The sequence below is a fragment of the Fistularia commersonii genome, chromosome 10 (genome assembly GCF_037954325.1).
Source record: "Fistularia commersonii isolate RoL2024-O1a breed Wild chromosome 10, RoL_Fcom_v1.0, whole genome shotgun sequence".
NCBI classification, from domain to species: Eukaryota; Metazoa; Chordata; class Actinopteri; order Syngnathiformes; family Fistulariidae; genus Fistularia; species Fistularia commersonii.
Genome location: NC_141293.1, coordinates 13,696,341 through 13,765,284, shown reverse-complemented (window position 1 = coordinate 13,765,284; position 68,944 = coordinate 13,696,341). Strand labels below are relative to the sequence as shown.

Below are 68,944 nucleotides of genomic sequence, written 5' to 3'. Positions count from 1 at the left end.
TGCAAGCCCAAGTAAACTTGTTTGTTGCCCTGATCCGGCCCTCGACGCTCGAGTTTGACACCCCTGTTCTAAACCATGGCTCCACTATCGTGATGTGTCGTCAGTGTTTCACCGCAAACCTGCTGGAAAAGGGGTTTCCGGGTGTCTTCCACATCGGTAGCCATGGTTACAGAGGCATTCCCGGGTCAGAGTGTGCCTGCAGACTCTTCTGAGCTAAGCCCCGCCCCCTCTCCGCAGAGGAACCTCATTTCGGCCTCTTTCGTGTAAAGCGGCGTTCATAGTCCCCGTGTTTCCCCCCCGCCACCGATCTCTGTCACGAAAACCCCGACGCGCTGACATTCAGGCAGTTGCACACGCCGCCAACCGCTGCCGTACTGTGGGGGGAAAAAGAAAACATGTCAGATAATTTGCATGGACTGTTTGATGTGAAACACAAACAGCAATTCAGAGAATTTTCAACACCTGAATTAGTCATCTAGGCTTGCGGTTCGCTCCAGCCCACGGTCGTTTCTCGGCAATCGTCTCCCGACGTGTTTTTTTCACACTTCATACATATGATGTATTTTTGATTTGTCATTTCCTGCATGTGGGTCTGTTTTTTTTTCACCTCTTTGATTTTGGGTTTATGCGTGGATAATTTCCTTGCCCGCATGATGTGCAGCCTACACGGGCTTTCCGAGGAAATTTAGATATCTTTTCCAGACATCAGGGAAATCACCCCTCCTTGACGGAAGGCCTACCTGACCGTTTGACAAGCAGGCTTACTTGTTGGTAAAGTTCAGGTCGAGAGGGGGGCCTCTTTGGGGTTTTGCCACCCAGGGGCCCCCCAGGGTGGGGACCCGGCCAAGCTGGCCTCCATACAACCACCTGAAAAAAAACACCCCAAATCATTTTTTGTTCTCCAGATTTTGCATCAAAAGATGCAACGTGATGTTCCATAACACTCCTCTCTGAGAGGAGGCTGGTCACGGGGCTCGGCGGCAAAAGCGAGTGATGCAAACACTGTAAATCAGGTGTGTTTTTCAGTAAGACAGTAATGAGGCTTAATTACATTCCTTCAATCTCTTTGTGGCAGCGGCGGTGTCGTTACAGAGATGGGTGGTGCCAGATCCCTGGTGGCGCACCGTCTTTGGTTAGGTGGGGCTGGGGTGTCACCGTCGATCGGCCTTGACCTTTGACCCGTACTCAGGAGAGCAGGGTTGCTGTTCTGTGTTTATTGATAAAACCCGATAAACTACGAGCGCGTCACTCATTCATCAATGGACTGGAAACAGATGAGGTGAAATTGCGCTGATGTCTCATAAGTTATCATGATAATAATGGGTTCTTATCAATAATAGTCATCGTTGCAGTCATTGTTATTGGTCATAATAACAAAGCTTTTTACATTCCTGAGTAGCATCACACAAGCTAACTCGGTGTTCATCCATTCATTTGCACCAGACAGAGGGCCAGATGTGGACACATGCAACCAATCACCCTCTCATTCTCAGATTCTGGACGATGAAGTGTCGACACTGAACCTCCTGCATGTGTTTGGATTGTGAGAGGAACCCAGAGAACCCTGAGGAACCCCACGCAGACACCTGGAGAACATGAAGCTCCCCACAGACAGACCTTCCTGTGGGAATCCAACCAGGGACCTTCTCGCTGTGAGGTGGAGGGCTCACAGCGTCGGGCTCCGGGGGCTGATTGGCTGCAGCGATGGAAGCATGGAAGAACATCCTGTCACACGGAAGCTAAAAATACCAATGTATATGAAAAGCCTCATTTTATGCCTCATTTAATCCGATCACTTCGGTTCAGAGATGAATTCATTCATTCATTGTCTTCATCTTCACCCTCCGCTCAGGGTCAACGGGGGCTGCAGCCAATCACAGCTGTCTTTCATTCAAACCAACACCTACGGAGTCTAAACTGAACCCTCTGAGCTCTCAAAAAAACTTTTTTTTTGGACTGCGGGAGAGAACACTGGCAGGAGAACCCAGGAAGGAAAACATGGCCAGGATGCAGAACCCACGGAGAGTGAACCCAGGCAGTAGAACATTGAGAACACGGTGAGCCCAACATAAAGAACACTGGCACCAGAACTGGACAGCACGGAGAACCCATGCAGGAGAACATGTTGAGAATCGAGGCGGGATAACATCGCGAGAACAAACAAAGAGAAACAACCAGGAACCTTGTGTTTCTCTCTCTTCACGGTGGTGCCATCGCGCGGTAACGGCTGATCTCGAATTTCCCCAGAAGGGATCAAGAAAGAATTTGTCACTAATCAATAACGGTAATGCCATAAAACATTGATAAGTGAAGTGGTAACATGAGAGGAAAATTCACATCATCATAACAATTCCCTTCAAGTAGAAGCCATCCTCATCCCTTTATTGGTCCAGATCACAAACACGGGAATGATTGATGGGTAGCTGATCTTGCTTAGCTAAAGGCTCAGTTTTCATTATTTTTCCCTCCCTTACTTTTGTTTTTTCCCCTCGAAATGCGAGTCCTCGTTCCGGAGGCGTAATCTCGCGCCCACCCACGCCGCCCTGGCTGCCGCCGCCATAAAGCCATAAAGCCAGATTAACCCTGCGCCCACGCCGGGGCAGAGTTCGCCCCAAGCATAGTCTGGCAGGGATCAGTCCACGTTCTTAGTGAGAAGAACACGCCTGGAGGATCTTATCGGCGTTAGTTCATGTCTGAATGCAGATGTTGGACGTTAATGAGTGGATCTGGATGGAGATCATCCCAGATCAATTAGAGGCGATGAAAATGATGACGAGGAGCAGTGGGAAGTTTCCCCGCCCCTCTTAGGGTTCCGATCGGTGGTTCCACGCCAGAGGAGATAGCATCATGAGGAACCGCAGGGTGGTCCTTTCCAAGGGTCAGTTCCAAAGGGTGACATTGTGGAACCTTCCTGTTTTTGGTTTTAGATGCACATCGCCAAACGGACCGCACCATTTCCACAATCGTCTTTGTCAAAAGGACCGTATCAAACCGAAACTGCACTTTGTCAAAGGGACAGTATCATCTCTACCTGGCTGTGGTGACGCCACTTCAATAAACACCAAAGAAGAAGACAAGGAAGAAGAGGACGTTAGTCTGTTGGACAGAACGAGGAAGGGGAATCCCCTTCGCTGGTTCATTCAACAAGAGCTTTGTTTTGAAACCTGAAGGCAACACCGTGTTCCTGAAGGCACCCTGCCATCACAATCCCCACAGTTGTGTAACTTCCTGATTCCCATGATGCACTGGGTTTAGCTCCACCCTCGACCTTTGGTCCGGCTCGCTGCCGAACCTCAAGCATACCACTCCAAGTTCCACCGGGAGCCAAGCGGTACCCTTCTCTTCAGGCAGACCAGAGTCCCAGTCTGTGTTTGCACTGGCCCAACTGGAACGAACCATCCTGGAGAGCACGGGGGTCGACTCCCGCGGACCACCTTAAAAAAACACAGACACCTCTCCAACACCATTGACCCCCAGTGTATTTGACCTTTGAGCCCTAAGGCTCTTCTCAGACCCTGAACAAGGGGGTTGCTGGAACTGTCCGATGACTTAGGCTTGTTTGTCTTCAGCTGCGTGAAGGAATGGACCAAATGTGGCTGTCTGAGGCACGGGTTGGTTTTCCACACGCTGTGTGTGTATGTATGTGTGTGTGTGTGCGTGTGCGATGATGTCACCACATCTGCTCCTTCAAAGCAGGTGTGGATGCGACCTGACGTGAGAGCCCATCACCTGCCCTTCAGTTGAACGCCGCGTCCTCACTTTCAAGTCCGCGGAGCACCTGGATCACCCGTGTGTTTTCCCCTACCAACACACACACCTGTCCCATTCATGTTGATCAGCACTTTTGTTTGTACAAGTGAACTTAATCTGGTTCTCTTGTTGTTTCTGTCTCTGAGCCTACCTTGTGTGATTTCACGATCTGTCGTATCATGGAGACAGCGGTGGAACATTAGATGACCATTGGTGAGGGACTTTCCCCAAACACTGTTTGTGCACCAGCGTGCTGGACGGTGTCTCGCTACATGCTTCATGGTCTTTGCAAGCGCCCTGCCCTCCCACTGCTGGTTCCCCCTGGTTGGTACCCGGGCACTGTGCAAGCCTCCAAAGTGGGTTCCCGCCTGGCAGGAGGGGTCTGGTGGGCGTTCGCCGCTTGAAATGAGCACATAGGTGGGCGAGAACCTCGGTTCTTTGTTCTCACGGATCCCTTTCTTACAAATGCAAAGCGTCTTAACCCACCCTTCCCCCCCTAGAGCCGCGCAGCTAAGCTCTGGTTTTGGATGCCAACGTTTTGCTGTAAACCTTTCTTCTTCTGAAAGCCGCCAACTGCCCGTGGGCGGGATCCTGTCTCCGTGCAGCCGCCGGGTGTCTGGCCCGGATTACCCAGATTATTTTCCCTGAAATCTAACCACTGTTTTCCCCCGTTGCATCATCCCGGCATACCCGACACGACCCGGCGTTCGCGGTCGTCCCGGAGTGGTAAGCCACCTCCGTAGGCTATCTCAAACAGCATTACATCTTCTCGAGTGGAACCGGGAACGTCTCAAGCATCTCGTCATCCAAAACACTGAGCAGAACAAGAAAAAAGCTGTGAGAGCTTTAAAGGAAAGCAGGTTCGACTGCGGCGCCTTTGTAAAGATGGACGCTGGAAGAGGCAGAGCCTCCATCCTGAAGAACGGCGTCCGACGGACCGTCCCAGGCGCACTCATTCCCTCAGACTTATGATGTGTTCAGGTGCAAGCGCCTCAAATAACCATGCATTAACCAATTTATGATGATATCATTTAGCTATTATTCCAGGAAAATAACTAATTATTCCACTGAAAACATCAATTTTTTTTTTACAAAAGTCGATTGACTTTGTCACTCAAGCATTGAACTTCAAGAGAACCCTAGAGGAACCTGACCTCAGCTAAAGGGAACTAAAACTTTGTCCAAAAGGAACCTGAAGGAACCGGACCTCGGTATTTTCATTCATGTAACATGTATCAGACAACCTCAGGAGGTCGAACGCCGTTGTCTTTATAAGGAAATATTCCCGTCGATGACATTCTTCTCCTGTTCCTTCAAACACATCAGGTTCCTCGCCTTCTATCCCATGTGACCTTTTCTCCGTTTCAACCGTTCCTGCAACTTCCTGTCTTATTCTGACAGCTCATTTCCCTCCCTGGCTTTACTTCCTGTGTTCCCCTGAAGCCATCCAATCAGCTCCCTGCTCCTGGCAGCCCTTGTTCGCCCACCTGCACCTCGTCGTCTCCTATGTAGGCTTCGGTTCCACTTTGCGTAACGAGACGGTTCTCCAGCAGTGAGTATTGACGCCCCCTCGTACCCGTACCCTCTGCGGACTTTTCCTATTGGCTGTGACAAGTACACTCACTTCCTGTGAGATTATCCAACAAAGGGAGCGCAGGGACAACCTTTGGAGGAGAAGCTACCACCCTAACGCTAGTTGATGCTAACACTCACGGCTAGTCCTGATGTGCATTTATGTGAAAAAATAAGCCCTTCATTGAATGGACAACATGACTGGACAAGCAGTAGATGCTAATGCTGTTGGCATTAGCAAGTGGCTATCAGCTAGTCGGTATCAGCTCATTGGTTCATATCTAATTTGATGCTTTGTATGGCTAACGTCCTGCGGCTAGCAGGGTGCAGGTCCTCGATATCGTGGTGATGTCAGCCGCGTGTTTGTACAGGATACCGTGTTTTTATTTTCTAAATCCACAGTGCGACTCCTGCAGCCTGTTTTCGACAACGCCTGAGCGCGGACTCCGTCGGGAACACTGCGTTCCGCGCGGGGCTGAATGCGGATTCCTGGCCGCTGGTGCATGTCTGGACACGAGCTCTCTTACATAAGAGGGGGATGTAATCCCTACAGACGAGAGAGGCGCTGACGGCGCGGAAAGGAGGTCAGGCTGCGCCAATGAGGGACGAGGGGGGAGGCGTCCCTGCGCCGAGGCCTCGCCGGTTTGTGCCGCAGTTTTGTTTTCTGCGGTGCTCGAACCCTCGTACACCATGCGTGTTGATTCGGAACGCTGTCATGTTCTGTTTTTTTTACCCCGGCCGCTTGTGTTAGTGAACGCACCCTTTTAATACCTCCTGCTTGTTTTGTTGTCTCAGCAACGCAGAACGAGCTAATCCCGCTTGTACAATACCAGTTGCCGCCCTCGGCTTAAATGTGCTTTTTAAAAAGACGAAATTAGATATCAAAACTCCCTTTCTGTCCCCTTCAGTCAAGCTGACTAGCGAAGAGGAAGTGGAGGAGGCGGCGCAAGGGGGAGGTGCTGATGTCACTTCCTACTGCGGTGGCGTTATTTCCACCAATTTGATGCCTTGGCTTTGATAAATGTTTCTCTGGAAACCTGGGTCAGACCTCGGGTGCTGGAAACCTGTGATGGAAACAGGGTGAAGAATTGTTTGCGCAGATGACGTATGAATAAGTGAATGGATGGTTTTAACATCTTTAAATGATGAGCGAATGGTATTTCTCTCAAGTACATGTGAATGGTTGAACCTATCAGTGTGAAGGGTTGCATGTCACACCCAGAGGTTTGGATGTATGCGAGAGGTGAAAAGTTTGGATGTCGAAATAACTTGTGAGTGAGAGGGTGAAACCTTGTATGTGCGAATGATTGAGTGAATGGTTGATGTCTCCGTGTGTGGCCCTGTGATGAAGGCGACGATCTGAAGGGGGAACTGCTCCTTTTCTTATACTGTTTGGTGGCTTATTGTTGTCTTGAGTTTATGTGGAAGTTCAAAGAAAACAGATGTGTCCAGGCCTCGTCTCTGCCGGACAGAGTGAGTCAGTCTCCCATGGTACCGTGGAGATCTTAATCATAAGTGGCGCTGACCAGGACGAGGATGATTCACAGGACGAAGTTTGGTGAATCTAATTTGCTTTTTAAAAAAAGGTACGCTACCTATCGTTGATCTTCTCCCCTCGACTACCCGGTCCATTTGTAAGATGGTGGCTCTAAAATCGCTTCTTTTCTGAATGGGATTCTGTACTGAGCTCAATCTAATAACACTGCTTTTTTTGTTTATTTCCCCCGTATCCAGGCGGTGGTGGTGGTGACATTACAGACATGACAGCACACACGCACACACACACACACACACACAGCCTCTGACATACTCCTCCTATGTGTCATACTTTCATAAACCGTCTATGGAGGTTCTCAGTCATCCTGGTCACGGGCGAACTGATTCAATCTTATCGCGGCATCCGGCATAGACATCTTCAAGAGAAGAAATCAGACTGGCTACCAGGATAAACTCATGCGTGTTTTAGATCTTTGGATGGCGTGGGAGTCGACCGTCCTCTTTCACATGGCGAGGAAGCAAAGAATTGAAATGAAAGCAAACACCAGTTGGTGCTTTCTTCTTCAGAGTGAGACCTTTCACTTTCTGTATGAGAACATTTTTGGCGTGGCGATCTCTGACCTCTCCTTTGAGCCAAGAACTGGATTCCTTAGCACAGCCTCTTTTCAGTTAGTAGCAAAACCTGTTGGTGAATTCAATCATTTTATTTTCCTTCTCGCTCATAACACACGTTCATTCCCAGATAATTCAGGCAAATGGCCAGAGGAGGCGACAAAGACGTCCGAGCTCCTTTTTCCAGGGCTCTCCAGGAACGTCGACATTTGGACCGGAATAAGTCCGGAGTTGGGTTCTTCTCAGTGCAGGGAGAAGATAAAACACTTCAATCCATCTGATAATCCATGGTTATTATTCCATTCATGTTCTGCATGGATGTCTCCATGTGGTCCCCGGCGTCTGTTTCTTCTTCGGCGTTTGTTTTCGAGCGTGGAGCTGGCGACCCCTCACTGCCTGTGGGAATGCGGAAACTAAAAGGTTTTTCCAGAGGAGGGTTCTTCCTGGAACCAAACTGGACCAGTAGAGTTGTTAGAACCATCCTGTCCAAAAATGGCTTTTCAGGACCCTGATCTTCTGCTGGACCAGATGATCGCGAGGAGGATCATCCTCTCTTAAGTTTCCTATCCGCTGTGTGTCTCCTGACGCTAAACCATTCGCACACTTTGAGTTCTGTAAACAGGAGGTCACATCGGGTTTGCTGTGAAACGAAACTGATGGGTCTTTGTGCAAAAATGTTGATTCTTTGGGGTGTGTGTGTGTGTGTCAGGGGTGGGGGGGTTATTTCTGATCTTGTCACCTCCAGTTGCACCCTTCATCAAGTGTGTGTGTATGTGTGTATGTGTGTGTGTGTGTGCGTGTGAGAGAGAGAGAGGGTTAGACCCTTCCCAAAACGCTATTGACAGCAAGAGAACAAGGGTCCCCTGTGTGTGTGTGTGTGTGTTTTTTAGAGAACATTCCTATGTTCTGACATCAGTTACAGGAAGAGCGCTGCCTCTCCAATGGCCAAATAAATGGCTGTGTGCGGGAAGAGGCCCCCTCCTATTATTGACCCCTGCCGACAGACTGGCTGGCAGTCCAGACTCTGAGTGTGGGGGGCCCCGAACCCCCTCCGGGCCCCCAAACCTCCCACCACCACCACTCACAACAATGCAATCAAAGGGATGCTTCACATACCACATGTTGTTCAGCCGTATAATTAGGACAGAATTTCGAACAATGGCGAGGGGGGTGGATTAGCTCCGCCCCCAGTTGGGCCATATGGAAATTTAGGTCACGGTGCAGATTGTAAATATTATGCCATCGGTGAGGAAAATGAAGGTGGGGATGATTTGGTTGATTCCGAGTTCGGCTCCAAAACAAGAGGCGTCCGATCCCGCGACGTGGTCCGTTCATGGCGTTGGAAACCCAGGCTGGGCTTCTGACCCGCCCCTTCAAACCATCCATGAAGATGTCGGGGGTTGACGGAATGCGGCGTGATCTCGAGCCCTTGCATCGAGAGCCCGCGGAGACGGCGGGGACCGAAAGCGAAAGCGTGCGGTCGATTCCAAACGGCGGAGGTGCGAAGCCGTGAAACTTTGGGGGAGGGGGCCGAAGTTCGCAGTTTTGACAGGAGTCAGCTGAATGACATAATTGCGGGATTAGCGGCGAGGGCGCTCAAGCTGCTGAGTCATTGTCCGATGTGATGTTCAACTTTTGACCTCTGGTTCTTTCCTTTATGGATTCAACATTTTCAAGAAGGCTGTTGCAGTCGAAGAAGTCCTTTTTAGGACAGACATCTTCTCCCTACATTGTCGTTTTTTGTCCACCTTTCTAGATGTTGTCAGAGCCGAGACTGCGGGCAGAACCGGCCGCTTCCGATCCTCGAGGCAAACCCTAATTGATGCTAACAACGGATGCGCGGACTTTTCCGTACCGCAATTGAAAGTCCAATCGATGTTCGTCCGAGCCGGGGAGGAATCCTGATCGGGCTCCTCCGGAATTCCTTCAGACTGATGACAAACTCCAATTCCGAGATGCAGAATTATCACGCTTGACTTCCAGCCGTGGCGGTTCGGACAAACGTCCAGGAAGTTTCTTAGTCCGGAGCAGAGAAACCGTCCTTTTCTGTTTGTCTGGAGTTGGAAGCTGGTCTTTCCTTCTAAGGACATCCCGGCTCCGAGTCGCTCGCCCGAAATGGAGTCAAAGCTGTTTTGGGATCTGTGGCAGGGCTGCTTCTCTCCAGAGGGGGAGGAGGGAAGAGGGGGGGAGGGGGTTCTCTTTTTGCAGCTTTTACTTTTTGTTTCCCTGTCCCCACCTCGAAATTCTTCCCCCGTGCAGTCGTTGGTGGAGGTTGTCAGACCTCAGTCTTCAGCGCCACATGTAGAAGGCCAAATGTGTGTGTGTGTGTGTGTGTTTCTGCGTGGGAGGGCGAGGGTTTGGGGGGTTGGATGTGAGCGTGGGGGAGCATCGGAGGAGGAGGTCGAGGTCGGCATCAAAGACGAGGGGAAATCGGATCCCCTCAGTCAACAAAGGAGGCCGTGTGGGTCGCAGACAAAGGAAACGCGATCCACCATGTGACTGTGAACGCCACGCATGCCTCCCCCCGTCTGTCTCCATTCAGCTTTTTCACTCATTCAGCATCACCAGCGCTGCAGAGAAAAGCTCCCGGATCCCCCCCCCCCCCCATCCCAGCTGCCCTTTGAAATCCGAGCATTCTGCGGTTTCAGCCTCCACGGCTGGCTAATTCAGATTTCTTCGTCGTCTCATTTACCTTGTTTCCATTATCTTTATCTGGTCCGCTGCAGAACCAGAACCGCCCCCCGGGCACCTCCTCTACCCCTCCACGGAGGAACAAACACCAAAAAAGGTCAACGGCTCCGAGCCGCCGGGTTTTTCGACTGACGCCTCTTAGTGGGAAGTGGTGGACGTGGCTGCGAGAGCGCCGATAACATAGACCAGTCACAACAAGGCGGGGGGGGCAAACTCTGGCGTTTGTTTACTGGCGGGTCTCTGGAACGTTGTGATCTTGCCCAGAGGGCCGCAGGTCAGCGTGATCCTCCTGGAGATATTTCACATTTCTGTTGAGTCACTTTTCATCCTACCGCAGGGGTTTTTAAAGCCTCAGCAGGCATTAGCTCCTCCTGGATGGGGCAGAAAAAGGCCTGTTGTTTCAGTGGTCGCTGCGCCGAAATAGTCCAAATCCACCAGGACGCGCAGATTTCACATCACTTGACCGGTGTCGGGCGGAAGGTGGTCCTCTCAGGCTCGCTCCACCCTCTAGTGGCCGCAGACTGAAATGCTGGCGGTTTCTGCTTCAGCGCAGCGGTATCTACTAGCCACGTAGCATCGCATACATGCGGAGGGCAAGCATGTAGGTATTCTAGGTATCCAAATCGATAAAAAAAACTACTAGGCTGAAAAACGAGTTCTTCTCACTGCAGAGACGCCGCTTCTTCCCAAAACAAATGCCACGAAGTCATTTCCGGATGGTTCGTCTTCGTGGCATCCGATGAGGAACGCGGCGATTAACACGCTCTTCATTCGTGGCATTCTTTTCTCGCATAGCTTGCATAGAAGCGTTTTTTGTTTTGCTCTCCTTGTACTTTCGAATGTTTGGCGTTCTGGCGTTCCGCTACCGATCGTATTCGTAAAGCGAGCCGCCGCCGCCAGACGCTCGGAATCTATTCGGGAATTTCAAAGCGACACCCGAGAAATCTTATTCTCGTCCACGTCGTCTGATTTTTATTTAGATTGAGGGACGAGGACGACCACGACGATGTTTGCCGTTGCTGAGCGGTGCGTCACGACACATCGGCGTCCGCAAGCTGCTCAACACCCTGTACTTTGGAACCGCCAGACTCCTGAGTCAGCTTTCCAGAGATTCAAGAAGAGAAGGGCTGGATCCCCGGCTTAGAGCATCCTACCAACCTCATGTCTGCTGCTGTTTGTTGTCCCTTCACTGTGGTGACTTAATCAAGGTGGATCTCAGCAGGGGGTGAACATACAATGTAACCTCAGGACAGGCGTCTCAGCTTGTCTGTTGACGTGGCCCCGGCCTGACGGCACCTGCACCCTCGTCTCCGATCATCTGGCAGTGTTTGACTCACACAGAAACCTAGAGTCCTCTTCTTAGTCCTCAGGGTGTTGTTTGTTTTTCTGGTCTTAATCAGTCGGCATTGTTGAAATTCCCCAGGTTCGTTTTCAGATAGGGAACCACATGGATTCTTTTGTCCTTGGGGCCAAATATGATGAAGCTGTGATCCTGACGAAAAGGCTTAGAGGAGAAAATGCATACGTGCGGGGGAGGGTTTGGCAATTTTGGACTAAACCAAGTCATTCAGACATCTATCATCTGTCATTGGGCAAGAATGGCAGACATACAACTGTTAACTCAGCATTCACTCATCATACGGCCATTCACTCCCATAAACGTGTCTTATAGAGACATATACTGCTCAAAAAAATAAAGGGAACACTTGAACAACACAATGTAACTCCAAGTCAATCACACTTCTGTGAAATCATAGTGTCCACTCAAGAAGCAACACAGATTCATTTTGACTTGTTTTAAGGACATTACATCAAAGTTGGATCAGCCTGGAGTTTGTTTTTACACTTTAATTTTGAGTGTGATTCCTAATCCAGACCTCCATGGGTTCATACAATTGATTTCCATTGATCAATTTTGTGTGATTTTGTTGTCAGCACATTCAACTGTGTAAAGAGCAAAGTATTTCATAAGAATATTTCATTCATTTAGATCCAGGATGTGTTTTTTAAGTGTTCCCTTAAAGCATAGGTGTGTTTTCATAAACAAATACTGCTCTTTGACATTCCTTAAACCACATTCCCTAGCTATTCTTTTGCTTCCTCGAGTTATAGCCGCACCTTTGGTTATCGGCTCTCAACCTTTGACGCTTTTGATTCTCACCTGACTGCTATGGAACAGGATGTTCTTTTTCAAACTGAAAGGAGATGCCGATCTGTACCACTCCTACCGTCTCTCCCAGGTTTTTAGCTTCTGCTAGCGTCTCTTCGTGGGTGCAGTTAGTCTCGACCTCGGCCTGTGGTAGCGTGAACCACACAGCCAGTTAATATTCAGCCTCAGCATTGCGATGCATTGGCCCCTGCTCTTCACGCTAGGCTGTTAGCTTAGTTTTTTTGCTGAAATTAGACCCATCCAAGGGCATGTTTGCCAAAAAGTCCTCTGAAAGCCTTGTTTTTAGAGTGTTTCAGTTCAACTTCTAATGAATTGTTAGCTGATATTAGCCCAAGGTCTGGCACTCTGAACACGTTAGTCATGTCTTAGCTGTTTGATAAGGTTTTATCACATTCTTATCATGTTTTTATGCATATTGGAATCTTTATGTTGTTTTTATGGCAGCAGATAAGATGCTTCTCTGATCTGAGGCGGCTTATCTGCCGTTAATCTTCAACCTTTGACATCTCCTGAGCTTTGTGACCGGATGTCCTTGAGGGGTCGGGTAGACGCTGGCCGAAAGGAAAGACTAAACCAAAACCAAAGAGCACTTGTTGTTTGCAAATTGACAAAACGTTCTTTATTAGCCTCTGCTAGCCCTGGGCTTGCATCCTTCAGCCACACTATTAAGGTGCTATTAATGTTGTTTCAGCTAAAGCTGGACCAAAACCTGGATCTTTCTATCTTAATGCGTACCCCTAATGGCCCTCAGAAAGGCCGCCTGTGATAGCCTCAGCATTAGCACGCCATGCGTTGCCTCCTGCTATCCAGGGGTACGTTTCCCCCATGATTATTACTATCCAACTGATATTCGCATTCTTAATAAACGCCTTTTCCTGTGCAAACCTCATCCAGATCTCTCTCAGTGCGTTTAAACGCTACAGACCAGTGTTTGGCTACCTGCGGCGGCGAAGGCGAAGCTCCTACCAGACATTCCTGGAAATTACCGGACAGGTTTGGACCGGCAAAGAGAGGCGTGATTTGTCCGTCGGCGGCGAGTTGCACTGGAAACTCTGCAGACTTTTTAATGAGCCAAACTAAAACTCATAATAAAAACCCCTTGTAGAAACATTCATAAGGCTGGGGATGGGAAGGTGGCTGGGGGGTAGGGGTTGAAGCTGCTGTTAGCACAAAGCTAATTTCTTCCTGATGTGATTTAAACCAGAGGCAGCTAAACCGGACAATCTGCTAATTAATGAAAGGACAAAATGTCTTTTTGAGTCCCTCTGGCGGTGGAGCCAGAACCCCCCTGCCAAGATGGCAGTTTCTGAGCTCCTCCAACACACACATTTTGTTTCCTCATCCCCTAAATGAGGAACCATGTCCATCCTGGCTGACTGGAGCGGAAGCAGAGCAGACAAAGCTGCACGTTGGTCTTCTGCAAGCATGCATTTTTATTTGTTTTGTTTTTCTTAAACATCAAATACATTTTTATTTGTAATTGGAATTAAGTGAGTCATTTTCAAGTCAGTCGTTCCACTTGGTTTCATCCTGACCTTTTGCTTTCGTCGTTTGCATTTCTTCCGGAAATCTACAGCTCCCCCTGGTGCCAGGGACGCTACCACCTGCGGTCACATCCTGAGGGATCAGAATGACCTTTGACATTATCTACACATCACTTACACTATAAATAGGTCAGAAACATCTGGAACCAACACACACATCTTTTTGTGACGTCATTCTGGGGCGGGGGGACGGACATTCCACCGTTCCTGCTGTGTAGGATTCCTCAGATTCCAAAAATAACGCGCATTGTGTGTGTGTGTGTGTGTGTGTACTGGTGTGCCTGGCCCAAAGTTTCCAGTTGATCAGATCAGGACGCTGTTTCACCAACGCTTTTCCTCCAAGCTTCATGTCATTGTCTTCTTCTGCCGAGGGTGTGAACAGTAGGCATGCAGAATGAACTTTTGGGAGCAGTTTAGCCAAGTTGAGAACACAATGTACAAGGATATGATTAACCTATTCCCGCAGTTTAGTATTACACAATATTATTATATGAAAAAAATATTATTGAAGGAAAAAAACGGTATGCGCAGTTTTGCGTACTTATTCCGCTAACTGCACCACCGCTGATGTAAACGTCCGGTTTTGAGGTTTCTGTTTCGGCGAATGCAATTACAAAAGAAAAAGGAAGTCCATGAAATTAAGGAAACTGGACTTTGTGTAGAAAGAAGTGCATCAAGAAGTTCCCCCAGCAGAGGGAAAACACGGCACTTACGGAAAGAAATTATTCATATTTATTACAATTCGATTTTTACATAGTCCTTCCGAAAGAGATGACACTAATACCGAAAACACAAGAGTGTGAGAACATGCGGCAGGCTTGTGTTTGGTGTGTGTGTGTGTGTGTGTGTGTGTGTGTGTGTGTGTGTGTGTGTGTGTGTGTGTGTGTGCACCTGCAAGCCATGAATGGGACACACCTGTGTTTGTGTTGTTACTTGACATCATGAGAAGCGTGTCCATCCAGTCCGGCGGCGTTTCTGTGCCGGCGCTCTCTCATCTTTTGTTTAACGACAAAGGATAGTTCAGTTTACCACCCTGGGAATTATTGTTTTTTTTTTTGAAAACTGTCTGTAAACATCTAGAAAAAAGTATTTATTCTTGAGATAAAATCTTCAAGAATCAGTAAATGTATTTTAAGAAAAAAAATGGAAATGGAATCCGTTAGAGAGTGATCCTAATTCGTGCTGGTCTAAGTTGAAGCCTGTAAAGAGGAGACCGAGGTTATCACAAGAAATAACACAGACAAGTGACTATTCTTTTGAGCTCTGCAGAGGGGGAGACTCAGCGCGCTCTTTGGAGGCAAGATCCAGAGAATCCCACCGAGTTCCTCCTTGCTCGGCCTTTTATTGTGTGAATGTGTATTGGTGGTGTTGACAAGATCATATACAGGGAGAGGGTAATTCCTGTTTACATTCAGGGGGGTAAGTTCCTTATCAGGGGGTAGGTTGCCATTTGCTTTGCAGTCATTTGGCAGACGCTTTCATCCGATGCGACATACAGTGGAGGTGCCGGGGATTGAACCCAGGACCTCATGCTTGCGCTCTACCACTGAGCTGCAACACCTTTAGGCTTACTTGAATATACAATCATGGGGGTAGGTTCCTGTTTGAGGACAAAGGCCATTTGTGCTCACACGTCTGGCTGTCTTCATGTGAGTAGTCGAAATAACATAGCTATGAATATAGAGAAAACTCTAACAGAATCTTTGAAAATATGTAAAAAATATAATGAGGAAAAATCCTTGAGAAATTGATTTTCTTTTATTTGGAAAAATCTTCAAGTCTGTAGAGATCTAGATTTTTTTCATTAGATTGCATAAAGGTCATGAAGTACCCTGGGCAAATAAAACGGTTCTTTCTTTATTACATACTCATTATGACTGGAAAAAACCCTTTGACTCCGTGGCGCCCCCAAAAAAACGTAACAGGAAGTGACTCGGGGTTCGGATGACGTGGGACAACGGATATGGCGAGATGAGTAATGATTGCAAAATTCCAACAATTAGATTTATATAATCTGCTTTCATAATCTGCCAGGTTTTACTTAATTATAATAATGATAGCAATGGTAATAATAATAATAATAATAATAATGATAGATAATGATCATAATGATGATCAATTGTGATTCCAAAATTCTGGAAAAAAAGGAAAGAAAATTAATATAAATGTAAGAATGTTGGGAATGTATATATATATATATATATATATATATATATATAAAAGTATATTTATATTAGAATCGAATGGTATTAAAAAGACATGATTCAGGTGTAAAAGTACAATAACAGAGAGAAACCAAACTTCGAAAAGTGGTCTTGATGTGAAGGTAAAGAAGAGCCACAGGGTCCGACGTGCCAGTGACAACAACGATATTCCGGGAATAATCTCGATGTTACTGGAAAACGGGGAATAAACAGACACACACACACACTCAAACACAAAGAATGGCTGTTCTGTTCTGGTGGCTGTGTGTGTGTGTGTGAACAGTGGGATATTTATTCTGCCAGTGCCACCGGAGGTCGGCGGCGGTCGACCCTGGTTACATAATCCGTGTTATTCCAGGGCCGGGTCACGTGCACGGATTAACACTTTTCTCTGCTAATCTGAGGATCATCTGAAGAGACCGGGACAAAGGAAGAAGGAGGCCAGAAGAAGGAGAAGAAGGAGGGTTTGTTGTCTGGAAAACACTGCAGCTCTTTGTGGCGTCGTGCAAGCGTGTGAACGCTGTTTCATCTGTAAATAAAGATTAAGAAGCCTCATGCTGCTCCCTGCTGGTGAGCTACTCTTCTGCACACAGTCGGTCCATTCTTATTATTTTATTGATTATTATTCTATGAATACATTTGAATGCAATAATTCTCCAATGGACTGTTAGGTATTTTAATGGACATGAAATTTAGCAAAACAATTCTAAACCTTTTCCCCCATTTTATCCATTTCTATCTTTAATTATCAATTTCTTATTCTTTTTTGTCACATTTTTTTATTTCTATATTGGTGAATATATTGGATATTTCATGTATTTATTTATATCTGTTTTATTTATTTAGCTTAATTTCCAGGTGAAGCCTTGTGATTCCTGTCCCGTGTGTGTGTGTATGTGTGTGATGCTGAATCACAGAGGGTTTCTTATCTTTTTGTTGCATCTCAGACATTTATGTGTCTTTCTTGATTTCTTTCATTCATCCATCCATTTATTCTTGCTCCTCATCCGGAGCCGTCCCTCCAATTACAAAATGATTTGTAATTAACTGTTCCTCTAAAAAATACATGACGAATTAATATTAAAAATTAGTATTAAAAAGAATTGATGAAATTACACCCTAAAAATGTTGTTGAGTTAAAAGAGAATATCTTGTCACTGTGGGAAAATTTGCCACAAGAATTTATTAGAAAATCGATTTGTAGCATGTATAAGAGGAGGTAGAATGTTCACAAGGCTATTCTGGTTATTAATTCAATCTTTTTAATTTTCCCCATTTTTTTTGTATTGTTTTTGTGTTTTTTATAGAAATAAAAAAAAAGGTTTTAACAATGTCACTCAATGTTCTGTCATCCAAAAATTGTTTTGTTTTTTTTCAAATTTTGAATCAAAAAATACATTGCAAAGTTACTTTTTCATTTTTTCCTTTTCCGTTTTTTTTTTCAACTCACTGTATGAAACCGCCAGATGCATGTGAGAAAAAAAAACGCGCTGGCCGCACTAACACAAAGATTTGATTTCAGGCAGGGGGCCACAAAATATTGCTCCGAGGGCCGCAATGGAGACCCCTGCCCTAGACTGCTCTTGAATGTGATTGGCTCCAGCTCCGACAAGATTGCATTTTTTGTTTTGGCGAAAAAAAATGAAGTAAAAAAACAGCTGATTTACTGGAAATTTATTTTTACTCTCAAACCGAGGAAGGGGAACTTGGGGGTAAGAGAGGATCAGAAAGCTGATAGACGAGTGACATCAACATCACGAGGGTGCAGCTCCATAAGTTCCATAGATCTCAGCAGGACGGACAGACCGGCTGGAAAAAGCTTTTAATATCTGGAAAAGGCTTTTAAAAATCTAGAAAAGAATCTCAAGGGGGATGGGACTCGGAACAATCAGGAAAAGTCCAGGAAAAAAAAATTTTAAAGAAAAAAAAAAATCTTTGAAAATGTGGTAAAAGTCTGCAAACATCTTGAAAAATATTCTTGGGGGGAAGCTTCAAGGATCTTGAAAATACCTTTTCAAAAAGTCTGGAAAAATAATTTTTACAAATATACAGTGGAAAAATCTTTTAAAAAATTGTGGGGAAAGTCTGTGAAGGTACGTTACTCTGAGGAAAAGTCAAAGAATAGATATTTGGAGGAAAAATTTTAAAACAATCTTGAAAAAATTCCTTGAAATTGTGGGGAAATACCAAGGTCTAGGAGAATATTCTGCTGGAAAAAAATGTTTAAAAAAAAAAAAAAATTTAAAAATCTGAAAAAATATAAAAACTGGCAAGATCTGGACGAACGATTCTGAAGGAAAAAAAAAAGGTAAAATTCTGTAGAAATCTGCATATATCTGCTTTCTGTGGATAAACTGCAGGAAATGCAGAGAAATCCAAATAAACAACCTCGAATGAAACAAAATAACTGGAAAAAAAGGAGGAACGAGGAAGCGTTGCAGACAATGCAGAAGACAATGAACAGAAGACGAGACGCAGAAGGAAGGAGGAAGATGCTTTCCTTTGTTAATTCAAAACACTTCTTGCTTCGCTGTGCAAACATAAGGTCACATGACCCGAAATAGGCCCCGCCCCTTCCATTTCCGGGGCAGATTTCAGTTTGTCAGATTAGATCAACTTCACTTCCTTTTCTGAAAGAGGTTCCCGCAAACGATTTTCTCATAAGTGTGTGTGTTCTACACACTCACACACACACATGCAACTTCAACAATGTGCACCTGTCCAGTATCTGATCAGCCAATCAGGACACAGCTTCTCACCTCATTCACACGAGTTCCAGACACCTGCTGGAGTTCCACCCTGACAACCGCAGGATGAGAAAATTGTTTGGAGAATGGAGAACTAGTCCAGTCAGCAGGGGATATCTGGGTCAGAGGTCAACAACCTCAAGTTATCTAAAGACGCAGGAAGTCACATGTCCGGCGGCCTATGAACGCAGCGCCAGAACAGAGCCTGCAGGCCATCGGCGCTGAGCAGGAGAACATCAGAAAAACATTTCCCTCTCCGAGGGTTCCAGTTCTGCCGCCGGGTTCCTTTTATTCCTCATCACCAGCCATGTGTCCTCCCACCATCTCAATCCTGCAGAAACTCCGAGATGTGGTAGCACTGGAGAACAGACGACAATGTCGGGGACCGGAACCCCCAGAATCCGGTCTGAAGCTGAAAGGGACATCGGTGAGGCGTAAGTGTCCACTAAGTGTCTTCTTTTGTCATTATTGCGAACAAAGAGTAGAATGAGGAGGAAGACGATGAGAGATGAGTGAAACGAAACAAAATTTTTACTCATTTTTACTGCTCATTGTTGATCCATGATGGCTTGATTGCAGAGAATGAATTTCCCCACCAGAGACACACAATGATCAAGTCATTGGTTATCATTCATCTGGATGTAATTACATCTTCTGTCCACTAGATGGCAGTGTTTCTCACTCTTATCGGTTCCGTCCCGTTGCGCTCAATTACAGGCCAGTTCACAACCTCCCTCCTCCTCTTCGCAGCCAAAATAATAAAACGCTGACATGTCAGAGAGAAAGAGAGAGAGAGAGGGAGAGAGGGAGGGAGGGAGAGAGAGAAAGGGAAAGAGAGAGAGAGATAGAGAGAGAGGGAGGGAGGGAGAGAAAAGTCCGTGTGGTCTCCGCCTCTGAGGGGCTTCAGCTCTGAGCTTCCGTGCCGGTAGGTGTAACGCGTCCTTCACCTCGACTGTGTGTGTGTGTGTGTGTGTGTGTGTGTGTGTGTGTGTGTGTGTGTGTGTGTGTGTGTGTGTGTGTGCGTGCACGCTCGGAACCCCGTGGATCCGTGGGGTTTTGGAAGTGTTTTTTTGCGCGGTGGGTCTGCAAGTCTGCGTGTCTGCTGCCACGCGTGTGCATGTGAACTGTGTGTGTGTGTTGGTTAATCCGGCCAATTGCCGTCCGTCGTCGTGCAATTAAACGGTCACGGGGGATTTGAGCAGGGAGACGCTGCAGCCTCCCCCAGCCAGGGGTTGTTAGCTGAAGCTAAAAGTACAAGTTCTCTGGTTTTTGATACTTTTAAAAGTACTCCGCGTGAAAACAACACCTCGTGGGTGTCCTCGGTTCCACTCTTGTTGTAGTACTGCAATTTGTACTCAAACGAGTACTTCAAAACGTGCGGCAAAGTGCAGAGTACTTTCCAACATTTGCACTTTTATCTCACAAAGTAAAAGTAAACTAAAAGTACACGTTCATATACTGCAAATTTCCATGTAGTTTACCTGTGTACTTTTTAAAGCTACGGTAAAAAAGTGTCTTTTTTCAACTCCTCACACCTGAAAATACTCATAACACAATTGCTGCAAAATCAGAAGTAGTACGTAACATTTTGTAAATTTCTACTGCTAGCAGAGAAGTAGTACTGGTAAAAATATATGCCAAAGCAAATTACTTGCAGTAAAGTTCCAGAGTGCCGTCTGTGCATTCCATTACTTGCAGTATACTTTTAAAAGCTGCCTAAAGTAATACTTTTGTAAGTACTTTTTTGAGGTACCTGTACCGCCAAACCTGTGTTGAAGGAGAACAGTAAAAAAAACCTCTTATCCTGAAGCTGCAGGCGACTTCACGCCCTCAACAGATAATTGCAGCTGAAGTACTTGCACCCAAAAGTACCTGCAGGTGTACTCTGCGTACTTTTACACATGTGTGTGTGATGCACTTCCTATTTTTGCTGACTTTTCAAAAGAAAAGCCTCCCTTTTTACACGTCTTGACACTTAAACAATCTTTGTAGAGCCTCAACCTGATCTGGAGGAGCAACCCAAGCTGGGGGAACGTTACCGGCTATGTGTGTGTGTATGTGTGTGTGTGTGTGTGTGTGTGTGTGTGTGTGTGTGTGTGTGTGTGTGTTGGGGGGGTTCACACGGCTAGAAGTAGCTGACCTGCGAGGCTAAAATTAATCTGGGTGTCAGCGGGGGAGGGAATGTCTCACTGCGGCGGGAAGACGTGAGGAAGGCGACCTGAGGATGGTGACAAATCTTCTGAGCCTCCGGGGGGAAGGTGGGGGGTCCAGGTCCGTTAGAACAGCTGGTATAAAATTCTGTGTAAGTGTAATAAGTGTTTTATTATTTTTATTAATTTATAAAAAACGAACACGTCATTACATTATGGACACTGTTATAATTATTAGATGGATATTCTAGTTAAAGATATGTAAAAATAGGGAAAATCTTTTTTGTGTGTTTAAACCAGAGGTGGGCAATTATTTTGCCTGGCAGGCCACATTTCGTATTTGATTTTTACACGCGGGCCAACTAGGTATCATGTTACTAGAACAAATTAAAAATTGCAATTTAAGTATTTAAATTTTGGGGGTATTTTATTTAAACTTCAAAATCATTAATTGTCATAAAAATGCACTGACATTATCCTGTATGGAATCATCGGTACAAAATTAAACAGACGTAAAATATAAGGAGTATCTAACTTCAACATTGTTTGAAAATATTCAAAGAAAATTATTTGGCGGGCCGGGTAAAAAAGCAAAATGAGCCGGATGTGGCCGTAAATTGCCCAGATCTGGTTTAAACCATTTCTGGTTTGGGATCTTTTTATTTTTTGAAAAGCCCAAGAAAAGCTTGTTCCAGCTGTAACATCCATGAATGTCCATTGCTGGAAAACAAGTAGGGACGTCTGGAAGTTTATATAAAAAAACACAGATTTATTGACACTGTTCGACAGGTAGGGCATGTAATTATCCAACTGATCTGTGTGGAATCTAAATTTTATATAAAATAAATCAATAATCCCAGCCATGTTTGTTGGTGATGTCAATGTCACGTGACCCACGTGAGACGTTCGAGGAGACGTCTGGCGACCATAAGCTCCGCCCACTGCCTCCGGGAGACGAGGGTTGATGCCGAACCCGATCAGGACGATCAATCAAATCCCACGTCGATCAGGGATCAATAAACCGCCTCCTTTCTCCTTGGTCTTCCTTGGTGCTCGGCCGTCGTGATCCGAAGTTGACGTTTGAAGGATTTTCGCGTTAGAGCCGCTCTGGAGGAGGAGAAAGACGAGATGCAGCGCTGGTCACCAGTTCCTGAATTTAGCAAATAAAACCAAAATATTTGTAGACGGACACAAATGTTCCCCGAAGAAAGAGAATACAATGAAATCCTGATCCGCCACAATAAAAGCTTTCTTTGCCGTTGTAAGCCGAGCCTGGACAAAGTCCTCTTCTATGCCGACGACTCCACTTCCTATGTGAGGCTGTCAAGCTCCTCGTTCTTTGGGATGCAACGGGCCGACGCTCTTGCAGTGGCGCGATCCGATCTCTCTTTCGCCACTTCTCAAAATAAAAACGCAAAGCAAGCGCGGCCGGACGCTGCGGCATCTCAGCTGGCGATTAGCCGTTAGCCCGTTTGTGCAATCACATGTTTATTTGTAGTCAGGAAGTAGTCTGTTCCTGAACCTGGGTAGCAAATAACTAACAGGTTGATGACCGCATAGTAAACAGTGGCTAAAATTAAAATTGAAAATTTTAAAATCTATTTATTTTAATTTTTATTTATTTACCCATCATTGAGCTCGCTGAAAGGCGCTACAGATGTCACTAGGGCCTGGTTTAAATTTAAACTTTTGAGATTTCCTACTTCAATTGAACACCTCAAGCCCGTGGTCAGAGGACAGTCAGGTTCGGCTTCGAACGGCGTGGGGGGGCCTTTCGCTTAATTATTTTTATTAATTAATAATAGTGCGACAAAATTTAGCACGCACGTGTGTGTGTGTGTTTGAGAGAGAGAGAGATGAGACTTAATTATGCAGTTATTTTTCAAAATTTTACCAACGTTTTTTAACCCTGACTTTTCTGACTTTGTGTGTTTATCACACGGATGCGTGTTTCCCCGACAAGATAAATTAGGAGGTATATCCTGGGCTGCACGGACGAGTGTCTGCCAATGATAAATAAGGGTCTGCGCTTTCCAACCGCCCCCCCTTCTATTCTTAGTGTCTGCGGTCAGGGTTTAGAGTTACAGTGCGAACCTCCTTCTCGCTTCGCCTTTCAAACGCCATCGTCGACCTCCCGCGCGTGTGTGTGTGTGTGTGTGTGTGTTAATGCAAAAATAAGGTGATTATGTGAACCTCCTTCCTCCTCCACAGGTGGCTTCCATCAGGCTCCGCCCCCTCATTTGCATGCATGTTGCTTGCAAAACAAAAACACTCTTCTTTTGTTTTGTGACCGAAGCTGAGAGAGAAGTTTTAGCGTTAGCCGTAAAAGACTCGTGGATCCAGGAGATAATCTGTGTTGCAGAAGCACTCTGTTACAGAGAAAATTACGCAGAAACAAGGAAGATATCAGATTATTGTTATGAAAAGAAAACATCATGCTAGCTTCCTGTTACTGTGGTGTTTTCATTTTGAAAATTCCCGCAAAGCCATACGTTGGCCCTGCTGGCCTGAGAGGTCCTGGCTAATACCTGGAACAGAATCTGCAGAGCCGAAAGTCATCGAGGCTTCCAGGAAATAGGAGATCTCCAGATGAGCAGCCCTGTCTGTTTCCTGAAAAGTGAAGAAAAACCTCTGAAGTTCCTCCCCGATAAACTTTCTCCTCCCTCTCCTCCCGGCCTCAGTGCCCCCCCCATCCCCACCCCACATCCAGGGTGTGCAGTGGTGTGTGAGTGAGTGTGTGTGAGCGTGAGAGAGCGCTTCGGCGTGTGTGTGGGTGGGTGTGTGTGTGTGTGTGTGTGTGAGAGTGAGCCAGAGCCGGCCAAGTCATGTCGGACCCCCGGGACATTGACGAGGACGCCATCCTCAAGGGCCTCACGGCCGAGGAGCTGGACCAGCTGGAGTATGAGCTGCAGGAGATGGACCCCGAGGTACCAGCAGGAAAACACACACACACACACACACACACTCACACAACGCATTCAAAAGTTGCATTTAATCCATTGCGGGATGTCTTTTATTTTGGAGGGATGTTGATCCGCTGTTCTCCTTGTGTTCTGCTCTCGGCATCATATCCCCATGACCTTTGACCCCTCTGCCCCCCCTCCCCCCCAGAACGCCATGCTGCCAGCCGGCTACCGGCAGCGCGACCAGACTAAGAAGAGCCCGACGGGGCCGTACGACCGAGACGCCCTGATGCAACACCTGGAGAAGGAGGCGCTGGAGTCTGAGGACCGGGAGGACCTGGTTCCGTTCACCGGGGAGAAGAAAGGTAACCCTGCCCCCCAACTTCCTGTTGTTTAAACTTCCTGATTAGTGACGCGGGCTTTTTTTCACGACTTAAAAGTACGATTAAAATACGACGTCCTCCCTGGTCGGAACAAGACACCGCAAACAATTCTTCTGATTTCATTCAATTAGCATGGAAATGACCGTAAAACTGGTAAAAGAGGATTTTTTCAACAATTTTTTAAAGCCGCTATCCCTTAAGCACGATTGCAGAATAAATCAATTTTAAACTGGAATGATTTGTATTCTTTTTTCGGAGTCTAGCTGAAAAATAGAATGACGAATAATCCCAGAGGGCCTGGTTTAGTGTGATCAGTTTTGCAGTCAGGAGGCCACAGTGGCCGAAGGTGCAGCATGGGGTTGTGGGTCTGTTTCCATAGCAACACCACACGCCGCAGGAAAGTTAGTCGACGAAAGCACTCCGGACTGAAGGGCGGAAAGACAGGAGAGTAGAATCCAGTAGAAACTAGGTCGGGTCACGCGGTGTTTTGGAAACACTGTGGTAAATGTGTGGGTGTGTGTCCGAGATGATGGGATGTCCCCCCTCTGCCTGCAGGGAAGGCCTTCGTTCCCAAGCCGCCGGCCGAGATCCCGATCCACGAGCAGGTCCTCCTCGAGCCGGAGCTGGAGGAGGCCCTGCAGAACGCCACGGACGCCGAGATGTGCGACATCGCAGGTGAGGCGCCTTACCTCCCGATTTTGATTATCCTCTGCAGTTGGATGCCTGGCCGGGTCGCCATGGCGACACACTCCATCCGACACGCCGGGTATTTTTATGTGTGGACGGGAAACCATGTCGAGTTCTGATGATGTTGTGGGGTCATCCTCCTCCGGTTTCCTGACAGCAGCTGCTTATTACACACACACACACACACACACACACACACACACACACACACACACACACACACACACACAGTGTGTTCGTGATACACATGTAAAAGTCGTCAAACACATGGAAGCGGGCTCCAATTCCATGCCATCAGCAGCTCGGACATAAATAAGCGCTTGTGTGTGTGTGTGTGTGTGTGTGTGTGTGTGTTTTACTAGGGTGATGAAGACTCAGCAGATTCAGTATGTTTTTTTTAATGGGAGTCAATTGAGAGGAAGAGGAGTCTGTCTGGGGCTAATGAACAGAGTCAGTTGTGTAATTGGGGCCCCCCGGGGGTGAGGGGGGTCCACAGGGGCCGGGATGGGGGGGGGCAGCCGGCCGTTGGGCAGGCATCCGGAAAGATGGACCAGGGGTAGCTGTTTGTGCCGATCCAGCGAGCCGATGCTCGCAACTCTGGACCGGTTCCAGGGAGGGGGATTAAGTCTCGGTTCACCCTCGTCAGTCTATTGTTTGGGGTTGTTTCAGCGAATCAGCGGCGGGTGGGGGGGGGTGGGGGGGGGCACTCTCCGGCTCACGGGCAGGTCAACAAGTCTCCACGGCAACTTATGGCGGGGATTTATTCGTGACGTTAAGGTGTGGTTTTTCAAGTGTTTTTGGATCTGGTGGAGCTACCAGGAGTGGGGCCTCAGGCAGGCAGCTGTCTCTCCTCACATGCCCCCATTATTCACACACACACACACACACACACGCACACAGAGTCAGGAGGCTGGTCGGAGGGGGCTCGCTTTAGCAGTGGTTGGACTGCGATGCCCCTCTGTGTTCAGGTTGGGGTCAGGGGGCGGGGCTAGTTGGCACGGAAACCTGCCATCGTGTGATGGGAACACGTCGGACATTAGTGGTTGTCAATCAGACATGTTTGGGCCGATCAGGAAGTGTGTGCTGACCCTAGAGCCGATGAGAAAGAGGAGGTGGGACGCAGGAAGTAGTGCCAGAAGGTGACAGGAAGTAACAGATATGGCAGGCGGGGAAGGAGGGAGAGGGACTAACTAGCCGTCTCTAAAGTAATGGAGGGCGGAGATGCTAGCCGGGCTAACAACAGTGGCAGCCATGTTTGTTTACATCTGTAGCTCCAATAGCTGCGGCCGCTCGTGATGCGTTCAGGTGATGTTAGTCTTTCAGTCCTTTTTCAGTCCTGCTGAATTCAGTGTGAACTACAAGTACTGACAACATCGGTAACCATGGAGACAACCGTGTAGTGTGTCCTCCAGCCTCCATACACCACCAATGCAGGTTTGCAGCTAAATGTACCGGTGGTCATACACTGTCACTGCAGGTTTATTTATTCGTTTTTTGCAACTCGTACAAAAACTTTTCAGAGCTGTTTGTGTGACAACGGCATATTGACAAGGAAAACACAGAGCCGTACAAACACCCATACACATCCAAAAATATGTGCTCTCATTATTTCCTCCGGCCCCTGGAAGCCGTGAAATGACCGCGTTTCCTCCCGACAAGGTCCTTATCTCCATGGAGACACATGAGACGGCTGCGGCGAGGGGAGGGGGGTTCGACCACGATTTAATAGATTCTGACAACAAACGCCGCGGGTGCGATCTTATTCAAACAGCGGCGGTATTTTTGTCCGGGGTTTTAATCTGCCGCTTGCTTTTCCTGTCCGCGTAGCCATCCTGGGAATGTACAAGCTGATGAGCAACCAGCAGTACTACGACGCCCTGGGTACCACGGGAACCATTGCCAACAAGGAGGGCATCAACAGTAAGTCGCTGCTAATGCTGTCCGCCGTTTGGGTTCAATTCTTCAAAGCAATCGGTTTCATCGCCGTTGGCTTAAACCTGTTAGCAAAGTTCCTGTTTGACCAGGACAATGGGCTGAGTGTTCATAGCTAATAGCTAACAGAGTTGTTAGCTGTGTCGCTCAAGTGCAATGCACTGAATTTGGAAAGCCAGCGTGGTTCGTGCTGGCTTGTTTAATTGCTCCACTCCATTTTCTTGTTGTTGTCATCCAATAGTTGTGGTTGGCTTAGCTACGAGCAAGCTGTTGATGTAGCCTTGGAAACTTTTAGGGTTCTCAATAAACGGCTAACCAGAAAAAACACGTTATGTTAGCATGTTGCAGGTGTTTTGACCCACAATTTGCAGTTTTAGTGCCAAAAAGTAAAGCCAAACCAAGGGTCTCGTCTTGGAACTCCAGTGAAGGGCGTTGTATGTCCCTGACGCTGTGCTGCCTTCAGGCGTCATCAAAGGAGATCCGTTCAAGATCTTCCCTGACGAGCCGCCGAACCCCACCAACGTGGAGGAAACCCTGGAGAGGATCCACGGCAATGACAGCTCGCTGACGGAGGTCAACCTCAACAACATCAAGGTCAGAAGATCAAGGCCCAAAATGCTGAGTGCCTAATGTCCTGGCGGTGAAGGCATCACCTCCCTCTTGTCTCTGTCACTGCAGGACATTCCCATCCCCACGCTCAAGGAGATCTTTGAGGCGATGAAGGGCAACTCCCATGTGGAGGCTCTGAGCATTGCCGCCACGCGCAGCAACGACCCCGTGGCCTATGTGAGTGGACCCCCTTCCATCCCCCCATTTTCTCATTGGTTCTTCCAAAAAAAAACAGCTCCAACAGGAAGTGGGGAGAAGGTTGACCTTTGACGGTCAGAGAAAGCGGTGAAACATTTCCAGCAAGTGCTCCCTAGATGTGACGTTGTTGAAGAAAAAATCCAAGTGGTTGCTTTCATTTCAATATGTGTGTGTGTGTTGATGTGCACGGCAGGCATGTGCCGAGATGCTGCAGGAGAACACCAGCCTGCAGAGCCTCAACATCGAATCCAACTTCATCACGGCCGACGGCATGAAGGCCATCATCAAGGCCATGGCCAACAACGCCACATTGATGGAGCTCAAGATTGACAACCAGGTTAGTGAGCCGCCATGGCAACCTTGGGAAGGGGCGGGGTTATGGGATGCATGGTCTGGTTTTGAAGGATCCCCCCCCCCTCCCCCTACGCAGAGGCAGAAGCTGGGCGACTCGGTGGAGATGGAGATTGCCAACATGCTGGAGAACAACTCCAGCATCCTCAAGTTCGGCTACCACTTCAGCCAGCAGGGCCCGCGTGCACGCGCCGCCATGGCCATCACACGGAACAACGACATGCGTGAGCCACCCCCCCCCCCCCCCCCCCAAAAATACGTCCGTCTTCACCACTTCCTGTTTGTGTGAGCCGGTGTCTTCTCTCCCCAGTTCGCCTGCAGAGGTTGCGATGAAACCAGACGGGAAGAGGAATCGACGCCCCCCCCCGTCCTCTTTGCGCCATCCTGCCCTCTCATTGGTCATTTGCGGCAGCCATCTTTGTAGGCTGAATCATCATAAAGGCATGTACAGCTCACTGGCAAAAAAAAAAAAAAACACATGTCTTTTCTTTTTTTTTTTTTTGTGCTTCTTAGTTCTTGCATCCAAATCATCCCGGGCAACGGATTCATTCAGACAAAACAGCAAAAAAACAAAACAACCCCCCCCCCCCCAAAAAACATGTCCACGTGGAGCTCCCCACGGGGAGGACAGCGATCTGTAAATACTTTGAATAAAACATATTAAACTTACATTTTGGTAAACGTTTGGCGAGTTTAATGTTCATGTTTCCTCATCCCTTTTTTTTTCTTTTTTTTTCTGCTCCCTGCCGGTGAAAACAAATTAGGCTAATGCTAATCAGCTATGTCGTGCTAATTAAAAGGCTTCAGTTAATGTGGATCGCATGAAGTGTTTTTAATCCTCTTCAAGTACTTCTAATTGCAGTTTGCAACATTAGTATGATAGCAAATTTTAAATTAACTAATGTGCGTGTGTGTGTGTAATACATTTTTAAATTGGCTAATATTTGTAATACATTTTGTAATTAGTTTTTGTTTTAAATGACTAGAAAAAAGTCGTTAAAATTGCGGGTTTCAATTCAAGCATTTATAGCTAATTCTAAAATTCATTTTGTTTTTCAATGAGCTAATATATGTATAATAAATTTTAAAATTCAAATTAAAAATATATTTTTTAAATTTACTTTCTACCAAAAATAGTCTAGACATCATGCTTATTATGAAATTTTCATTTTTGATTGCAGGCTCCTTGTAAAATTAGAATTGCTAATTTTGAAGTTGGCTAATATAATCCAAAAAATTGAGTTTTGTACTATGTAATATAATAAATGTATTATACATTTTCAAATTTGCTAATAATACAAAAATGGCAAAAATAATACATGCTCCAGTTAGTTAATGTTAATCATATATTTTTCAATTACCTAATATGATTGCTAGCTTTTTGAATTTTAACAAGCCCTCCCACCCATGGCTGCACAGCAAAGGTCCCCCACCCCTTGTTAATCAACAGGAGCGTCAGCTGTGGAGAATCCAGTGTTTATTTCAGGATTATTACACGCTTCACGTTCCCTCACATCAAAGATCAGCTAGCGCCTTACAAAAAAAAAAAAAAAAAAAATCAGATTTTCCTCGAATGTCTCGGTCAGCTAGATATCAGACACCTGCAGATGCTGCATCTCCCTCCTCCCTCTTCAGCGTTTTTAAGGATGAAGACTTCATGTTGAGAATCACAGCACAGTAATCCCTTTAAGTCGCCCCTGATCCGCTGACGATCCCCGAGCACCTGAACTAATTTTACCCCCCCCCCCACACTGTCACCCTCGGTCACCGGGGCTTGGGTTACCTCGCTCCAAATATAAGGAGCGACCTGAAGGGGGCGTCACGTGGGGCAGGGGGGTTACGAGCAGAGACAGCTGCTGGCCTCCGAGGATTCCGGCCGGCGTGGCTAGGCTTCCTCAGCTGCCTCCTCTTGGAGCCGGAGCTGCTTTAGCTGTTCATTAACACACACACACACACATGCGGGCGGGAGGCGTGTTTTCATTACTTTTTCCATCCTTGTCGTCGGACGGCTACGACGTCTCTGCATCTCTTGATGATTCTTCTTTGAATCGGGCTTCGTCCAAGAACGGGTGTCTGTTCATGGGGTTAATTTTAGCGTTCACGGAACATGAGAAGCCAACGCGCGATCCTGTGGGTCAGCATCTCAGATTATAATCCCAGATTGAGATTCTCTCTTACTGAAATAGAAAAGTACATTTTAATCAATATGATTTAATCAAGGTTTTTCAGACTCGTTCCCCATCGTTTGGTCTCTTGATACCAGGATGAGCTCCTCTCCCCTCCAAGGTTCTTGGACCTGTTCAAGGAGCTTCTTGTATAAAAAATTCTGCACATTTCTTTACATTCCTACTGGTTTTAGCTGTTACCCAGCTGCCAGATCCTGAAACACAGAGATAACTGATGCCTTCATGAGGAATAAATAACAAAGATGTTCATTTACTTGACTTCCAAGTGCATTGACTTAGTTTTCCAAGACTGAGCTGTCGCTCAGAGGATTTTTTTGGAGCCCAGATCTGAGTTAGGAGCGCAGAGGATGAGCGTTTGACACCAATGTTACTGCCGCTGTTTGTGAAGTGGCGTTTAAAGACAGCGGGACGTGACGCCCTCTGCTTGCTAGCCCTGAGAAAATCGTGTGTGTTGGGAATCGTCCATGAAAAGGTGGAGATGTTGTCGGTGAGATACAGCGATGCCTGTGACAAAGAAGGAGGTGGCGGAAACGTCAACAGACGAGGCATCAGAAGAATTGTTCAAAGATGGCCAGGGACGGTTTGATGGTTTTAGAGGACCAGCTTCACTCGGTCCATTAATGAAGTTTAGACAAAGTGTGCCTGTTCTATTTAGCAACCCATTGTAGCATTAAGTGTGGAGCCCGTAAGTTAAGGATCGATCACCAAATGGAAAACTCCTCCACTGACGCCATCTTCAAAGTAAAAATCATTTAATAAAACCAGCTTATTTCTTACATTTTCTCAATTTGTAGTACTATTGTCAGACATGATTTGTTATTTCCCCGGAAGGGTCTGGAACGAATTAACGTCGTTTCACTTAATTTAAATGGGGAAACTGAATACGAGCAAACATGGTTACGAGCTGAATCACGGAAACAGTCAAAGTATTGCTGTGTATAAAATCACCTGCAAACTCTGCACAAAGTCACTGCAGGTGAGTTCAACACTGTGTGTGTGTGTGCGCGCGCCCCAGGTGGCTGGGGTGGGGGGGGCAGGTTTCACTCTGACACACATTAGCGCCTCCATCAGGAAGTTAAGACCCGCTGCTCTTTCTCTCTGACCCGGCGGTTTATCCAATTTATACTGAATGCAGGAGGGAGGGGACGAGGGGGGGGTTATAGGCGAACATCAATTATCACTGATGTCACCCCTTGCCTCCCCAACTCGACCCCCTCCGGCTGCTGATTGGAGCTTAAGCTGACCGTTTAGTCCCACAGAGGCGGGGCAGAGGGAAAGGTCAGGAGGTCAAGATGAAAATAGTCCCATCCTGAAGCGCCTGAAGACCGCGGAGGGACAACAGTGACCTCTGGTGGTAAGAAGAACAGGCACCAAAAAGGTTGAAGTCCTTTTGAAAGTAAATTTTCACTTATTTTTCCATGGAAAAATTTAAACTCAACTGTCAGCGAGTTTAACAAGCGCTTTCTGTGTTTGCAACCCAAAGTTAACAAATGTAAAACAAAAAATTTAAATCAGGAAATGATTTTTTTAAAGAATCCGCCTGATGACACCAACACTTCCTGGCCAAGGCTACATTCACCAAAAGTGAATGAAGGAGAAGCATCTTTGGATGTGATTGTAATCATAACGTACTTTCTTTTTTCTTAGACATTTAAGTGTAAATTGGTCTTTTTTAAGATTGCCCAACTTAATGGGTTTCGAAATGTGAAAGTCCCCGATAAAGAATCACAAGTCTGTAGAAGTTCTGTATTTACTCTGAAACCTGACCACAAAGCATTGATCTATTGACAGCCGATCAAGCTGATTGATTCTCACAAGAACCGCAACCATCCTGATCTCCAGGAGTTCAACCCACAACTCAAGTCAGGGTCATTTGAGAAACAGGAAAAAATTTAATTAAATATCAAGTCCATCTCCATGGCAACAATTACAACGTACACAGGTAAGCTTTTATCGATCCTTACACAGGACCCCGAGGAGGCGGGGCTTAATTAGGCTCCGTTTGCTGTCAGTCAAATGGGAAATGTTGCTCTTCATGATATTGTTTTCCTTGAGTTAATGGTTGAAAACAGCATCCTGTGCATGATAGTCCTAATTGGACCAATCGGAGGAGCCGGCGCTCCTCGGGAGGGGGGGCTCCAGCGGAGAAGGCTCCTCTTCATCGGAGTCAAACTCCACGTTCTCGTCCTTCGTCCAGTTGCCGCTCGGGTCCTGCACCCAGCCGGCACTGCGCACGCACACACACATGCACAGAGGAAGTAACAATTTGGTTTGTTCAGTATATTAGTGTAATTACGGGACAGAGAAGGTAAATACAACAAAATCAGATTCTAAAAAAATCCAGGAGGTTTGCTTGTTTGTTCCAGCTTTGCTGCAATGGTGCTGCCAGCGTGTTGATCCTCCTGAAGGAGGGAGAACCAGGAGAACCTTCCCAGAGTACCAGGAGAGGAACCGCGCACCTTTTCAGTTTCAGGTAGTGTTCCAGCTCCCGCCGTCTCTGCTCCGTCATCGGCTCACTGTTCTGTGGTACCGCAGGCCGCTGCTCTGCTTGTTGCGACTCTGCAGAAGAAGAGGAGGGTGAGGAGGAGGCTAAGCGGGCCGGTTCTGAAGTCGAACCCCCGAAGTGGTTGGATGTTACCTGACGGCTCGTCGGTTCGCGACAAGGCGCTGGGACCTTCAGCTGCACGGCCAGCTTCCTCCTGGGCCGGGGCGGCCCTGCTGGGATCTGAGATGGGGCCTGTTCGAGCTTTCGGACCTTTCGTACTTCACCCCAGAGAAGAAAAAAAACATATTTGTACTGTGTGTATTCACGATAACCAAACTTAGAAGTGAATTAATAGATGTACTGTAAATTCCAGATGATAATCCGTGACTTTTTTCACACGCTTAGAACACTACGGCTTAAATAGCGATGCAATTAATTTTATGGATTTTTTGGGGGGGGGGGCTGGAGAGGTTCACGCTGCTAAAACATTTATCCTCGTCACATCGGACCGATGAAATGACCGTGAAATTCTGAAGACGTTCAACTCCGAAACCGAAGAAGATGACTTTGACGGTTTTAGTGCGCAGGAGGAAGCCCAAGATAGTAATCAGCTAGCCGGAGTGGCTTATATTGAGGTGCGCTCAATCGTCCGTAAATTACGATAAATACTGACTGACTGAGAACTAGGAGGAAAACTAAGAAAAATAACCTATTGTTTTAATCAGTTTTTACTTTATAATGAAAAAAAGATGGAGGAAGTAACTGGTGGAAGTTAGTTGGTGTGAGAGGGTTAGATGGAGGCAGATGATTGACAGTTGCAACTCCTGAAGGGAGAAGCCCAAAGGAGAGGGAGAGCATTGATGGTGTGCTGGAGTCAGAGGATCCAGAATAATATTGAGCATAAGGCTGGGTGTGAATATTCTTATTTTGAGCTCATTGGTCGAGGTCACTTCCTGCACAAACACACCTGGTTCTCCAGTGGCGGCTATCATACGGCCTGCTCTTCAGCAGGGCGTGATGGGTGAGGACGCGGGTTCGCTCTAACAGAGGGGCCGAACCGGGAGCCTCCTAGAACACACACACACACGCATTAAACACACACACACCAAATACTCCAAACTTTATCGAATGTTCACTTTGTTATTCCAAATCCAACCTGCCTGCCGTCTTCGGCCCGGATAAAGGTCTCCTGTCGCCTCTTTGTGATTTCATTTTTCACCTCTGCTTTCTTCCCATAAAAGGCCTTCAATCCTGAGGATAGAAAATAGATAAATAAAATATAAAAACCGTGGCTCACTTCTGCAGGACTGGAGCCAAAGGACTGGATGGACCTTATCAGGTCTGGGGGCTAACCAGGAAACCACATCTAACCTTGCAGGTGCCTTTTCCCGTTCCTGTGGACCGTCAGCGTGTCCACGGTGTCAAACACTGGCCGGTAGGAGCAGACGAGACAGGTATATCTGGAGGAAAGAGGAGGAAGACCAGGAACCTTCATCTACATCTTTGCCACAGCAGCATTCGTGGTCCGGGCGGCTGAGCTTAGCTAGCCGTGAACGGACCAGCGTTTCGGCTCCGGTTCTACAGTACCTTCCGTTTTTCAGAAGCGCCGCCTCGTCTTCCGGGATGAAGTTGGAGAGGAGATCTGCGACGCGGCGTTTCTGTAAAGACACACACACACACACGCACGCACACACACACAAAAGGAGGACAAACAAGTTTGTCAACATAGCCCACTTTACTGTCGCTCAAGCTAGCTCGTTCGCTAACATGCGTATAACAACAGGATGTACAAACTTTAAAAGTGTCATTGTAATGATTGAGAAATTAAGAATTACCTTCAGGATATTTAGCTGACTCTTATCATCGCCTTCCCTCTTAAAAGACATTGCTTCGTTGGTGGAAATCAGAAAAAAACAGCAATGTTTATAACGTGCTAGCTACACCACTCGCTGTCCCGTGTTGGTAGATGTCTTAGCAGCGGTTAGTTCAATACCAATGGGGAAAATGGGAAACTAGGCTACCGATCTGAAAACACAGCTTCGGTGCTGTTATTTACACGAAAGGCGAGTTGTGAGCAAAAAAGGCTCAATGTGACACTCGTGTCGAAATATGGTATTCTTTTAATTATAAATAAAATAAAACAAAATGGATAAACACTTTATTTTCGCTTGTATTCACTAACTTGTGTAACTGAAATGTACCCCGCCGCATTTGTGTGAATTACGCCAGGTGGTCTCCTTTCTTTTTTTTTAAACTTATTTATTCAAATCGAAATTAGATAATATCGGAAGAACGAAAGAGCAGCGAATCAAAAATGGACATGCCAGGTCCATTGACTTGGCCAATTTATTGGTAAATCTGACACACACACACCGGGGTACACAATAATGTAAACACGGGTATTGCACTATTTTTTTTTGTTTCCATTTTATTTTCAATCGGTCAAATTTAAAGTGACCCGGGATGAGTTTGTGACTGACGTGAGCGCCTTCCAAATGTGCCGTAAAGCTGTTACCACGGCGATTACGAGTTTTATTTTTTCCCCACGGTCATGAATGCAGCGTCTGTGTGACACAAATCATGTGACCAGGCGGCAGCCATGGCAACATATGGCAGCCGGTAGACCGCTGACGGTCGGCGGAGATACACCACGGAAACTCGACTTTTTCTGCGAGTAACTTAACCAGTCTTATCATCTTGAGGAATAACATATAGAAATACGTTTATTAGGATAGTTAAAGTCGGGAAACCCGCGACGAGAAGCTTTGAAGCAGGTGGGGGGAACTGTCAACCGTCGCCATGCTAATTAAGTTGACAAGCTAGTCGGGTGATTATCGATTCGAGTGAACAGCCGGCTAATGAGCGGTTAGCCAGGACATGCCGACATGTCGGGGGTTCCCGCCCAGCCGCGGTGACCGCTCAACCTAAGCCATGTCCGGGGAGCCGACGGGGGTTGGCGGGGGTGGGCTGCTCCGCGGTGGCCGCTCCAGGTCCTACGGCAGCCTGGTGCGTTCGCCGGTGGCCCCGGCGCGTCGCAGGCTCGTCGAGCACCGCATCCAGCCCGGGGAGACGCTGCAGGGCCTGGCGCTCAAGTACGGAGTGTCGGTGAGTGCCGAACACACATATATTTACACATATAGGAGAGGTTTTAAGAGATTAAAAGTTTGGTGCATATAACGAACTTGCATTGTTTTCCCTGGATGATAAAAATCATAGAGGCAAGGCTCCTGCCCTACAGAGTTTAAAATTTAAGTCCTCAATTTGCAAGTTTCTTAAACTGGTTAGTTTGATTTCTGCATTTTTTGCATTTCTGCGTTCTTCACATTTCTGTTGCGCGTTTCACAGGCTGTCTCTGTAACTTGAGTTTCATTGTGTATTGTGATGTGTGCTTTGCATGTTTGGACAGTGTCTTCTTCGTGCACACACCACAATAAACCCTGACTTGAATGGAGGTTCAGAATGATGGGTAGATGAAGAGGATCAGGAATGAGTCCATCAGAGGGATAGCACTTGTTAGATGTTTGGACATGGACAGAGGAGGGATGGTGAAGATCTGGGTAGAAGAATGCTGAAGTTGGAGGGGGTCTAAAGGCACCTTCAGGTCAGCTCTACCGTCTGTCCGTCTCTTCCAGATGGAGCAAATCAAACGGGTCAACCGGCTTTACACCAACGACTCCATCTTCCTGAAGAAGTCCCTGTCCATCCCCGTGCTGGCGGACAAGACTTTGCCGGGTGTGGTGGACAACGATGGTGGGGGCGAGGCGATTGACAGTTTCACGGAGGGCTCTGCAGATGAGCAGCGGGAGGACGGCGCTGAGATGGCGTCCGACGTCACGCCGAAGGATTTCTTCAAACGGCTGGACGAACTTATCAGCCAGTCAAAGAAGGCTGCCGTCAAGAGGTGCCAGGAAGGCGAGGAGAGGTACACCCTGCGTGCGTGCGTGTGTGTGTGTGCGTGCATGCGTGCCCGCCAGCCCATTATGGCAGCTTGTGTGACAGCCGGGTACCGCAACCCTGTTGTCCTGGATCTTCCAGACAGCCTGCCCACTGAGCTTGGCAAAACACTCACCGAACAAAGGGTGAAGTGTGTGTGTGTGTGTGTGTGTGTGTGAAAGAGAGAGAGAGAGAGACACTGACCAAACATCCCCCATGAGTTTATAGACAAGACAACATCACATTCGTAGCGGCGACAGGCCCGGACCTGTTAAACCCAGCTGACACCAGACGCCCCCTGTCACGCCACCACAGGGGGGGAAGTGTGTCTCCTGCTTCTCCCATGTGTTCGGTGGATCTTGGTTCCCTAACGACCACAAGAGGCTGGTGAAGGAGGTGGGGTTTGCAGGAACAGGATGGGGTTTCTGTAGTTGACCTCCATTTTCAAGAGCGCTGTCTGAACCGTATTGTAAATCACCTCGGGCCTCTGTTTGCTGAGAGCAAACCTTTTAAGTACAAACGTCAAGGACGTTTTTTTCCAAACACATCCTGTAACAGCTTTCCTCCTCGCCTAGGGGGTTTGAGCAGCAGTTTGACAGTGAGGCGGTCACCTGAAACACAACACGGTCCACCTTTCAAATACCATCAGGTTTTCTGGATTTGCGCTGACAACCCCGGTCATTTCCTGATTTCGTGTTTCCGAGGGGGGTGTCCTTGGAATTTGAGGTAACTTGAAAAAGTTCATCCGGGAGAGTGGAGGTAGTTGCTGTTGTGCTTGGATCTGTATGCCTGAAATGAAGGTGGTCTCAGTTGGTTCCTGCAGGTTCTGCAATTCGCCCTACGCGCTCCCTTATGAAGGTTGGTTTGTATTTGAGTGTCTTCTCATGAAGCGGTGTCTCATCAGGGTGGCGGAGCTGGAAGCTGCCTGCACGGACCGGATGCCGGGGCAGTCGCCGTTCACCAGGGTGCACAGCACGGCTTCCGGACTGACACTGTCGGCACCGCCGGTCCCCATCCCCGTCACCATCACCAGGCTTACCAAGAAGCTGAGGGACAGGGAGGACGAGATATTTCAGCTGTGACGTGGCCGTCAACAGGTGCGCCCCCCCCCCTTTTCACATGGACTTTTATACTTTTGAAATTCATCCCCTGAGACATGCGGAAAATTCTTTAGCCTCTCTTGGAGGGGGGCAGGACTTGGAATGTGAACAAAACCAGGCAATTGGTCATGCAGGAGTTCCATCATGTACGGTGGATGCAATGAAGAAGACACTTCTTTTTGACAGAAATCTTGTGACCCGTGACGTTTTTGCACCGCAGAAATATTTTTCACACCCACCCCGCTGCCCCCCCCCCACACACTGCTCTGATTTTAACCACATCAACATGTATGAATTTTAGAATTTTAGACAGAACTCACTTACAAGTGTCTCTATTTTAGATACCTTTACAATATTTTTTATAGCAGTTGTGAGAAAAAAAAATGGTGTCATCACACTGACTGGTTTGATTTTACCAAAGGGCTTTGTTTTTTGTTGTTTAATTATTTGCCAGATGAAGAATATAAATGTTTACATGGACTTTTAAGAGTCAGCACGGTAACAACACTCCCTGCTGCACTGGGGAGGAACCACAGGGCGGTTTCTTGTCTTGTTTCTCAAAGCTCTAAATTGTGTGATGAATGCATTTCTCATCCCATAATTATGTCAATAAAGTTGGTACCTCTTGTTGGTATGTCTGCTTGAAAGGGTTTTAATTTGAAAGGACGTCGCCCAGGTAAGTCCACTTTGCCAGGAGGTGGAAATAATATTGAATTAGGGTTGTTGAAAGACCGTCTCTTTCTTTTAAGGTACTTTTGTTTTTTTTTTCTTTTTCTGTATTTGTGATTTTTTTTTTTGGTTTGTTTTTTTGTTTTTCTGAGCGTGTGCCGTTGTGGATGTTAACCTAATGGATCTGCGCTCCACGCAACATGACGGTAACACTCACAGCTTTTCAAGTACTACTACAGTAATGTTAGTGCGAGTACTTCCTGGAGCCAGACAGTGTTTTAAGAATCACTGGATTGTTGAAAGTTGTTGCAGCCGTATCAGCGTTGGCTGTCAGTGTGTGATCACATGACTAATGAACGAGTCCTCACATGAAGGGAGGAGTGTCTTTGAGTGTATCTGCGTGTCTAAAAGAGAGAGTGTAAGAGGGTGGTGTGTGTGTGGTGAGACTGTTGGAATATGTTTGCTGCATGAAAAAAAAACATCAAAAGTTTTCACAGCTTTACAACTGAACAAGCTTCTATTGTAAAACACACACACACACACTTTATGACAAGAGAACTGACCCGTTGCTGTCAACTGACATTTATAGCCGTTTAATCGAAATATGATCTGTCTTGGAATTAAAGTAATAAAAAAGGAATTTGAAGTCAACCGGATGTTAACTTAGTATCTGCATGCATGATGAAAAAAACATCCTACTGCTGAAGCAGAAATGTGATTGTTGATTTCCTTGTTTTCTTTTTAAAAATCTGCATAATATACCTGATAATGTTCCGCCCAAGGAGAATCCGAGGGTTCTCATTCGGCTTTTGATTTTTCCAGTGATTTGTTTGTGGACCTCCCATCCTGGCAATTCCAATTGCTCTCTCATTCATAAAAAAAAATAAAATAAACAAAAAAACAAAGAACAATACACAATGAATATTCAAGTCTCAAAGTAAAAGGACGCAGGGTACACAGTGTGGATACTGGTTGTATTTCCTGATTTCCTGACGGTTTTGCGCAATTCGGCCGCTAGATGGCAGCATCGAGTCACCGCGGAGCGTCAGTTGTTCGAAACGGATCTCGCGTTTCTTTTTTTTTGTAACAAAAAAAGTAGAAACCAATTCTATTAAAATATGTTTCTTTTTCTGTTTTTTTTTTTGTCCTGAAAGAGTGGAATAACACCTCAGTATTTCACCAACTCTAAAACAAAAAAAAAACCTCCAGGAGAGGCATGATCCCCTCCGCCACCCGTGAGTTCTCGAAGAACTGCGGAGCGGCATTGTCGTTGGCCCCCCCCTCCCAAGTCATATCGTCCCCTCCTCCACCAGTTTGTTGAGTCCTTTGCAGATGCTGGTGAGGTGGGCCCGATAAGGGCCGCTGGGGTCGTACAGCTTGGTCAGAAGCTCCGGGTCCGAGTAATGGTTGAACACGTGGTTGATGCGCCCGTGGGATTTTGCGGTGAGGTGAGTATTGACCAGCTTCAGCAGCAGGTCCCGGCAGTCGGTCAAGAGGTCGGCCATCACTGCCTTGTCGAAGGTGAAGTCCACCTGGTGGAAACACACACACACATACACGCTGTTACACATCGATCACAGAGCGTTTGGCCTTTTTTCTTCCAGAATTTAAAGACCTAGATGAACTTCCTTGTTGATTTAGGGTTTCTCACACCGTGGAACCCTCGCAGGTCCTCCCCTGCGGATTTCAGATTCCATTCTCAACCGAAAAGGGAAATTTAATCTGAATTTTTTACACCTTCGACTGTCTAGCGGAATCTATTGAGATGATGTCTCAGTATGATAAGTTTTTTTTCAAGGCGAACATTGTGAGAGTTTCTGTTTGCAGAAAAGTAGAGCTGTCAGCGAATTGATGAGGTGATCATGAGATATCGATGTTGTGCCTGCAGCTACGTCGCAGCTCAGTTTGACATCGACTGACGCTTTGGCCAAATTGTTGTGGAGATTTGATGAGGCAGCCTTCGCATTTGTTTGCTTTCAACTTGTCGGGATTACCAGGAATTGAAGATGATTTGCGCCCACGTTCCCATGTGAGTAATCTATTACTTTCGGGTCCAAGTCTCCCAATGTGTCAGACACTTATATTTTTTTCTGTTTTCGAGTCTGAATGAACAGTCTTTTTAGGGTCAGAAAATGGGCAGGAACCAGGAAGAGGGAACATCTAATCACAATGTCTTGTTTCTTGAAACATAATAAATTATTATAGACAGTCTGAATAAATCTTGTAGACTGCATAAAATACTGGTCATTTTTACTACTAATATGTTTGTAATTTTCTTTTTCCCTTCAAGTTTGAAAAAATAAAATACGCAAAAAACAGGAAATGAATCTAAAAAAAATTAGGAAAAATATTCTGATATCTTTTTTTCGGTGAATTTTTTTTTTTCCAAAAAAAAATACATTTAAGATAAAGCGAAACAAAGTATCAGTGTTAAATCAGGTGAAAAAAAAATGACACAAGATAAAAAATAAGCCGGTTGAGTCCACCTTTATTTTTTGTGGGTCACAACTAATTGTAAATGGCCAAAAAAATAAATTAAAAAGGGGGTTGTGGTCATCTCATGTTTGTGACACTTATAATATTCATCATCCTGCCACCTAAATTGTAATCTGTAAAACAGGAAAAAGAAATTATTTAAAAACAAAAGTCACATGAAACCAAATAAATGTCCTCAAAATTAAATGTGATGAGGTCATCAGGTTTCTGCACTTTTATTTTAGCGGGTCAGAACTAGCCCACCTCCCTTGGGCAAATTAAGTGCCCAAATAGATAAACTTTAGCAAGAAATGACCTCACTAGCCGAATATTGTGGGTGCTGTGTCTTTAGCACCTTTGTTTCGGTGGGGCAGAGCCAAATCCCCCCACTCCATTTGAAAAAAAAAAATCCTGAAACCGTAAAATACTGAAAAGAAATAATATATGCAAGAATGGACCAAAAAAATAGCTGAATGTTGTTGATCTCATGGTCTGAGGCATTTAGGCAGGTCAGAAATAAATATGAAGACCTTTTGTTTTGGTGGGCGGCAAGTCAAGATTTTCAACCTCTCTGCGTTTGCTAGAGGCTGAAAGGCGGCTAATCAAAATTGGACCGATGTAGTCACATTGCCTCGTACCTCGTAGAAGCTGATTGCGGTCATGGCGCCCAGGTGCAGCTTCTTCTTGAAGTCCTGGGCCGTCACCAGCTCTTCAGCGCTGAAGCGATTGTTCCTGAAGAGCACGCCAATCTTGACGGCGATCTTTACCAGGTCCTTGATCACCTTGTGGGCCTGTGCCTTGTTACCGCAGTATTCCTTGGAGACGCGGTAGAGCTCGTCCAGTATGTCGCTGGTGGTGTCGTCGATGAACATCTGCACCGAGGCCTTGGTGGCCATGCTACTGAGGATCTTCTTCTGGGCCTTCATGGCCATGTCCTTGGAGCTGAAGGAGTCCATGGCTCCCTGACGCCGGGGAGGAGAACATTCTGTTAGTGTGTGTTGTTCTGCCGAGCTGAAACTGGTGTAAATAATCCTTCGGGGGCAGTGGGTGTGGCTACCTAGAGGGGGAAGTGGGTGTGTCTTATCATGGACAGTGAGTGTGGCTGGTTTGGTGTGGTAAATTTTATGGTGCGCATGGCTAGTTGGGTACAGTGGGTGTTTCTAGTTGGGGGATGGTGTGCTTGGCTATTCGAGCAACAGATATGGTTAGTTGGGGAAGTTGGCATGGCCTGTTGGGGACATTGAATGTGGCTTGCTGGGGGGGTGGGCATGACTAGTTTGGGACACTGGCTGCGGAAGGTGGCGAGTTGGGTGCGGTAGTTGTGGCTCGTTGGGTACAGTAGATCTTGCTAGTTTTCTTCTCAGGGACAGTGGCTGAGGCTAATTCAGGATAGAGCATGTTGCTAGTTGGGAGAAGGTGTGCATGTGGCAAGAAGGGATTAGTAGGCATGGCTAGTTTGGGGAAGTGGCCATGGCTAACTGGGAAGTGGCTGTGGCTAGTTTGGAGCAGCGGCCATGGCTAACTGGAAGTGCAGGTGCTAGTCTGTTGTAGTGGCAATGGTTTACTGGGAAGTGGCTGTGACTAGTTTGGAGTAGGGTGTGCATGGCTAGTTGGGCACTGTAGGTGTTCCTAGTTGGGGGATCGTCTATGTGACAAATTGGGAGCAGCGGGCATGGTTAGCTGGAGCAGTTGGCATGCCTAGCTGGGGAATGTGGGTGTGGCTAGTTTTGGGAAGGTGTCCATGACTAGTTTGGTGCAGTAGCTGTGGCAGTTGGCGTGTCTTGTCGGGGACCGTGGGAGTGGGTAGTTAGTGGGAAACCTATCAGTGAATGACGGACCCGACCTCAGTGGCCGTCAAACATGTTTAAGTTTCTGAGTCGACCCCATCGGGTAGCCTGTACTGATCGCCGACCCGACTGCTAACGCAAATCACTGACAGGCAATGAGAAAGAGGCGGCGAGACACAGGGACGAGCGCCAGAAGGTGACGGAAATATCAAAACCAAGAGCGGCGAAGGAGACAGAGGGCCGAAGAAGCCAAACTGGACTGCAGTCATTGAGGACAGAGCAGATGGCTGCGGGAACAACAGCGCTGACCATGTTTGTCAGCCATGTTTGTTCGCCTTCTAAACCGTGGCTTGAGTTGACATGACTGCCTTTGTGATGCTTCCAGACTGTTGGTCCTTGTAAAAGAAACCCTGCTGTGACCGGTGGGTCGCTGTGCGCTCTGGGTCTTTTCAAGATAGCGAACTGTGGTTACCTTGGCCCCTTTCTTAGAGGTTAAAGGTCAGATGACAAGGTCAAAGTGAATGTCAGAGGAGCAGCACTTTAAACGCAGATGTTTGCTTTCTGCTTCCGAATGAAGGTTCATCCCGCTGGGAGTTTATCTTTCTCACACACACACACACACACACACACACACACACACACACACACACACACACACCGGGGAGGGTCATCAACAAGACTTGTAGCCCCTTTATACACCCACTGTCTATCCTGGATTGGCAGGGCTTGCTGGAATCAACCCTCCTCTAATTCCGACTAATGTTCCCCTAATCTACCGCACAAAGAGAGAGAGAGCGAGCGATAGAGAGATAGAGAGGGATGGAGGGATGGATGGAGAGAGGGGGGGGGGGGGGGGGGGCGGGGTGGCATGTACATTTCAGCCTCTAATCAGAAGTTGGGATTAGAAAGGTAGGGGCTGACGTACAGTGAGGATACCAGCTTGACTGCTAGGATTGATAAACCTCCATCCTTATAACACACACACACACACACAGATTCAGACACAAACTCTTGCCATCTCCAGATCCGAATACAGTATTGTGAGTAAACCACACGTGTGTGTATGTGTGTGTGTGTGAGTGACAGGAGGCCGCTGTATCCGCTTCCTGTTTCTTCCATCCTGACAAGCGTGTCATTGTTACAGTCATAGCTCTACTTCTGCAGTCTCGATTTTTTTTTTTTTTCTTGTTTTTTCCCTCGTGCACCGCTGGCCTGTGCTGACAGGCGTTGGAGGGGAGCGGGTTTGCACGCATACCTTAGGCAGGTCCGCGCCTGCTGCCGCCAGATTGCATCAGGGGCTGGGAACGCAGAGGGGGGCGGGGTTTGGATCTGATGGTGGCGGTGACAATGGATGGCGACCCCTTTGCCCCCGGATTATGAGGCTCTGCCAGTATGCAGCATGGACACACACCAGCGGAGGAATCTCAAAATGCAGGGGCCAAAAAACAAAATAAATGGCGGATCCAAATGCCCTGCGGTTTGTCGGACCGGATCACTCCGCCGTGAGGTTTGGGCATGAAAGTATCCAGCTGTCGAGCTTGTTGTGACGTCAGAGTGAGGGCAGCTGACTCTTAACATAGATGAGTGTGTGCTAAGCCAGCTAGCTACAGCAGCGAGACATTGATGGCAATGGATCCCAGTCTTTCTCCTTGCTCTTATGCAGTATTTGTGCTCATTAGGCAGCGGCACACAAGCACAATGTTCTCCCTGTGTGGCGGTGGCGGTTTGCACCTTGCTAACAAACCACCTAAGTGTATCCATAAAGGATCCCATCATCAACTTTTGGCAAATCAGAATATCCTCTTTCACAGCAGGGGCGGCTCACATAGGACATCCCGGGTGCCATGTTTACACGGGTGCACGCCATGTTTCTAATTGTGGAAGCGGCGGGTTCCCCCCGCCAGGAATCAGGAAACGTTCATTAGATTAATTTCCCTAAACGGTGATAACGGAGGCGAAGCAGCAAGGAGGCGGCTCTGCGTTCATGTTTCAATCTGCTTTATTTGTTAAAGATACTGAAGGGATTCGAGCGGGTGCGTGCGTGCGTGCGTGCGTGCGTGCGTGCGTGTGCTTTGCCAATTAAAACGGATCTGGTATTGCAGTAGGTGAGTGCATTTAGAGGTCCATGAATGCATCACGGTGATGTTCTTCCTTTCAATTGTCTTAAAGTGGTGGCTATTCCCCCTAGAGGACAGTGCTGGTAATGCACGTATGAGCGCAAAGCTAGCCTGCATTGGCTAACTTAGCATCCCTTAAGTTGAATCGAAATGACAAGACAATCTGTTTTCTTGTGTGCTGTGTTTGCTTGCCGCACAGATCCCTGAGGAGGAGCGGCGCAAAGCGAAGTAAATATTTGGCATTCCTGAGATGACTCCCCTCCGTGCACATGTAGTAGCTCGTGGCCGTGCCTGTTCGCCACTCCTGCCCCCCCCCCCCTCCCGGTGCTATCACTTTGATAACATCTTGGGCGCCGCTGTTCCGAAGCACCACGACTTAAACTTTTGGCATGAACCCCTACACCTGGAGCAGCTGTGATGTCCAAACTCTGTCAAACCTATTTGCGATGTGTTTGGACTGGTAACACCTTCAGGTGCCTTTTTGGGAGGTGATTCTTTGCAGTGTAATAGTGTTCCTTCAGTGTGCATACCCACAGATAGCCCCTGATTTATCCCGTGCCGAAAACTGAACCGGTCTCGGGTGGGAAGTGTCTACTTCCCGGTCGTGTCTTACTTCATCCCAAAGAAGCTAAACATGCGCAGAATCAGTAGTAGCATGCTGCACGTTGTCAAGGTGATGCGGCGCCGACTTTCAAGTGTCATGGACACGCTGGCTCCCCTCGGCCCTTGTTAATGGTTCGTCCCCTTGGAGCAGACCAATGGATCCCTCAGTGGGGGGGGGTGAAGCCACTCCTATTGGCTTGTCGGCACTGGCCAATCAGCGAGCTGATTCTCACGAGGGGCCGTGGCATGTTTACCGCTTTGTGCGCCGTGGGAGCGTTTCTGAAGATGCTAGCCTGTTGACGTGAGACCGCCAACTCTTTCTCACAAGGAGGGAGCAGCTCCCCCTGCTGGCGAGGAGGAGGTAGTCAAACATCGGCTGCCTCTCAAAGGCAGATCCGCCTTTTTTTTTTTTTTTTTTGCCGTTAGCTTTGCTTCTCAGCGTTAGCTCTCCATGCCCGGGGGGGTCACTTGTGATCAAAGATATTCACAGGAACCCGGTCTGAAAGAAGCTCCGCCTCCTCTGACACTGACAACAGTGGTGGCGGCGGTTTCTGTGTCGTCCCCCTGCGACTTGTGGCAGGATGAGACGTCGCTGCTGTTTGGAAAGAGACTTTTTAACTTTGTGAAACTCAGCCTGCTGTACGAAGACACACACACGCACATTCAATTCTGTTTGAAAGGCGGTTTTCCGCTTTGATTTTACAGCCTGTGTCACCATAGCAACGGAAGGAAATCGAGGACACCGATATATCGCAGTTGCAAAGCGGTTATTACACCATAAATCACACCCGCCCATTATTTCCCCGGTGATTTTAAGCGGCCGCCGGTGGACACGTCGACCCTACATACACTCTTTCACATCCATGGCGTATTCAGGGTCTTCAGCGGGGGGCACTTGTTTTTGCAGAAGGCGCCAAATTGCGCACAGAATATCCGGTCACGTGAGTCTTGTGTGAGCAGACGCAGGTGCAGCTGTCGGTTTGATTCCAATGATTCGACAAATCATATCCCTCCTTGTTGTGCAATCGATGTTGTTGCGGAGTGAAATAGAAAATAGCTTTTCTGAGTGCGTGTGTGTGTGATGCGTTCAAGAACAGCCAGGCGGGGCTTTTAGGTCGCCGGCGAGGTTTCAAAAGTGTGTCGGCGTTGCACAACAGCACGCCGGCGGTTGCTTAAGCTCGCTGTCCATCCACCTCAGAAAGGGGGAAGCGAAACAAGTGGCTCCATCCGGAGGCCCTCAGCAGGCCTCGGGATGGAGCCTAGTTGGGGCCTCGCCGTTTACGGGGCAAGGAGATGTTACCAACACGGTGGTAGCGGCGGTGATTCCGAGTTGAGAAACTCCTTGCTTGTGCAAACAAAAAACATAGGAGGCTCTACATCTGTCACTGCCTGTTCTAGCATGACTGCACCTCGTCGGGGTGGAGGTGGTGGGGGAGCAGGTCAGAACATCCGGTCAGGCTCTGCTGAGGACGCCGCCGCCGCCGCCGTCACCTTCGCCACCTCACTGCTTCCCTCCCAAACCCAAACACAAGTGACAGGGGAAGCTTTCTTACCTGTGGGCGAGTCCCCCTCCCTCCTGCTCTCTCTCACTCTAAGGGTGACGAGGCCAGGCAGCGTCAACAAGATCCCTTCATCTTCACAGTGTTTAAAAAAAAAAAAAAAAAGCAAAAAGAAAAGGCACTGCCGAAGTCTGTCTGTTCGTCCGTCACGCCGGCCCGCGTCAAGATAATGTTGAGTTCCACTTCCTGGAGGAACTAAATTGCTGCGACACGCCCCTTGCTGCTCCTCTCTCTCTGCTATTTCCCTCCCAGATTCAAACCTAAACGCCTGCCTTCGACAGCTACCACCCCCCCCTTCCCCGCCCTGGGGGCCGCCTCCTCTTCCTCCCCCCCTCCGGACTGCTGACGTTGTGCCTCTGCTTGTTCTGACAAGTGAAAACCCCCGGAAAGAATTTGGCAGTAATCCGGTGCGGGAGCCGTCTGAAAGGGGAGCGGCTTAACCCCCGTTGTTGTCCCCCTGCAAACCTGGAATGTGGCGGCGAGCATGGCGTGGCGTGGCGGCCCTCGCCGGAGCAGTCGGGCCCAACGCTCGACCCCATCTCCCAGCTCGGCAACATCCTCGGCAGTTTGCGACCGGCGGCATAAGCTACCTTGTCAAAAATGTTTGGTTAGTGTGCTAGCTTTTGCGGGGAGGGGAATCGCAGGCTTGGCCAGGAGGTGGCGGCGGAGGCTGGACTCACATGAGGGGACCAGGAGTTCTGGGCTGGGGGGCGCGGCATCGCCCCTACGACTAGTTCATGTTAAATAATTAATTTTGCCGTGGTTGTGCAGAACATGGTGAGCATTGTGTGGTTGTGTGAAATCACCGGAACACCACTGAAATACGTATAATTGTAAATTAGTGTTGGAGAAATTTTACCTTCTGATCATCTGCTTCAGGTTCTTTTATGGCGGTTTCCAACAAAAAAGTACCAGCTTGACTGTCAGTTGTTCCTGGGCTTCCACAAGGGAACATACTCGGTGCCCCAGTACTTTTGCAGGAATGCTGAAACAATCCGACCTGCCACTGAACGTCACTGCTGAGAGCACCGCATGTTAGCATGGCTGCTAGCGGGTAGCCACCTGGGGCTATCTGCTCTTGCATCGTGTGACAAGACGGGCCTCAGCTCCTAGGCTGACGCAAATGTTTGTCCATGGCTGCAGTTTTCAACAGGTTTTGGTTCCATCATGATGGAGGTCCGAGGAACCGGCGGGCAATAATTGTTATTATAGAACCGGCCGGAACCCAGTCCAAACAGGACCATATTGCTGAAAATATGAGGAACAGCAGTAGCCATTATTTGACATTAATGTTAAGTCCGAAGTCTTCTGTCGTCTTTGTCAGGACTCGACACTCCCCGGGCGTTGTGGGGGCTGATTTATGGATCAAAAGCTGCCCCCCCTCCTCACACACACACACACACACACACACACACACACACACATACATACACACAGCCGCCAGTGTTAGTTGTGGCGGCGGGGCCATGAATCCGTCCATTCATGGCGGAGGCCTGCAGCGTCCCCGGGTGTTTATACCCAACTTTTTATCGGAATGGCAACCATCTGCGGTGGCTGCGGCAGGCCCGTCCAGCCAGCGCTCATAAACGCTAATTGCTGTCAGATGTCCTGGGGTCAAAGGTCAGCCTGGGCGGGGCTGCAGTCCAACTCCCCACCCCAACCCCGCGATCGCTAAAACACACCTGCCTCATTGTTCCCCCTCTACTCCCAGCGAGACAAGGCGAGAGACACAGGGGCCCGGCTCTGCACACTCTGCAGAGCCAGGTCTGTTGCCGCGGCAACAGACAGGAAGTAGTGCTTAAGCGGTTTCCTGATGGCTTCCTCTTTATCATGTAATGACATCTCGCAAGGAAACATCGACAGGGAGCACTCGCGAACATCTGTGCGTGTATGTGTGTGTGTGTGTGTGTGAGACGCAGGTGTGAGATCACTGCGGTGTGAGACACACACACTCACACACACCGCACTTGTCTTTATTCTGTTTTTCTCCCTGTGGGATTGTCTGAGAACCTTCAATTATCTCCCTCATCCTCCGTCACCCGCTCGCGTGATAGCGGGGCATTAATGGCGGCGCCCGCCGAGGTCACGCCTGCTGAACCGGAGGGTTTGGCGAGCTTAGGCACTTCTCCGGGTCAATGGTGAAAGGCAGTAAACAGAGGCGAGCAGATGGCGTCCAGAGGGAGGCTTGAGATCTGATCTGATCGTGGTGGGCGGAGGTCTACGCCGTCCCTGCAGTGAAGAGAGATGTAAAACGGCGCAGGCGTGTTTCGGAGCAGATGTGGCGGTGCGACTAGACTCATCCATTCACAGGAAGTCCGTTAGCACTCCCGAGTTTTCATTTCCTTTTTTTTTTTCCTTTACCACTCTTACCAAGGGGCCGGACCTGTGAATGAGAGGGTGAATAGTTGTGTCTCCATATGCGGCCCTGTGATTGGCCGGTCCGGGGTGAGACCCATCTCTCGCCCAATCACAGTTGGGATAGAATCCAGCCTCCCCACAATTCTGAGTGTAGGATAAGGAATAGACACGATGAGAGAGTCACACCGGTGTTGTCACATAACTGTGGACGTTGTCGGTTCAATTCCTACAACGTTCAGCTCCCACTTGAACCCACCTTCTTGTACGTAATTAAAAGAATTCATTATTGTGATGAATGAATAAACACGCTCTGGCTCCCCCTGGTGGATTGGCAGGATGTAGAATTCCTCTAGATGTAGACCACGTGGCCACGGCGGCCTTTTGCGGAATTGCAGGCCCCTTGGTCACAACAGATGAATTGACATCGGCGAGCTAAGAGTAACATTGATCGCTTTAAATAAAAGATAAAAAAAAAAAAGCGGAGGCAGCTTCAGACGCTGCACAAACTGTTTTATATAAATAAACTCCATCAAACAGTGAAAGGCATGCAGTGGGTGACGCACAGCCAGAGCTCTTGTGAAAAGAAGAAGCTGCCACGAGACACGAGGGGGGAAAAAAAACAAAAATCCTACAAACATCTAGAGCTTTTTCTCTCCACAACCAGGTTTCTCCGACTCGTCTGGAGTCGTCTCCCGGGGTTTGAGGCGTCGGGACGCTGCGGGATGTTTGAAGCTCACAGGACGGCGCAAGAGGCGCTGCGGATGGGCAGGTTTGCGGGCAGCTTGGCGTACTGCTGCCGGAAGCTGTTGCGCTTGCTGTTGAGGAACAGGCCGGGGTTCTCCAGCCCGTCCGGGAGAACCAGGGTCTCCATTGCCGCCTCTCCTTGGGGAATCTCTGCCTTGGAGCACCTGCTGTTCTTAGTCTTTCTGGCCCTGTCCCGGTCCTGCAGCTCGGCGGACAGCGAGCGCGTCTCGTTGGTTTGGTCCGGCGGTGACAGTGTGTCCAGCAGGAGGTCGCTGGGGCTGGGTTTGCCCTCTGCCTGGTCCTCGCCACCGCCCATGTGCAGGCTGGGGGCGGTGTGCTTGGCACCAGTGCTGGCAGAACTACAGCCCGGGAAATAAATATTTGTGACTAGTATTCTTTTACTGTAAATATACAAGTACGTTTCCAGTATTTGCATCTTCTTAGCCCAAAGGAAAATATACCAGTAGTCTCCCAGCACAAGGAGCACTGGGCAAGTACTTGTATCGTCTAGGCCCAAAGATAAAGATACAAGTACTTTACCAGCACTGTGGTAGCTCTGGTAAAGAACTTGTATGCTCGAAGCCAAAAAGGGTGATGACATACAAGTTCTTTCCCAGTACTGGGATCACTGATAAAGTACAATGTGTCTCCTAAACCAAGAAGAAAAAATACAAGTGCTTTTCCAGTACTTCAAGTTCTACCATCTGTACTTTATACAATATATATATATATATATATATATATATATAGAGTATAAAAAGTATATATACACATGTATAGTAGATATTATATGAATGATGTCATTTTAGATTGAGGCACAATGTATTTATATATATTTTTCTCCATACAATTCATACATTTGTATATATTGAATATGTGGCACAGGAGCTAGAGCAATTGTCTTTGGAGCCGAACATTCCCGGTTTGATTCCTGGCTCCTCCTAGTGTGTCGAAGGGTTGTTGACACTGAAGACACTGAACCCCTACATGTTTCCCTGGTGCCAGTGGAAGGCAGCCTACTGCTCATGGCTTATCCATAATGGGTTAATTGCAGAGAACTAATTTCCCCACGAGGGATTAATGAAGGATAAATTATTATGATTAAATTATTATATAAAGTCAGAGTGAGAGGAGAGACCTCCTCTCCTTTGTCTTGCTCCACACAGGACAAGGTGTTACTGCCCCTTGTGCCAAAATCCTAAGTAAAAATACAGCTAGAAGCCCATTCCAGGCTGAAGGGAAGCCATCTAAAACAAACAACAAGCCAGCCAACAGCAGCCTGAAGCATATCATTAAGGTTGAAGTGGGCAACTTAAATCAGAGTTAGTCCCACAGCGCCTCAAGATGGCTTGACAGTGAAATCCAGCATCCTGGAAACACCGCCCTCAATGCTACATAACTGATCCAAAAGCTAACTATTTCTTTAGCAACCTCCCCAGCAACTGTGCTTCCTCCTCAGCCACAACCATTCACTTGCTTGTTCTGCTGCCCGAGACATGTTACTGACCGCCAGTTTCAGGCTCCGTCTGCGAACGCCCAACTCAGTCAATATGCCAACGACAGACTTTGCACCAAACTCAAGACAGCCCACCTCGACAGGCTGCGCCCGAGCCGTCCAACCTCGCCGCTCTGCCTCCGCTGCCATCTCAGCATCGCTATCTTTTTACGCTCACTCGCCTCGTCAACTCGATCCTCCCAGGGGACCGTTAGTTTGATTAAAATAAACTATCCTCTCTACCCCAGACCACAACAACAAAACCGGGTGCTAACTATATATGCTACGTTAAGATCAGTCATCGGCTCCCGGGCCCCTGGGCCCCTTAGCTGCCCTGCGTGATGCCTGGTCCTCGATGATCTAACCTTTTCTCTTTCGCATACAAATCTAATCTGCTTAACCTCCCTATTTACAATTACGGAATTTATTTGTAAACCCCTTTCTTCCACTGCCGCAACCAAACATTTCAAGAGCTGGTCATAATGCTAAATGTATCACCCCTGGGAATGACAAACCTTACATCCTGTCAATATATGTCTAAGCATGCCCCCCCCCCCCCAGAACACAACAGGCAGGCAGCGTCCTCACCCAACTATTTTTTTAAGTTTAAGGGAGATGGCAACACATGATACGTAGCCCCTATGATAAACCTAATTCTGTTAGCCTCCATGCTGCACCCGGCCCATGATATCCCTGCCTGTGCTTGCGCTTCCTCCCCGTTGCAACTATGGGCCCCACACTCCTAACCACTAACCTTTACGCATTGAAGTTCAGTCGGATATCGACAAATCCATCCAGCTGGTGGGATTATTTGCCAGGCTTGCGCGACGGGATGGACTCACCCGCTGGAGCTCTTGTCCTCGGAGTCCTTCTGCTCGCTGCTGTAGCGAAGCTCCGCCGGGGTCTTGAAGGACAAGTCCTTCTTGCCCTTCAGCCAGTAGGTCTTCATGTAGCCCTTTCCCTGCAGGACAGTCCCACCGCAGGTTAGACGACTAGTTTCAAGGTTAATGTGGTTCTACCTTCACGTCTTTGAAACAAATTTTGAAAAAAGTAGGAAATAAATCTAAAGTCATCATCTTGAAGTGGATCTAAAGTAAACAATAATAAGATTATTATAATAAAATAAATGATAAATAAATAATAATTTTTTTGATAAAAATTAAAAATCCAGATTACTGCCCATGGTTTCTAGGTGAATGGTATGGAGGCTAAGAGCTACCAAAATTGAAAATACAATATTATTTATTTAAGTGAGGGGAAAAAACCTCCATATACCGAAATACACAGTATGTTTGTAAAGATTAATTAACTCATTTAAAAAAAAACACAAATGACTTTTACTCAATTTGCATTAGATACACGAAAATATCAATTTTTGTTGATAACTCATGGGGGTCAAAGGTCAACTTGCCTCTCCAATTGTGTGTGCTGTTTTAATTGCCACAATTAATAACGTTTAATGGTATTTTTTGGGTCAGTCTCACCTTGACGAAGATCTTGCCCCTCTCCTCGATGATGTAGGGCTCGTGTTCCAGGTGGTCCTTGGTGGTCTGGCTGATGTGGATCTGCATGCCCTGCACAGACACAGCGCCTCATACTCAGGCACCTCCTCAACAACAACAACAACAACAACAACAACAACAACTGGACTTCCCCGACAAATTAGCATCTAAAATGGAAAGTATAGTTACCACGCCATTGCTCTCCATCCTGGACGCCGTGTTGACGGTGTCACCGAACAGGCAGTAGCGGGGCATCTTCAGACCCACCACGCCGGCAACCACCATCCCAGAATGAATCCCTGGAGTTGGAGGGGGGAGATGTGAGTTTTGTGGATTTGGGTATAAAGAGAAAAAACCTCAACGTGTGAACGAGAAGTCTCCCTTCTCTTCATAGTTTGTTTGAGCTACCACTTCCTGTTCTGCATCAGGGAGCGCCAAGGAACATTATTTGGTCATTAAGTTTCTCCAGCCTGTGATATCACGGGAATAACTTTGCGATAATGCAACAATAACACTTTAATAACGCGATTATTTACACCTGTCCTTGTTAATGGATTAATAGATGATATTGTAGGTTTTTGACGCCTTCACAAGGGAGATGGCGACACCTCGAGGTGTGGAGTAAATCTCCAACTCCGTGTGCGCTCAGAAAAACACCTACATGTAAGTATATATTTTGACTCATAAAATACTTTGCAGATTTAAATTGGAAACATAAGAAAAGTCGTGTCCTCGGGATCTTAACACATCTTGAGAAGAAAAAAAAAAAAAAGCTCCCTGAACTCCAGCTCATCTGAACTTTAACCATATTCAGGCTTTTCTGCATCCTTTTGATAAGGAGTGTAATAACTGATGTAACTCTGCTTCACACCATTAGCTGGATCCTGCCTCGGGTTCGGTGGAGTAGGATGAGGATGAGGAGGAGGAGGAGGAGGAGGGGAAGGGGGGGTTCACCAGGCAGAGCCCCCCCCCCACCACCACCACCGCCATCCTCTCCTCCTGCAATAGATGATGAAAGTCATATTTAATACTTCTTGTTTCAAACTGTTTAGTCATAAATTAAACCGACCTGATTCCCCCGGACGACGACGAGGACGGAGACAAAGACGAGCGGCAATGTGTATTTTTGCCCAAGAAAAACAGCAATTATTTATGATTAAAAAAAAAGAAAATTGAAAAGAAATATCCGCCCCCCAGCTCTTGTACTTGGTATGATCTGCAATCTGGTTTTCAGGGTAGATAATTAGCAGAAATCAGACAAAATTTATGACGATACGTGCAGAAATGTTGGCGGATTTCATACCGATTGTAAAAAAAACTCAACACGCTGAGCATGTAAATGTATATAAAAATATGTATATGTGTTTTAAAGTAGATATATTCAAACAACGCTATTCATATTTAAATCATTTGAACTGGGGTTGGTTTGGCCTGCAGATGTTTTACCCCCTTTTCAATTTTAATTTATTTTAAACTTATTTCCAGTCATTTCTTATAATCATTAAAAATAATCAAAAAATATTTAAAAAAAAAGAAAAAAAAAGAAAAGAGAATCGCTCAGTTTGACCTCCAGATTTTAACATTTTGGTGTCTTATTTTGACATCCCCCCCATTTTCTGCTGTGTGATGTGATGAAGAGCTGCTGACCAACGCGGATCTGGATGTTGTCCCCGGTGGACGGGTCCTTCAGGTGGTCAATGGAGCTCAGCATGTCCAGTGCCATGTCGCAGATGTGGTGCGCGTGGAAGGTGGTCTTGTTGGGGACGCCGGCCACCACCATGTAGGCGTCGCGGATGGTCTCCACCTGCGGGGCGGCAGGAAGGAGCCCACTGATTAGAGCTTTCACTTCACGGCGAAAAGGTCCAAGGTACGAATCCCAATGTCAAATTTTCCGGTCTTTTTTTTCAATGATTTTCGAAAATTCTAGCTGTTGACACTGTTCTCTGGTGGCCATGAGCAGAAGCGGCGTCAGGACGCGACCCCGGGTGACTCACCTTGTAGACGTTGTGCTTCTCGCTCAGAGTGTCGAAGACGATGTAGATCTCGTTGAGCATGTCCACCACCTGCATGGGCGTGATGTGGATGCAGATCTCGTTGAACTTCACCACGTCGCTGAACAGGATGGTGACGTCCGGGAAGACCTGGGGAGATAGAGAGGGCAGACAGAGGGGGACGTGACCTCGGGGTCATCGATCGACAGCTGACCCCATGTTCAGGTTTGTTTGGATTTCAGCTAAGCTAATGGTGGCTAATATGGGTGTAAAAATGCCTGTGGAAACTCAGTCATTCAGTGATCAATAAATAAATAAATATTAATTTATTTAATTTAATGTTAAAACAAAATATTAATTTAATCTTATTCTTATTGCATTTTTTTTTTAAATTTTCCTCTTTAAATGTTGACATTTTTATGTTTCATGCTAATTTGCATAAAAAAATTTCATGCTTTATCATAATTTCTTTAATTCTGATCCAAATGTAATCCAGTAGTTCCTCTCACTGCCGCTGTAATCTGATTACAAAGGTAATCCCACCGGGTTCCATACCTGGCAAGTCTCCAGCGCGGTGATGCCCTTCCTCAGGCGGTCGGCCACGGCCTTGGGGATCATGGCGTACAGCAACGAGTCGCCTCTCTTCTTCTCTTCGTCCAACTTCTTGATGATCTCCTGCAGCTGAGCGTACTTCTGTTGCTCCTGAAGGCGGTACATGAACACACACACACACACACACACACACACACACACACATGCAAAAGTCACTCTTAGAGCTCAGAAACCCCGCTTGGCCTCCTTAATCCCCTTAATCCCACATTTTGCAGAACCCAGGTGAAGTATTTAATGGATGAAATGAATACAGGCGTGGTGTCGTCACCCCCCGACCCGACTCCCACCTGCTCCACCTATCCTAATGGAAAAGTGGCGGCGGTAACCCACGGCAACGAACCTGGTCAAGCGCCAGCTGCAGCTCGGCCGACTGCTGCGTGCCGGCCAGGATCAGTTCCCTGCTGGAGTCGTGCAGGTTGAGGTCGTTGACGTAGACGCCCATCTTGATCATGTCCTCCACCGTTTCGATACTGCGGCGGGCGGGGAGGAGGGGGGGTGGATCAAAAAAGATGTGAAAATCAGACAACAAAAAAAAAAAAACTTCTGGGAAAATTCCAGATCACAGTTTGCTTAATAATGATAATTAGCCTGAAAATTAGCAACAAACGTCAAAGGAAAGCCTGATGACAGAGAGATGAGATAAAACTAGTTTTTTATTCTTGAGTAAGAGGCAGTGGGTGGGGCTTAATTATCTCACTGTAAATGAAAACATGAAACAGGATATTTAATTCTTATTTACAATGTTAGCCGATCCGTCATCTCTGCGCGGTGGATCATTAATCTGTGAATATTATCATTTCCTATGCTAACACAGCTAACGCCCGCTTGCTAGCACAAACATTTTGCTGCTAAGAGTTATCCGCTAATGTTAGCGTGTATCTTTCTGGCTGAATGGAGGTGCAGCGAGCGTCATGGGCAGCGTGACGGGAAAGCCGCATGACAGAGTTGCTAACGCGATTAGCATCAACTCGCTAACGAGAAATGGTTCGAGGGGCAGAGCTGATGATCGAGGGGCGGTGGCCTTACATTGGCGTCCCGAGGAAGATGAGGGAGTCCCACTGGGGGACGTACTTCATCTGGCCCTTCAGGTGGAGGGGCTTCTTGGGAGGTTCTCGCATGTCCTCGAAGATGGTCTCGCTGCACTTCCCTGCGAAGGGAGTACAACGGTCTGTGGTTCAACTCCGCCAGGCACAAATGGCAGATGCGGCGGTGATAATCTGATTATTTTGCCTGATGACCCCTCCCCGAACCCCCTGCATCACTTCCTGTTTGGGAAACAGCTTGATTATTGTTGCTGTGGTACCCAACCGTTTCATGATCTTGTTGCATTTGATATATATACGTATATGTATGTGCATAAATAGTCTGGATTTATGTAAAGCTGTGGTTGGAGATACTTTTGGAATCCAGCAGCTGCATAACGGATGGCTGCTCCACAAATGCTAAGGATCGGGTGCTGAGGAGCCAAAATGTCGGAGTTGTTAATGTGTGACGGGAGGGGGGGGCATAATAAAACATCAGCCTCCTGGACTCAAACAATTGGCTGCCAGAAATCGCTGACATTTTTAAGCCCGATCTCCTGGAAACCAAACAAAACAAAAGGCGCAGCGGTGTAGGAAAAGGTCGTGGAGAAGGGGGTCGGGGGTGTCGAAGCGTCCTGACTGACCTGTGACCGTCTGGAACGCCAGCAGCTCGATGTCCTCGCCCCCGGAGCTGGCGGAGCTGTTGTACTGCGCCAGAGCGCTGCTGTACTCCTGGTCGGTACCCTTCATCTCCTCCACCGCCTTTGGTTCTGGAGGGTTTGGAAAGGGCGGGTGAGCGGGTAGCATGCCTGAGAGCTAACTGCTAATCACGTCGCTAACGAGACGCTAAATATCCATTTGAATTTAAAACCCATCAAAATCTCTGCCAACTGTTGACTGTCGATGTCGTGAAAATTGTCCAAGTAACATCCGTCGCGTTCCCCCTTCTCCTCCCGGCCGCGCACCCTTCATCATCCACTCGCCCGGGTGGTCGGCGTCGAGCGGAGCGTGAAAACTTTAATAGACACGCCGTGACTCCGAAGACCTCGCTGGCTTCTCATTTGTTACAGAATTCAATTTAAGAGCGACGTCGATTGTAATTCAAATCCCCCTCTGGTTCCGGCTCAGTTTCATATTTCAGAGGGTTCAAAGCCTCGGAGTGGAACGGCAGCCACGTTTTCTCCATTCTTGCCGTTTTGACGTCCACTCAGCTCTCACCGCATTTGACCTCATGGTTTCGCTTTAATGGGCTTTCAAAATCCTGCTTTTGTTGCAAAGAGGCTACTTTGTCTTTTTCCTTTTTGTTGCCAATTTTTCAAAATGCAAGTGACTGACATCGTCAGCATACAGACTGATGCAACCCAGTCGTCAGAACTTCGAATCTACATTCTGATAGATCGGAAATGAGCTTCCAGATGGAGTTCCTTAAACTCCTGTTCTCTTGTCAAGATAGTCACGTTTGTTGCAAATGTTCAGCTAGTTTAGCTTTAGCTGCATTAGCATTGCCTTTGGTTTTTCTTGAATGCCAAAAGATCCTTTCCTGCCAGTGGCGGGAAGTTCCTGAATGCCCAGCGGGTGAAATGCACAAGAATAGCGTTGGGCATACCTCCCTCCTCTTCCCGCTTTGCTTTCTCGTTCTCCTCCTTCTCCTCGGGTTCCTCTTTGCTCAGTTTTGGTATGTTGACTTTCTGCTTGCTCTCAACCACTGCCTTAGACAGTAGCTCAAACACGTTGTTCAGGTGGGTGTAGATCTGATTGGAGAGAGGGCGGAGGATGTTTTGGGTTACCGAGCTGCAACGGTCATAGACGCTAACACCACCGCTAACGACAAAACTTGGTGCGGGGGGGGGGGCGACTCACATTGTCCCAACTGAACTCCAGCATCGGCCTGACCAGAGTGAACTCCTCGTTGACCTTCTTGCCCTGGAGGTCAGAGAAGACCTCTTTGAGGCCGTCACCAATGCGGTACATGGTCATGTCGCGGCGGAAGATTACGCTGAAGGGGAACATGTCAAAAAAGATACCTCTCTTCATGGGCAGCTTCTCGTAGCTTGGTGCCGTCTTCTGTTGAGGCATGCGATGTTTGAAGGCGGCATTGTCAAAGTTCATCTTGTAAACCTGGACGAGCGAAGGGAGGTCAATTAAAGCGGTTGGGAGGGCGGAGTTGGGGCTCAACGTCTGACATCTAGAGTGGCTGGTAGAACAACAGGAGACGTTCTCTGGCCACCTCGTCGCTTCTTGGCGAAACAGACAAACTAACAGACTATCTTACGGCCTGACTGCTTGGTGGTTTTGTTTGGTTTGAACTGCACGGGTTCTTTTAGGTCCAGACAACAGAACGATCCTGTCACGTTCTGTTTCAAGCACGGCAAAGGCCTGTTTCTGTTTCAAGCTCGACCGCAACAAATTGGTGACAAGTAGTACCCTCTTGAGAGGTGGCTCTTCTCCAGGAGGGTAAACAGGAGTTAACCTGAATAAGGTTGCTCAGCTAGCCCCACCTGACCTGGACCACTAGGGGACCTCACTGATTCTGAAAATCAAGATCTGGTCCCAAGTCGTGCATGGACCTTGAAACTGCAGCTGCCATCAGGATCGCCTTTGACCTTTTTTGGAAAAGGAAAGCTAGGGATTTTCGTCCGCCGCTTTTCACCATAAGTATCTACATCCCATAAATACGTCTCATCACGGATACTCGTTTCGATGCTGATGGGCAACGCCTTCGTCTTCCTGGGGTCGGGGGTCACGGTCAGACCTGGCCGGCCTGGCTACGTACCACGTAGGTCATTTTCTCCGTCTCCTCTTTGGATAGGATCTCCACCTCAATGTCGGTGTTGTAGAACTGCCGGCCCACTTGAGAGAGCTGCCCTGCGGACAAGAGCACCACACGGTCACAGAAAATACGGACGCTGCCGCCCGTCAAGGAGGCCTCCAGACGACCTCATTTGCACTTCATTTTGTGTTTTCCCCGCAGTCGGTACGGCGTCCAGGTTCTATTTACACTTCAGCGTCAGACACATGAAACCCAGCTGATAGCTTCTATTTATTCATTTGAAGGACAGGAAGGAGCTGAGGAGGAAATTGCTAATGAGCACCGAGGTCCAAGGGAGACAACCTCAGCTCGTTGTTAAACCGCCGATTCGTTTTTCTTCTTTGGGAAATGAGCAGATACAATGTCATACTCCTGAATCAAAACCGCCTCCAAAGTCCTAAACCCCTGCAAATGAAACGATTGTCAATCTGGACTCGCAGCAGATCTAAATCCTGAGATCATATCGGTGCACGTGGAGGCTGAAGTGAAGATCATCTGCTCCATTGGAAAGACTTAATACCCATGATCACGATGAGGTGATTATAGATCGTCCAGAGGACGGAGAAGGGGCGAGGGGACGGCAAGAGAAAAGGGGTCAGGGGTGATAAAAGAATGCCAGACTGACAGAAAAGATGTAGAAGTTGGAGACACTGAGAAGAAGACGGGGGGCAGATATGGAGATGAGGAGGTTCCTCTTTCGGAGTGACGAGGGTGGACAGGATCAGGAATGAGTCCATCAGAGGGACACCACGCGCTAAATGTTCTGGAGATAAAGTCAGACTGAGATGGGTTGGACATGGACAGAGGAGGGATGGTGAAGATCTCGGTAGAAGGCGGCTGGGGTCGGAGCCACCAGACAGGAGGTCTAGAGCAGTGGTTCTTAACCTGAGTTCGATCGAACCCCAGGGGTTCGGTGAGTCAGTCTCAGGGGTTCGGCGGAGGTCAAGACACACATTGGTGATGACATCACTTGCTGCAGGTGATCACGCTACATAGCTCGGCCTATCCGTGCTGCAGGGATTTTGGCGCGCTCAGTTGTAGTAACTTGTGACTGTCGTGATGGTACGTCATGTGATTTCATTCTTAATATTTTAATCCCTTCATACTGATTATGTCAGGCAAAAAAAGAAAGCGGTCGGAAGAACACGTACAATACGGATTCACATGTATGACGGAACGTGATTGGAATCAATGTCCTAACTGCATGATTTGCAAAGACAAGATGAGCAATTCTAGTCCAGCACCGGCAAAACTAAGGGAAGGCTTCCTTCAGCTGCATGGAGATGGGAACTACAAGAACATAGCGCTTGCTGAATTCAAGGTGAAGGGAGCCAGATTCGATGAAAAGGCTACTCTGCCTGTTCTTTGTACCCATCAACGAAACGATCCTCGATCCAATAAAGAAGGGTTCGGTGAATGCGCATGTAAAACAGGTGGGGTTCAGTACCTCCAACAAGGTTAAGAACCACTGGTCTAGAGGAAGACCAGAGAGCAGGTTTATGGATGGAGGGAAATAGGACAGGGAGTCAGATGGTGTAAGAGGAGAGGGTTCATAGATGGAGGAAGGATTCACTGTGCGGAAGAAAACGATGAACTATTTTTAGACTGTGTCTCTGGAATCAGGATGTCTGACGTGGAGCTGAAAATGAAGCAGTTGCCTCTTGAGCTGCCCGTTAACCGTAAGTAGCTAATCAGCCAATCACATTGCAGCAACTCAGTGTATTAAGGTGAGTAGATCTGGCGAAGATGACCTGCTGAAGGTCCAACTGGCAGTAGAGCGAGGAGGAGAGAGGACTGAAGTGATCTTGGAGTGACCTCTCCATGGCTTAGAGAGAACATTCATGAACAGCGAGAAGGTCTAGAGAGCAGCAATTGTCTGATATCAGACGTCAGAAGAGAAAATCCAGGCTGGTTCCAGACAACAGGAAGTCAACAGGAACCCTGATGACTGAAGACCATCTCTTACTGCATGACACATCCAAACTTGAAGCTGACTCCAGCAGAAGACCATTTCTGTGCCAACAGCCCTTCTGATTCTGAGTTGCTGATGGCCCCTTCCAGCCCCATCAGGGTGGTTTCCTGTCTCCTCCTGAAGCCTGGGAGCTTGAGAGCTGCTCCCAGGATGGAGCTCTTCTGGACAAAGATCTCAGATGTGCTTTCTGAAATCTGCAGGAGCCATTCTTCCATCTTAGGGATGGACCGCTCCAAGTGACCCCATCTCTAATATCTCCACCTTGGTCTTCACAACCCACATCTTCTCCAGCCCCTCCCTGAGGCCCTTGTTCTTGTCCAGCTTCTTCTTCTTCTCCTTGACCTACTTGTCCACCAAGCATCACCAACTACAAGTCCTGCAGGAACTTGTCCCTGTTCTGGATCACCTCTGGAGGTGGTCCTGGGACCTCAAGCCCACACTCGGTACAGATGTTCCTCTGTACGATGCTAGCCACCTGGCTATGATGCCCAATGTATGCCTTTCTGGTCACCTTCTTGCACCCTGCTGTTCTGTGGTGGAACACCTCAAGGACGTCTCTGAGGAGCCTGTACCTGGAGACTTCTCCGATGCCATTGCTATCCTAGTAGTTGTTAGCATTTAGCCGCAAAGTTCTTTGCGGAAACTTGTACTTTCTCAGAAATTCTTTTTGCGAAAAGCACCTTGAGTGCACTCTGATGGACCAGGATTTGTTGAACACCTGACAGGAGTTTTCCTGTGTGTGTGTGTGTGTGTGTGTGTGTGTGTGTGTGTGTGTGTTCTCCACCTACCCTTGACAAACTGGGTGAATCCCTTGCGGGTGCTCCTGTAGTGCAGCGTCAAGCTGGTCTCGCACTCCTCCTCAACGCAGAAGCTGGGCGGTTGCACTTTGGGGAAGGAGAAGCGGAAGTACTCGTGCAGGTTGTCCAGCTCGTTGATGAAGTCGCGCACGTTCCTGCCCAGAACCTGCGAGGGGAGGAGCCGGAGGCGGGGTCTAAGAGCTTCGCTCCTCAGGTGGACATACCGGCGGCAATCGATGAATCAACGATAGTCCACCTTCAGGATTCGCTCGTAGCCATAGTTACCGATCCTCTTCACCATGTAGACGCCGAAGGCATACATGAGCTCGTCATGGGTTTTCCCCAGGACCTCGCCGGCCGCCTTCGCCAGGCGCAGGATCAGGTTGTCACTGCGGGGATCGCAAATCTGTGTTATTACACATGTATAGACACGTCTAGTCCAGGGGGGGCCTTGAAATGCCAATTTGATTAGTTGAATTTTTATCATCAGGTTCAAGATTTCCGGAACTTCTCCAGAAGGTCCCAGGACCCAGTTACTCCTCCTACCATCATTATGTGTAATAACACGATAATAACATTGTGATAATAGTAGTAATAACAATATAAATAGAATTGATCAGATTTAAAGCCAGAAACTCGAGGAACCCACTTGTACATCTGGTGTCGGACGAACTTGAGGTGCGGGATCTCGGCCCGGTTCTCGATGAGCCTCCACACGTCTTCGCCATACGACTCGTTGATGTAGTCGTTCACCGCCTCCAGGTACAGACCGTACATCTTCACTACGCACGACAGGGGGGGCCGCCACGCTGGACACACACACACACACACACATAGGCAAATATACAAAAATATGGCACCAGAGGCACATATTGGTACATACACACACACACACACACATGGGCGAATAAATACACAAATGGCAAGAGAGACAGGAAAAGATATACACACAGAGCTGGCATCAGACACATTGGTACACAGTCAAATAGGGACACACACACACACACACACACACACACACACACACACACACACACACACACAAACACACACACACACACAGATGCACACACACACACTGAAAAAGATATACACACAGAGCTGGCATCAGACACACATTGGTACACAGTCAAATAGGGACACACACACACACACACACACACACACACACACACACACAGATGCACACACACACACTGAAAAAGATATACACACAGAGCTGGCATCAGAGACACATTGGTACACAGACAAATAGACACACACAAACACACACAAATACACACACTGAAAAAAAGAGACACAGAGATAGCATCAGACACACACACACACACACACACACAGACACACAGACACACACACAGACAGACACACATATGCATACACAAACACACCTGATAAACCTGAATGATAAGCAGCGACTTTTTGACTTTATTTGTTTTTATTTTAATTTCCTGTTATGTTTTTTTTTTTTTCATTTGATGGAAATCTCCCGTTTGTTCTGCTGCTCATCTCACTTTTCACTCCTTCAGTCAAAAACATATATATATATTTTTTCAAGTTATTTTTCCGCGGATGATGTTTGATTTAGTTGATCCAAATAATTAAAATAAATACATAAAATAAAATAAATAAAATAAATAAAATAAATAAAATAAATAAAATAAATAAACAATATTTTCTTATTTTCGGCAGGCTTTCATTTTGAAAAGACAGACCCCGATTCCACCTGCTCGTCAGACGGACGCTGAAAAGAGCGAGCCCCCCCGCCCTCGCCACCTCCGAGGAGGACGACGGCGTGGAAAAAGTGAAAGGTTCCCAAAGAGAAGCCGCCTTACCTGCAGGACCTCGACGCTCAGTGTCTCAATCTCCAACTGAGCCAGCCGATTCTCATCGCCCCTGGCGCCCACCTGCAGATGACACTTGGCTGTCAGGTCAACAGGCCGCGGCGGCAGAAATAGCAGCGGCGAGGCGTGTTTGTGGCAGGTAGCAGATACAGGACCTGACCGGGTCGGGGGAGGTAATGGAGGTGGAGGGGGTTCGGGTGCGACAGCAGGAGAGTGGACTTTCTATAAAATCGGTATGGGGTTTGATGTCGGACATGAAACGCATCCTTCTTTGTGTGATCAGATATTTATCTGTTTGTGAATATACGGTGGCCCCTCCCTCCGTTTTTTTTTTTTTTTTTTTTTTTAAAGAAAAAGCAAAGATGAAGTCTTTGATCGGTTTCAGTGAACTCGTGTGTTTTTCCTCTTTAATCCACTCACTGGTTTTATTTTCTGATGTTTCTCAGAAACACCTTGTTTTATTTACTTGTTCTTAGGCTGATTTTTAGAAAAATAGTGTTATTGTGCGATTTTTATTTGTGAGGTTTCATTGATCAAAAAAATTGAGTATTTCAAGATTTCACCTTTTTCAGCTCATTTTCACACATTCATTAAGTAAATCATTTTTAATCAGGAGACCTGATGTAGTGCAGCTGCTGTGCTCGGAAAAATAAATTTGATTTCTTCGGTATCAATGTATTAATATTGATCAACTTGATAAAAAAATAACTGACCTGAACTCAAACATTGATTTATTATTATTATCATTATTATGCTTCTTACTTGGTGCAAGTGGATCACTGTTGGATCACACACTGACTCCTCAGTATCAATCCCATTCTCACTGGGTTTTTGACACGCGCGCGCGCGCACACACACACACACACACGCACACACACACACACACACACACACACACACACACACACACACACACACACTTATTTTCAATAGAATAGCAAAAATAAAATCTGTCAAATTACACAGAAAGAAAAGGCTGCTTTTCAATTTTACACTGATTTCATATATAAGAGAATAAATCTAAATACATACATAAACAAGATTCCGGCCCCTTTCAAATGTAAAATCTCTTTCAGATATAATTCTACTTATTTTCTCGTCATTTTTGCTCTTTTCTTCTTTTCCGCCGTGTAATTTCTTCACCGCGCTTCCGGTAATTTTGCTTCCACTACTGGGGTCGTTTTCAGAGCTTATTTTAAGGTTGTTTATTCGCCGCCTCTGGTTTTCTTCCTCTTCTTCTTCTTCTTTTTTTCTCATTCTCCCACAGTTGCGCCAAAAAAATATTCAAGCTCAGTAAAAAAGTAAGTTTTTTTATCAGAGGGTGCAGTTTTCAGTCTAGCCACTAAAGAGAGAAGAGGGTCACCTCGTCATGCAGGTGGAAGAGGCGGTGCATCCCATTGCATTTCTGACTCCATCCACTAGGGGGCAGTGTTACAACACCCCTTTACCAGCCTGCGCTCCGAGCACGGGAGTTGGGTAATGGAAAAAAATGGGGCCTTTTTTTTCTTTTTCTTTTTTTTTCCCTCTTTCTCCCTTTTTTTCTATTTCCAGAGAGAGAGGGAAGATGAGGTGTTGTGTAATTTCATGACTTTGTATGACCCCTGTGTGTGTGCTTGTGAAAGTGACACACACCTGGTCAAAACAACATTTAAATGCAGAAACAGGAGGCAGGGGAAGGGGTGGGGGGGGGGGTGTTATATTCAGCCAGGGAAAAAAAGGAGCTAAACTTGATGAAGGTTAAACAGGAAGGGGCTTGATGAGGAGATCGAAGTCGCTCTCTTTCCGCACCTCTGGCTCCTCCCGCCATTGCTGGTGGGAAAAAAAAAGGAGGGGAAAGAAAATTCCCCGCGATAATGAGCCAGGATCACTTCCATCCTTTTTGCATGCCTTTTTCTTCTCCCTCCATTTTTCCTCCCCGTATTTTTCCGCCGTCTTATTTGCCAGGTGCTGCTGTCGCTCCTTAATGGCCTGGAGAGCGCCGCCGCCACGTGGCGAGCCTCTTCCTGGGTCGCCGCCGCTGCTGCTGCCTCTCATGTGGGAACAGAGGGAGATAACAATGTGCTGATGGCGCCAACAAAACTCCGCCGGCACAGATGCTGCCAGCACTTATTAAAGACGACACCACTCGTCTTCCTTGCTGCAACATCACACCCCACTGGCAGGAGGGAGCGGAGGGTGCCGCCGCCGCCGCCGCTTCTGATTCTACTGTAACTGCAGCAATGGCTGCACTGAAAGTGACGCCGCTGCAACTCGTGTTCCTCCAACTCAAGCCGTATCAAGGTGGCGACGGGTGCATGCGCTGCAGCTCCCAGAAAAAGTCTTTTCGTGTTTTTGCGGCCTTTCAACATTTTTTTTTTTTTCTCGACAGTCTTTGACATTTATAATATCATATAATTATCATCATCATGTAATATCAAAATATTATGATACAATTGTTTTGCCAATGCTAATGCATTTGCAAAGCTGCTAATGCAGTTAGAGTAAGAATTGACAATAAAGTTGTATGTAAAGCTACTGTAGCAGCTGTAGCAATTGACACTATGGCTAATGCTACTGCTGCCACAATTGGCATTGCTGCAACTGATGCTACCATAGCTAATGATGCTAATGCAACCCATTCTGGTGCTGCGGCAACCAGCTTTGACAACCTGTAACTGTCAGGGTCTCACACCTGGGTCCAATTCGTAATCGGCGCCAGCTGCAGCAGCGGCCGCTAATCAAGATCCCTATAAAGGGCAGCGGCACACTCCGCCTGGGCCGGGGGATTGTGGTTGTCCAACAACCCTGACCACTGCGGAACCCTGTCACGACCGGGCCCCCCACCCTGCGAGAGCCCCCTCTGGACCCTCGGCCCTTGACCCCGTGAGATCCTGCCTTGACCCTTCCCGGGGCCCGTCCTGGTGAGACCCAGCCTTGTGAGACTCCGTCTCGGGGCCAGGGAATGGCCAGCGACACCCTACCTGCCTGTCTACCTAAACATAGCGCTTCAACCCTGATTCCTGCCCTCGTGACCCTTGACAGTAACTGCGAGTGATACTATGGCTGATCTTTCTGCCGCTGCCAGAACTGACAATGCCAATGTAAGTGATCATGCTAATGCACCTGCAGCAAAGCGATTGACGCTGCTGCCGGTGCTTACACTGCAGCAAAATGAACGCCAACTCAAAGTTTGAGTCTATTTAAAAAAAAAAAAAAATTAGTTTGAGTCTCAAACTAACGTTTTGTTACTTCTGCTGTGACTTTTCTGCTTCCTGTCTCCTGCTGGATACTCCTGATCTTCTGCCTCTGTAAAAAAAATGAATGAAAAGTGAAAAATTGACTCAAACTTGTTGAGTCTGTGACTGTGCAGCTTCTGGTTGATGTGTTCAAATGCGGTTGAGGCAAATTATGTACTTGGATTATGTTGCTGATGTGGGTCTGTGGCTGCTTTACATGTTTTCACTATCATTTCCCGACTATTCAGCACACCTGAATACGAGCCGCACTGGCTAAACATAAATGTGTACATATGTAGGCCGTGCTTGTCTAAGCCACAGGTGCCCATGCTGAAACCTTTACACAGATGTTACGCAAACATTTTTTTTTTAAACTTTGAATACATCCACAAATACGTACCGAAATAGCTTTTCCTTTTACAGTGTGTGTAACACGGCTGATGAAAAGGATTAATAATTAACAAAAGGAAAAGTCCATTCTTCCATCCATTTTTCCATCCCCGCCTCGTCCTGCTACAGCTGATCGCTATTTTCGTCTTCCTCCTGCGTGCTAAAACCATTAAAGTCGTCTTTGGTGTCGGAATTGAACAGCCTCAGAATTTCACGGTCATTTCACCGGCACGATGTGACGAGGCTAAATGTTTTGGTGGCATGAATCTTGTTAGCGCAGAAAAAAACATGAATTAGATGCATCATTGTTTAAGCCGCAGTGTTCAAAGTGTGTGTTGGGGGGGTAGCTGGTTATAGTGCGGAAATTACAGTAGTCCTTTTTAAATGGACTCAAAGTGGTGTTTTGAGTCGGTTTCTGCCGTGATCTCCGACTGCTGCTTCCTGCCTCTTGCTGGTTTTGTATTTCAGGATCTATGGTCCCAGTTTTCCATGGTTAAATGGTTCTGTGATTGGTGGTTTGACTGCCTCCCGTCTACCGCTGTGTTCACACCTTGTGGTTAATCGGATCTCTAATCTTGGTTCTACAGTTCCATGGTTCAGTTTTTCTTGGGTTCAATAATCCTGTAGCTCCATAGTTGTATGTCTTTTGGCTCCAAGCTTCTTTGGTTCTTCAGTTCTATGGCTTTTTCTTTCTGCTGAAAGATGACTCTGCTGCTTCCAGTTTGCCGATGATGCGCCTTTAGTCCTCCATCCTCTGCAAAGACCCGCCATATTTGTAGTCCATGTGTATCAACTTGCCCTTTTGAAATAGACTCACAATGTTTTGAGTTTATTTCTGTTTAAACCTGTGACACTATTTTGCTTCCTGATCTTCTGGTTCTGTACCTGATTTCCCGTTTCATCTTTTCTTGAAATGGACTCCAACTCATGTTATGAGGACAGAGGCAATGCTGGACTACATGACATTTTCCCCAACTGGAGACAAAGGGCAGCTACCGGTGAGTACCTGTCAGGATAAATGACAATGTAATTTCCTCCATATTTGTATCTCTGCTCCGTTTCTTTTTTTTTATTTGTGCTGAAACCTGTTGCTCTATTCTGCTGCTGGCTGACGTGTTCAAACAGTGTGACACACACAGAATGTGTTGTTGTTGCCTGTTTGATGTACCTGGAATAAGTTGTTGGTGTTTCTCTTGCTGTTTTGCATGTATGCTATGTTTGTATTCCGTCTGCATCTGCTTGCCCTTTTTCAAACAGACTCACACTGTTCTGAGTCTTT

The 68,944-nt window shown here is 47.3% G+C and overlaps 5 protein-coding genes across 9 annotated transcripts; 2 read left to right on the top strand and 3 right to left on the bottom strand.

Annotated features, from left to right (window-relative positions):
* The first annotated feature begins 19,602 nt into the window (after positions 1–19,602).
* On the top strand, positions 19,603–28,669 carry tmod4 (tropomodulin 4 (muscle)). The gene is made up of 10 exons (XM_086153852.1): positions 19,603–19,712; positions 23,619–23,864; positions 24,049–24,205; positions 24,779–24,898; positions 26,738–26,830; positions 27,306–27,436; positions 27,521–27,628; positions 27,843–27,986; positions 28,080–28,224; positions 28,311–28,669. The coding sequence occupies exons 2-10, from the start codon at positions 23,763–23,765 to the stop codon at positions 28,331–28,333; spliced, it is 1,023 nt and encodes a 340-aa protein (XP_086009978.1). The 5' UTR covers positions 19,603–19,712; positions 23,619–23,762; the 3' UTR covers positions 28,334–28,669.
* Positions 28,670–32,071: 3,402 nt separating this feature from the next.
* scnm1 (sodium channel modifier 1) lies at positions 32,072–34,646 on the bottom strand. Its single transcript, XM_086153845.1, has 8 exons — positions 34,507–34,646; positions 34,259–34,329; positions 34,043–34,131; positions 33,828–33,922; positions 33,639–33,739; positions 32,825–32,949; positions 32,646–32,745; positions 32,072–32,413 (listed from the first exon to the last, which is right to left on the bottom strand). Exons 1-8 carry the CDS (start codon positions 34,555–34,557, stop codon positions 32,278–32,280), a joined length of 768 nt encoding a protein of 255 aa, XP_086009971.1. The 5' UTR covers positions 34,558–34,646; the 3' UTR covers positions 32,072–32,277.
* On the top strand, positions 34,260–38,082 carry lysmd1 (LysM, putative peptidoglycan-binding, domain containing 1). 3 transcript variants are annotated; one of them, XM_086153849.1, is made up of 4 exons: positions 34,260–35,776; positions 36,304–36,593; positions 36,833–37,000; positions 37,180–37,264. In XM_086153849.1, exons 1-3 carry the CDS (start codon positions 35,603–35,605, stop codon positions 36,993–36,995), a joined length of 627 nt encoding a protein of 208 aa, XP_086009975.1. In that variant the 5' UTR covers positions 34,260–35,602; the 3' UTR covers positions 36,996–37,000; positions 37,180–37,264. The 3 variants fall into 3 exon arrangements, with proteins under 3 accessions (XP_086009975.1, XP_086009972.1, XP_086009974.1); XM_086153846.1 differs by lacking the exons at positions 36,833–37,000; positions 37,180–37,264 and adding an exon at positions 37,509–38,082; XM_086153848.1 differs by having other exon boundaries at positions 36,833–37,314.
* Positions 38,083–38,945: 863 nt separating this feature from the next.
* Positions 38,946–47,239, bottom strand: tnfaip8l2b (tumor necrosis factor, alpha-induced protein 8-like 2b). Of its 2 annotated transcripts, none has more exons than XM_086153851.1 (3): positions 46,765–47,239; positions 41,487–41,810; positions 38,946–39,905 (listed from the first exon to the last, which is right to left on the bottom strand). In XM_086153851.1, exons 2-3 carry the CDS (start codon positions 41,802–41,804, stop codon positions 39,663–39,665), a joined length of 561 nt encoding a protein of 186 aa, XP_086009977.1. In that variant the 5' UTR covers positions 41,805–41,810; positions 46,765–47,239; the 3' UTR covers positions 38,946–39,662. The 2 variants fall into 2 exon arrangements, with proteins under 2 accessions (XP_086009977.1, XP_086009976.1); XM_086153850.1 differs by having other exon boundaries at positions 46,909–47,239.
* A 2,522-nt stretch (positions 47,240–49,761) lies between these two features.
* Positions 49,762–62,999, bottom strand: LOC147230443 (soluble guanylate cyclase 88E-like). Of its 2 annotated transcripts, XM_086154413.1 has the most exons (17): positions 62,866–62,999; positions 62,473–62,605; positions 62,208–62,382; positions 59,412–59,503; positions 58,663–58,756; positions 58,499–58,581; positions 58,245–58,389; positions 57,283–57,408; positions 56,643–56,763; positions 55,957–56,086; positions 55,560–55,706; positions 55,008–55,154; positions 54,661–54,817; positions 53,203–53,312; positions 52,996–53,085; positions 52,354–52,472; positions 49,762–50,375 (listed from the first exon to the last, which is right to left on the bottom strand). In XM_086154413.1, exons 1-17 carry the CDS (start codon positions 62,991–62,993, stop codon positions 50,006–50,008), a joined length of 2,367 nt encoding a protein of 788 aa, XP_086010539.1. In that variant the 5' UTR covers positions 62,994–62,999; the 3' UTR covers positions 49,762–50,005. The 2 variants fall into 2 exon arrangements, with proteins under 2 accessions (XP_086010539.1, XP_086010538.1); XM_086154412.1 differs by having other exon boundaries at positions 58,499–58,756.
* Positions 63,000–68,944: the final 5,945 nt, after the last annotated feature.

Excerpts from the sequence above, each read along its gene's own strand:
- tmod4 (XM_086153852.1), top strand. The coding sequence starts at position 23,763 with ATGTCGGACCCCCGGGACATTGACGAGGACGCCATCCTCAAGGGCCTC. Across the intron at positions 23,865-24,048 it reads TGCAGGAGATGGACCCCGAG|AACGCCATGCTGCCAGCCGG; the intron begins GTACCAGCAGGA and ends CCTCCCCCCCAG. Across the intron at positions 26,831-27,305 it reads CAACAAGGAGGGCATCAACA|GCGTCATCAAAGGAGATCCG; the intron begins GTAAGTCGCTGC and ends TGCTGCCTTCAG.
- scnm1 (XM_086153845.1), bottom strand. The coding sequence starts at position 34,557 with ATGTCTTTTAAGAGGGAAGGCGATGATAAGAGTCAGCTAAATATCCTG. Across the intron at positions 33,740-33,827 it reads GGGCCGAAGACGGCAGGCAG|GAGGCTCCCGGTTCGGCCCC; the intron begins GTTGGATTTGGA and ends TGTGTGTTCTAG. Across the intron at positions 32,746-32,824 it reads GCGAACCGACGAGCCGTCAG|AGTCGCAACAAGCAGAGCAG; the intron begins GTAACATCCAAC and ends CTTCTTCTGCAG.
- lysmd1 (XM_086153846.1), top strand. The coding sequence starts at position 35,603 with ATGTCCGGGGAGCCGACGGGGGTTGGCGGGGGTGGGCTGCTCCGCGGT. Across the intron at positions 35,777-36,303 it reads CGCTCAAGTACGGAGTGTCG|ATGGAGCAAATCAAACGGGT; the intron begins GTGAGTGCCGAA and ends CGTCTCTTCCAG. Across the intron at positions 36,594-37,508 it reads TGCCAGGAAGGCGAGGAGAG|GGTGGCGGAGCTGGAAGCTG; the intron begins GTACACCCTGCG and ends GTGTCTCATCAG.
- tnfaip8l2b (XM_086153851.1), bottom strand. The coding sequence starts at position 41,804 with ATGGACTCCTTCAGCTCCAAGGACATGGCCATGAAGGCCCAGAAGAAG. Across the intron at positions 39,906-41,486 it reads CCGCAATCAGCTTCTACGAG|GTGGACTTCACCTTCGACAA; the intron begins GTACGAGGCAAT and ends TGTTTCCACCAG.
- LOC147230443 (XM_086154412.1), bottom strand. The coding sequence starts at position 62,993 with ATGTACGGTCTGTACCTGGAGGCGGTGAACGACTACATCAACGAGTCG. Across the intron at positions 53,086-53,202 it reads GGATGGAGAGCAATGGCGTG|GGCATGCAGATCCACATCAG; the intron begins GTAACTATACTT and ends GTGTCTGTGCAG. Across the intron at positions 52,473-52,995 it reads GGGGCAAGATCTTCGTCAAG|GGAAAGGGCTACATGAAGAC; the intron begins GTGAGACTGACC and ends ACTGTCCTGCAG.